At 44.8% G+C, this 72,089-nt stretch overlaps 1 protein-coding gene across 2 annotated transcripts; it reads right to left on the reverse strand.

Annotated features, from left to right (window-relative positions):
* Positions 1-9,151: 9,151 nt before the first annotated feature.
* On the reverse strand, positions 9,152-35,658 carry LIPG (lipase, endothelial). 2 transcript variants are annotated; one of them, XM_011928799.1, is made up of 10 exons: positions 35,285-35,658; positions 32,227-32,408; positions 30,100-30,279; positions 29,009-29,120; positions 22,860-23,081; positions 19,126-19,368; positions 18,000-18,120; positions 16,799-17,017; positions 13,710-13,814; positions 9,152-9,776 (listed from the first exon to the last, which is right to left on the reverse strand). In XM_011928799.1, the coding sequence occupies exons 1-10, from the start codon at positions 35,379-35,381 to the stop codon at positions 9,755-9,757; spliced, it is 1,503 nt and encodes a 500-aa protein (XP_011784189.1). In that variant the 5' UTR covers positions 35,382-35,658; the 3' UTR covers positions 9,152-9,754. The 2 variants fall into 2 exon arrangements, with proteins under 2 accessions (XP_011784189.1, XP_011784190.1); XM_011928800.1 differs by lacking the exon at positions 22,860-23,081.
* Between the last annotated feature and the right edge of the window lie 36,431 nt (positions 35,659-72,089).

Here is a 72,089-nt window from a genome sequence, read left to right on the forward strand (position 1 = left end):
TTAGGAAATAATCATCTATCTTAGGTTGGATTCCCCAGGAATACTGTCAGAGATGGGGATTTGTATGCAGAAGTTTACTGGGGTGAGCTCTCAGGACAAACACCTGGTTGGTGTGACCCACCTCCCCTCGCCCCTCCCCACCAACCAGGTGTTTGTCTTTGTGAACTTCTTACAGATAATACTAAAATCAACATCTCTAAAAGAACAAATTGATAAATTATATTTCATCAAAATGTAAAACTTCCACTCTTTAAAAGACACTAATGTGAGAATGAAAGGACAAATAACAAACGGGGAGAAAGCATTTGCAAAGCACATATCTGATAAAGAACTTATATCCTTTACATAAAGAATGCCCAACACTCAGTAAGAAAGCAAACAACCTCCCTCAAAATGGACAAAAGATTTGAACTGATACCTCACTAAAGAAAATATGTCAATGGCAAATAAGTACGTTAAAATATACTCAGCATCGTTAGTCATTAGGTCAATGCAAGTTAAAACACAATGAGATACCATGATATATCTGTTAGCATGACTAAAATTGAAAAGACCGGCAATATCAAATTTTGGAGAGAATATAGGACAACTGGAATTCTTATACATTGTTGGTGGCAATGTAATATGGTACAACCACTTTGGAAAACAGTTTGACAGTTTATTTAAAAGTTAAACATATACATTCCATATGATCCAGCTATCCCTACTCCCAAAGGAAATGAAAGTACATGTCCATACAAAGATTCATATGCAAATGTTCATAGTAGCATTACTCATAATCACTCAAAACTGAAAACAACTTAAAGTTCATCAACAAGTAAATGGATAAACAAAATGTAATTTTATCTATACAGTGAAATACTGCTTAGCAATAAAATGGAATAAATGACTGATCCATGCGAAGATATGGATGAATCTCAAAATAATTATGCTGAGTACAAGAAAGCAAACACAAAAGAGAACATACTGTATGTACACTCCACTTATATAAAATTCTAGAAAATGCAACTAACCTGTAAGGACAGAAAGCAGATCAGAGATAACCTGGGGAGAGTGCAGTGCGAAGAATTACAAAGGGGCACAAGAAAACTTCTGGTGGTGGTATGTTCACAATCTCGATATAATGCTTTTAGTTTCGTGATGATTTCCTGTATCAAAATGTCAAATATATGATTTACCTGTGTGCAGTTTATTGTGTGCCTGTTATAACTCAACAAAAAGCTGTGAGAAGAAGAAGGAGAAGGAGAAGATGAAGAGGAGGGAGCAGGAGAAAGAAGCAGGGAGAAAGGGAAGGAAAGAGGAAGTTTACCTTGAAGGAGACAGAGGCAGCATGGCCAGGCCCGATGGTTCATGTCTGTAATCCCAGCACTTTGGGAGGCCAAGGTGGGTGGATTGCTTGAGCCCAGGAGTTTGAGACCAACCTGAGCAACATGGCAAAACCCCATTTCTACAAAAAATTCAAAATTTAGCCAGGCATAGTGGAGTACACCTGTAGTCCCAGCTATTTGGGAGGCTGAAGTGGGAGGATTGCTAGAGCCCAGGACGTCGAGGCTGCAGTGAGCAGTGATGGTGTCACCACACTCCAGCCTGGGCCACACAGTGATACCCTGTCTCCAAAAAAAAAAAAAAAAAAAAAAAAAACAGAGAGAGAGAGGCAACAGTCAGGGAAACAAACCCCAGGGTTGTGAAGCCACATCATTTCCTAGGACCTCTTTTTAGCTGATCAAAAAGAATCCTATATGGAATCTGGGGCAGCCTAGGCAGAAGGAAGAAGCTCTGTGTGTCTAATAGAGGACACAGGATAAATAGCAAGACTGACATCTCTGGCAGGAAAATGAATTATTGAAGTCATGATGGAGCGCTCTCCCTCACAATAAATAGTTGAGGCTTTGACTTCAAAACAAGCCCACTGAAGTTGCCTTGGGATAATAACCAGGGAAGAAGGAAAGATAATGTCATTTTAGCTTCTCCATTCCAGTGAGATAAGCCTGCTTCTGTTACTGGCCTCAGCCTTTTCTCATGTGGCATCTGTCCATTGCCTCTGGCCGTGAGCAATTCTTGTGAGTCCAAAACCATTTGCCTCTGGTGAAGGTGTTAAACCACACAGCGTGTGGACTCATCTGGGCTGAGATAATTAGCAAATGGCCCAGATAACTCTGCTCCCTGCTGCCCCAGCTGGCCTCTGGGCTTGAGCCCTCACCTGCTCAGACCTGTCCTAGCTTCCAGACTCTTCTTGTAGCCCTTCCCACTGCACACACACGCACCGGTATGATTTAAGCAAAGTCAAGGTTAAATAGTATGGATAACCACAGAGGTTTAGGAAAACAAATGACTTGAGCCCTGATTTATATTTGTTTGATTCTTATTCCTTTGATTTACATATTAATCTTTTTTAGGAGAGGCCCCCCCCCAATTTATAGATAACCCACAGTTATAAAAGAGGACATCAACACCTCTCTTCACCTCTCTATGGCAACTGTTGCTGCCACGGAAACCACTGGGCATATGCGGGGAGGGACAAATACTGGTGTTTACTGAAAGGCTCTGTAAGTTCAGGAGGGAAGGAATGAAATCAACTGTGAAAATCAGGACTATTTTAGGGGCCTCGATTAGAAGAAAGATTCCCAAGCCGATCTAGCCTATGTGTAAGGTGGCTGCCCTGCTCCACTGTTTCCCTACCCCAACAGGAACCTTTCCTTTTGTTTCTTGCTTTTTTGTTTGTTTGTTTTTTCTGAGTTTGCTTTCTAGGGAGAGGAAGCTTTCCTTTTGATTTGCTCTACTGCCTCCATGCAAATCAAAGATTAGTTTGGATTAACAAATGTCTTCTTTAAACAATGCAGACAACTCTGGGCCAGGTAAAGGCCTACTAGCCATTGACAATGTGCACAACTTCAGTTCAGTTACAAGCTCTCAACAGATCCCTTGTGGAAGTCAGCTACACAGCTACCAGAGAGCTGGGGCTAAGGGAGTAGGAGGTCAAATGCATTTGGAAAATGGAGCACTTGACGGGTATGAGGGGCTGAAATGCTTGGAGCCACATGACAATATGTCACGGGGCCAGGAAAGGGGGCACCAGGGGACCAGGGCGGATGGAAAAGAAATGTGGATCTGATGGTCAGTAACAGAGGAACGGCTGACAAAAGAGTAGTTGTCCACCTGCTGGATGGACATTTCTGTGGCACAATTTTTTTTTTTTTTTTTTTTTTTGAGGTAGAGTTTTGTTCTTGTCACCCAGGCTGGAGTGCAGTGCCATGATCTTGGCTCACTGCAACCTCCACCTCCTGGGTTCAAGTGATTCTCCTGCCTCAGCCTCCCAAGTAGCTGAGATTACAGGTGCCCGCCACCACGCCTGGCTAATTTTTTGTATTTTTAGTAGAGACAGGGTTTTACCACATTGGCCAGGCTAGTCTCAAACTCCTGACCTCAGGTGATCCACCCACCTCAGCCTCCCAAAGTACTGAGATTACAGGCGTGAGCCACCATGCCCAGCCCAATGGAGTACATTTTATTAGCATTTTAATTTATTTAATATTCGTTGTTCTATTTAAATTTTCTTATTCTAATTGTGACATTTTACATTTTTTCAGTTTTTATACAGGTTTTGAATTTATATTTCATAATATCTATTAACATGATGACTTTCACATTTATACCTTTTATTCAGGTGGAATTTATTTTTGTTTTTGGGGGGTTGATGGTTTTTTTAACTTTTATTTTAGGTTCAGGGGTACATATGCAGGTTTGTTATATAGGTAAATGCTGTGTCACAGGAGTTTGCTGTACAGATTATTTTGTCACTCAGGTAATAAGCATCGTACCCAATGGGCATTTTGCAATTCATCTTTGTTGCATGTTAAGATAGGGATCTAATTTTGTTTCTCTTTATTAAATGAACCTACTTTCTCATCATCCATCCATTCCTTTCCCAAAGATTAATACGCACCTTTTATCATATATAAAATTTCCACATATACATGGAAAGGATTTTATTTTATTTTATTCTATTTTATTTTATTTTGAGATGGAGTCTCACTCTGTTGCCCAGGCTGGAGTGCAGTGGCGTGATTTCAGCTCACTGCAAACTCCATCTCCCAGGTTCAAGCAATTTCTTCCACCTCAGCCTCCAGAGTAGCTGGGACTACAGACACGTGCCACCAGGCCCAGCTAATTTTTGTATTTTTAGTAGAGACAGGGTTTCACCACATTGACCAGGCTGGTCTCGAACTCCTGACCTCATGATTCTCCCACCTCGGCCTCCCAAAGTGCTGAGATTATAGGGGTGAGCCATTGCGCCCAGCCAGGATTTTATTTTTATTGTATCTTTGTCTCACACTGTCCTCCTATCAGTTCAAATGTTTACAAAACACGAATATTTTCTTTTTCACCATGTACCTTTAACATTCACAGCAACCCTGAGCAGTATTGTCTCTGTCTCTTAAATGAGCAGAGTCTCAGAAAGGCTATATTTAGTTAGCCTAAAGCTCACATAATGCTGGATGACACACCAAGAATTCTGATTTCAAACTAACTGCTCTTTTCCCAGACTACCTGCTGCCTGTTTAAGCACCTAGTTTCTTATATCTAACTTCATCTATTTATTTAAATATTCATTGAACACCCATGATGTTCCAGATACTATTCTAGGTTCTAAGACAATGGCAGAAAACAAGCCAGATAAAAATCCGTGCCATCAGAGAGCTTACATGGCAGAGGGCTCAGGGTAGCTCTGAACACAGAGGTGACACCTGAGAAATACCGTATTTGATGACAAAGACTGTTCTAGTGCCTACTTTGTATCCATCCTTCCAAGAGCTGGGGCTTCAGCTTGTTTGGAGAGTCAAAGGAAGGCTGTGGACATTCCCCTGACTCTAATTAGTAACTGAACCCCCAAGTCCAACAAGGAACTTGAAGTCAACCAGTTTATGACTCTTCCTTTGGGAAGTTTCAACAATTTTCTTTAGTATGCTAGAGACACAATTTTCTGCTTTCCTCTGACATCTGAACTAAATGAAGAACTTACCTCTTATTGTCTAACCCAACTCCCTACAGCCGTTATCAAGCCTGGTTTCAGAATGTCCTTGGTAGAGATGGACAGTGGAGTTTCCACCATCATTAAAGCCCCTTACGGAGAGCTCCCTTCTCATTTTAAAATGTTTTCACAGTTAAAACCAGAAATAAAGTCAAACTGATGTAATGCATTATACTTCATAGTCATAGATCAATTTAAGATTACTAAAAATTGACTACAGGATTTAATCATTTAAACGGTACTCTGGTCTATCTCGCGGGCCTTAGCAGAGAAAAATTAATTCCTGATAAATGGATGGCAAGATCCAATTTCCCTTTTAATAAATAGTAATTGGTAGGGGGAAAGGGGAAATAAGGACAGCATTGTTAAAAGATACAAAATTACAGCTAGTGGCTGGGCACAGTGGCTCACACCTGTAATCCTGACAGTTTGGAAGGCTGAGGTAGGTGGATCACTTGAGGCCAGGAGTTCAAGACCAGCCTGGCCAACATGGTGAAACCCTGTCTCTACTAAAAATACAAAAATTAGCTGGGCGTGGTGGTGTATGCCTGTAATTCCAGCTACTTGAGAGGCTGAGGCAGGAGAATCACTTAAACCCAGGAGGCGGAGGTTGCAGTGGGCCAAGATCATGCCACTGCACTCCAGCCTGGGCGACAGAGCAAGACTCTGTCTCAATAAAACAACAACAACAACAACACACACACACACACACAAAACAAAACAAACAAGGTTACAGCTAGACAGGAGGAATAAGTTCGAGTGTCCTATACCACTGCAGGGTAACTAGAGTTAATAAAATATGGTTTCAAGTAACTAGAAGGAGGACACTGAATGTTCCCAACACAAAGCAACGATACATGTTTGAGAGGATGGATATGCTAATTATTCCAATATGATCACTATACCTTATATGTATGGAAACATCACTATTTACCCCACATATATGTACAATTATCATACATCACTTTTAAATAAATAAATAAATAATAGTAATTGGATCTTCAGCAGGGCCCATGGGCACCCTAAATAAAGACTGTATTTCCCAGCCTGTCATGTGACCATGGATTCATTTCCGGCCAACAGAATGCAGGCAACTTCTCAGTCATGTCTTTAAGAGGAGACTGTTCATCCCTTCCCTTTTCTGGCTTTCCATCGGCTGGTAGGGGACCTAATGGGGGACCCCTGGGCTGTGGGGATGTGAGGAATACCCTATGAATGGCATAGTGAAAAACTAAGAACCTGCACCCCTCTTGGCCTGTTGAATAGAGCCTTACTACCAGCTGGGACTTTAACCAATAGAGAAATCAGCTTCCCTCTGGTCTAGGTCACTGATATCTAGTTCCCATTCAACCAAACCTAATAATCTCACTAATGCTCCCCAATGTCCAGCCATGCTCCCTGTTCTTCCTAACATCCACCTTCAGGCCTTCAAGCTGCTACAATTGAAATAATTTTTCTTCTCGTCTTTAGTGAAATGATGTTCTTGTTCTGGTTCTTTAGTGAATTGCTGTCCACTTCTGCCAACAATGAGTGTCAAAGAATATGCCTTATATTAGAGTAACTTTTTGTCAAGCTCTATGTTGGGGCAGCTATAATTCTTTCAAACTTTAAGAATTGGTCAGGCACGGTGGCTCACGCCTGTAATCTCAGAACTTCGAGAGGCCAAGGCAGGCGGATCACTTGAGGCCAGGAGTTCAAACCCAGCCTGACCAGCCTGGCCAACACGGCAAAACCCCATTTCTACTAAAAATTAAAAAATTAAAAAATAAAAAACAAGAATTGAGTTGCCAGACCATTAAGAACTTTATAACTTTTTATTATTTTACTATTTAAAACTTTTAATCTTGAAATTGGTTAACCTAACGTAAAAACTAACCATATATTTGTTTTTATACATTATTTACACTTGAGAAATAAATAGTCTTCTAAATAGCATTTTTTAAAAAGCATCATTATATACAATTAAGGCTTCAAGCCAGGTATATAAATATACAACTTACTGAGAATTCAATTCGCAAAGCTTCCATGAGTAAAAACAGAAGTCAGAAGTGACCAGGATGTACAGCCAATAATATGGGTTGAGTATCCCTAATCCAAAAATCCAAAATACGAAATGCTCCAAAATCCAAAACTTTTTGAGCACCAACAAGAAAACAAGTGGGAAAACCCCTCACATAAGTACTCACCACAAACTGTGCTTCATGTACACGATTATTTAAAATATTGTATAAAATTACCCTCAGGCTATGTGGATAAGGTGTAAATGACACATAAATGAATTTTGTGTTTAGACTTGGGTCTTATTCCCAAAATATCTCATTATGTATATGCAAATATTCCAAAATCTGAAAATAATCTAAAATTTGAAACACTTCTGGTTCCAAGCATTTTGGATAAGGGATACTCAACCTATACAAGCTTCACTTTGGCTAGAAAGCAATCACAGAAACAAGAGACGCACATAATTGGCTTAAGAACATATCTTGAATTAAGACTCAACTGGTTATGTCTTCAGAAGTTTAACAGTGATACAACTTTGGCATGATACAGATTAAAATAGTGTCCTTAGAAAACCTAAGTACAAAGAAAATCATTCTTCCTCCCCAACTTGGTATCACACTTCCTCCCGAATATCAGACATAAAAAGTCCAACCCCTTGGCACAGATGTTCTCCTGGTTATACATTAATAAAAGGGCTTAGGATTTTATGGATGGCTCTATTAAAAGAAAAAAAAAAACAAAAAAGTCCTTGTGTGTCTCACATCTGGGGCATATTGGTGGGAATTGGCTGCAAACGTCTTCATGGAGTTTCAGAGACAGACTTTGCCTCCAGGAAATCTGAGTCCTCTCCCTGGCTACACCACTAACTAGGTATATAAGTCTAGGCATGTGACTGAACCTCACTAAGCTTCGGTTTTGTAAATAGGGATAATAATAGCTGCCCTTCTCCCCCTACTCTAACTAGGTAATGCACACACAAATCTTTTGAAAAGTGTAAGTGTCTCAGATATTGTGTATATTAATTCAAATCAAGATCTAGAATCGGTGGGCTTTCCAAGAAGTTCAACAAGAAAAGGCACTGGTATTAAAACAAAATATTTCAAGGAGGAAAAAAGCACTGTATTAAATCTCAGAACCAGCTCTGTCTGGCAGGTGCCGGTTTCTGTGTACACAGATGTGTATTACATATGTCATCCCTTCTATCTCCCTAAACAGAAGAGATTTGCTCCAAAGCAGTTACATCTGGCAACCAGCCATTATTCTGGCCCCAGCATGTATGATACTCTGCTCGCTATTCTGCTAGTGATCAAACATGTCACTCATATGGGAGGTGGCACATAATAACTAAGAAGAAATAGAAACCACTTAAAGCCTCAGGGTCCCTGATGCTTATATCCTATAGCCTCCGCCAGGCCCCAAGTGCCTTTCCCCATGCATATACACATATACCATCCAAACAGAAAGAGGGTCTAGAAATCCCAACTCCACTGGGTTCCAAATGGAGAGGCTCAGTAATATGTCCACTGCCACATTCTAATTAATTTTAAGTGTTCAATAAACATTTGCTCAATTAAAAACTGAACAACACTCAAGCCTGTAATCCCAGCACTTTGGGAGGCCAAGACGGGCAGATCACGAGGTCAGGAGATCGAGACCATCCTGGCTAACACTGTGAAATCCCGTCTCTACTAAAAAATACAAAAAAAAACTATCCGGGCAAGGTGGCAGGCACCTGTAGTCCCAGCTACTCAGGAGGCTAAGGCAGGAGAATGGCGTAAACCCGGGAGGCGGAGCTTGCAGTGAGCTGAGATCCGGCCACTGCACTCCAGCCCGGGCGCGGTGGCTCATGCCTGTAATCCCAGCACTTTGGGAGGCCGAGGTGGGCGGATCCCAAGGTCAGGAGATCCAGACCATCCTGGCTAACACGGTGAAACCCTGTCTCTACTAAAAATACCAAAAATAAGCCAGGCATGGTGGCGGGCACCTGTACTCCCAGCTACTCGGGAGGCTGAGGCAGGAGAATGGTGTGAACCCGGGAGGCGGAGGTTGCAGTGAGCTGAAATTGCACCACTGCATTCCAGCCTGGGCCACAGAGCAAGACTCCATCTCCAAATAAAAAAATGAACAACAGAAAAATAAGAAAGCCAATTATGTGTGCTTCAGAGAGCGAGCTGGGGAGCAGGACGGAATGGCTAAGATGTAACCAGTGTGGTCAGTGCAACCCATGAGAACCCCAACAGTCAGGGTCTGAACAAGATACCAGACCTGCCATTCTGACAAGAGTCAGCTCCCATTGGAAGGACTTCTCACTAAGGCTCAAGGCAGGCTGAGCAGCTGACAGCCTTCTACACAGGGCGTCTTCAGAGCCAGCATTCCTTGTCAGGCAGACTACAGGCTCGCCCAGCAACTGAGAAACCAATCCAGTGTGCACGGGAGGCCCTGGGCACCCAGCTGCTTACACATAAATCTGGACTTGGTGGTCTGGAGGTATGGACAGAGGTTTGGAGTTAGAGCTATTCAAGAGAGGCAGCAAGAGCTATAGCAGCGTACAGTCCCCTCCCACGAGGAATCCCGGCCATCACAGGAGACCAGTTGTTCCCGGAGCTCCAGGGTCAAGGCTGAGAAGAATCCTCCCATTGGTGGGTCCTCAGCAGTAACTCTCCTCCATGTGCTTGGATAGCAGGCAGTCTTCCAGCCTTGCTGGCAAGACTTGCCAGGGCACTCTCAGGGAAGCTCCACAGTGGGACTGAAAGAAACCGTGTGAGAGTGGCATTCATGAGCTCACGCACCAGCAAACATGCGAACCTGTATTCAGGGTGTGCTCTGCCAACCTCAAGGCAAAACTTTCTGACACTCCACAGGACTATTTTACCTGTATTCCTTTCAGAATAAATGGACAAGGTCCTGAGTGCTGCCTTCTCTCCCTAACCTGAGAAGCCACAAATGCACTTTGAGAAACACCATGCTGCAGCACTCTCTGGACCCTGAGTTGAGTACATCACAGTTCTTGCATTGACATATTTAGCACAATATCCACTCACAACACACACATACACACACACACACACACAATCACAGACACACAAGTGTGGGGAGAACTATCAAAGCATCCTCCTTGCCTTGATCTAGAAATACAAGAGAGACACTGTATTGGCAGGAAGCGGGCAAGACTGAGAGTTGGGAGACCTGGATTCTAGTCTCAGTTACGTGAACAAACCACTGAACCTCTCTGAATCTCAGGCTCCTTACCAGTGAACATGTGAACAGCATCCATGTCAGGAGGGAGGACGCTGAACATGTTACATATGATGCTATGACTTCCTAATGTTCATTTATTACTTGGGCTCCTACTGTTTTTGAGGGAAATGGAAAGGACAGCTTGTTTTCTAAAATTAGTAGTGAGAGGGTGAGTCATAGAGTTCTCAGGTATATGAATTCCAATGTGGGAAAGAAGAATAAATATCTTAGCCTTTATCAGAAGAATAGCCATCCTGACTTGGCACAGTGACTCATGCCTGCAAACCCAGTACTTCGGGAGGTCGAGGCAGGTAGATCACTTGAGCCCAGGAGGTAGAGACCAGCCTGGGCAACATGGTGAAACCTCATCTCTACAAAAAATACAAAAATTAGCCAGGCATGGTGGCGCATTCCTGTAATCCAAGCTACTCAGGAGGCTGAGGTAGGAGGATCATCTGAGCTCAGGGAGGTCGAGGCTGCAATGAGCTGTGATCCTGCCACTGTACTCCAGCCTGGGTGACAGAGCAAGACCCTGTCTCAATAAAAAAGAATAGCCTTCCTTAGCCATCTTTTCTGGGTGTGTCCAATCTACATGGTTGTCTGGAGGATCAATGAAGTTAATATATGTGGAAACACTTTGAAATGTATACATTTAAATACATAAAGATTTACAATTGTTATAATAGTAGAAAATCATACGAGCCTACACTAGACCGAGTCCCTTAATTAGATGGCACGAGTCCTGTGATGATGGTGCTTGTGGTCATGTTGAGCTCCTAAACAGGAGACAGAGCAGCTGGGATGCAGCCCAGCCTCGGGGGTGGCAAACGGTTCATCACAGGGGCCCTGGAGCATGGGCACAGCTGCCTGATAATGGATACCCAGACAGAGGTGAGGTGATTCATCTGAGCACATGGAGCCTCGGTGCTCAAGAGCGCAGGCTTTGGAGTAGACTGACTTGCTTCAACTCCCTCTGCCAGCACTGGGGGCCTTGGGAGAGAAACTTCATCTCCCTGAGCCCCGGTTCCTCGTCTGTACACAGGGATAACAACCCCTGCTTAGTGGTGTTGATGATAAACATCATTATGTAAGTCCCTGGGTGCAGGTTGGGCCCAAGCTAAGTGCTAGGTGTACCACAGCACTATTATTATCTAGTACCCTAGTTAGAGCAAGGGGTGGGGACAGGCATGGTGTGGGGAGACAGTCCCCTTCCTCCTCAGCAGGTGTTTCGGCTTAGAAGGCATGTGGCTGGTTCCCCAGGATGAGCCCACTGCCTCACACCATGAGATGGGCCTTCCTCACATCTGAAATAATGAATTGCAGCATGGGACAAGGGGATAGTGAAGCATGACAACCCCTTTGTCTCACTTAGCTCCACATATATGAGCATTTCTGTTTCTCAAAAAGGCAGAGGATTGGGGTAGGGCACAGTGACTCAAACCTGTAATGCCAGCACTTTTGGAGGTCAAGGTGGGCAGATCACTTGAGGTCAAGAGTTTCAGACCAACTTGGCCAACATGGCGAAAACCTGTCTCGACTAAAAATACAAAAATTAGCCAGGCATGGTAGCAGGCACCTGTAATCCCAGGTACTCAGGAGGCTGAGGAAGGAGAATCGCTTGGACCCAGGAGGCAGAGGCTGTAGTAAGCCAAGATCACTCCACTTCACTCCAGCCTGGGCGATAGAGCTAGACTTTGTCTCAAAAAAAAAAAAAAAGGTGTGGGAGAATTAGGCCCACACTCACGTGAGTTCTAGAAAACCTAAGAAAGGAGAATATGCTTTGTGCTTCTCTTTATCTCCCACCCCATTCCCAACCCTGACCTGGTGGCCAAAGGAAGCTAGGAGCCCTTGGGCACCTTCCCACAGCTCTAGTTATTACAGAGAAGATGTCAATCAAAGATGGCAGGGGCCAGGCACAGTGGCTTACGCCTGTAATCCCAGCACTCTAGGAGGCCGAGACAGGTGGATCACTTGAGCTAAGGTGTTCAAGACCAGACTGGGCAACATGGTGAAGCCCTGTTTCTGCAAAAAATGCACAAATTAGCTCGGTGTGGTGTCATGTGCCTGTGGTCCCAGCTATTCAGGAGGCAAAGGTGGAAGGATCACCCAAGCCTGGGAAGGTCAAGGCTGCAGTGAGCCAGGATCATGACACGGCGCTCCAGCCTGGGTAACAGAGTAAGACCCTGTCTCAAAGGAAAAAAAGAAAAAAAGAAAAAAAAAAAAGATACCTCAAAGATGGCAGGCAGGGGCACCAACCCAGGGACTTAGTTACAGAGACAATCTCATGCCAGTAGGGTCACGTGCAATGAACCCCTACAGGTTGAGGCAGGACAAAATGCAGAAGAGACATTACCACTTCCAACATCATATCTACAGTATTTCACTTGCTTCTTTATCTCCTCGCAGGTCAGCTTCTTTCTTTCTTTCTTTCTTTTTTTTCCTTTTTTTTTCTTTTTCTTTTTTTTTTTTTTTGAGACAGAGTCTCACTCTGTCACCCAGGCTGCAGTGCAGTGGCGTGATCTCAGCTCACTGCAAGCTCCGCCTCCTGGGTTCACGTGATTCTCCTGCCTCAGCCTCCCAAGTAGCTGAGATTACAGGTGCCCGCCACCACGCCTGGCTAATTTTTTGTATTTTTAGTAGAGACAGGGTTTTACCACATTGGCCAGGCTAGTCTCAAACTCCTGACCTCAGGTGATCCACCCACCTCTCAAAGTGCTGGGATTACAGGCGTGAGCCATTGCAGCCAGCCCTTTCTTTTTTGAGACAGAGTCTCACTCTGTCACCCAGGCTGCAGTGCAGTGGCGTGATCTCAGCTCACTGCAAGCTCCGCCTCCTGGGTTCACGGCATTCTCCTGCCTCAGTCTCCCAAGTAGCTGGAATTACAGGCGCCCGCCACCCCACCCGGCTAATTTTTTATCTTTAGTAGAGACAGGTTTTCACCGTGTTAGCCAGGATGGTCTCAATCTCCTGATCTCGTGATCCACCTGCCTTGGCCTCTCAAAGTGCTGGGATTACAGGCGTGAGCCATTGCAGCCAGCCCTTTCTTTCTTTTTGAGACAGAGCTTCATTCTTTTCACCCAGGCTGCGGTCTCAGCTCACTGCAGCCTCCGCCTCTCAGGTTCAAGCGATTTTCCTGCCTCAGCCTCCCAAGTAGCTGGGATTACAGGCATGCACCACCACACCCAGCTTTTTATTAGTAGTAGTAGTAGTAGAGACCGGGTTTCACCATGTTAGCCAGGCTGGTCTCAAACTCCTGACCTCAGGTGATCTGCCTGCCTCGGCCTCCCGAAGTGAGCCACGACGCCTGGCCCAGCTTCTTGAAGAGATTTTTATCTGTTTTGTTCATGCTATGTCCCTCGCACCCAGATCCATCCTCAGCACATGCTAGGAGATCATCATGTCAACATGTCCTGGGTGGAACACATGAAAACGTCCTGGTTACCTGGTTTCATTTTTCATCCTCCAGCCATCCCGACACTTGCGAAACCAGAGCTCCCGGCCTGGGGATATGCTGGTGTTCTCAGGGTCTTCTGCACAAAATGTCAGTCTAGGAAGGAAAAGAAACCATTGCTGTAGCCAGAACTTTAGGGGGAATCCAGCTGTGCTTTCTGGATTCAAGGCAGATGGGTGAGGAGGCAGGGGTGAAATTTTCATGCCATGCCCTGACTCAAAAGCCTTCAGAATTCCCCATCGCTACTGCAGGGACTCTAAACTGTGTCTCACGTTGAAGCTTCCATGATTCAGCCTCATACAGCCTCAGCCAGACCTCTCCTACCTGCTTCCCACTGTCTATCCAAAAGGCCACCTGCCTGTCAAGGCCATAGCCTCTCAGAAGCTTCCCTGACTGCCTGAGCCCTCATTAACCTAACCCTCCCTTGGCCTTTCAACTGGTTACAAAGTATGTCCTTATATAAACTTTGCTTTTGTTAGTGTTGCTACTTCTTGCAACATAGAGTTAAAAAAAAAAAAAAAAAAAAACCTTTTATTTTAAAACCTTATGCCCTACGTGAAATTGCTTGCTGATTTCTGTGGTTGACTTCTCCACTAGACCGTAAACTTGAATGGAGTGATTCAAAGTACCTCTAGTCTAGTGCTCTGTAAATATCCATTGGCAAGAGCAGCTGCAACTCAGCCGCAAGTCCAAATCAAAGACTCAGCAAACGGACAGCCAAGACCCACAGGAAAGAATCAGGGCCTAATAACCATTTCCCTGTAACTTATGGCTGCCCCACACAGCCTTGGGGGCGTGTGATTAGCGTGACCACGTAATCCTTAAGTGTGTGGGGCACCTGACCCTGGAGCTGAGGCAGGACAAAAGCCCCATTCAGAACAGTTTAAGAACCTTTCCCAGGAAGCCCTAAGGACCTTAGGACCTATATGTTTAAACACATATAAAAACATGACCTATCTCACGCACAATCAGGAAATGCAAATTCAAACAACAGCAGGGGGCCCATTCACACCTAACAAAATGACAAGAACGTCCCACCAGACATGGATGAAAAGGAGGGAAAAGGGAACTCTTCATCCATAGTTAAGATGGAAAATTAGTTCCACCACTCTGGAGACAGATTTAATCATATCTGTTCAGGCTGGAGAATGCATATACTACAACCCAGCAATTCCACTGTTTAGAACACATGCTGAAAAACAGCCCTCACACACATGTGCACAAGGAAAATGCAGAGGATGTTCATCTCAGCACCATCTGTAACTACAAAAAAGCAATAACAACTTAACTTATTCAGCAGAACAATGGCAAAACTATTTGTGCAATGGTGATTTACATACAGAGTTAAACAAGAATAGATTAGATCTTTAGGTTTTGGATAAATTTCACAAACAGTATTAGAATGAAAATATCAAATTGTAAAATATTATGTCCACTCATGTAAAATTCAGAAGCATCCAAAACAATCTATACATTGTTTATGTATATAAACAGAAGCACTAAGGGGGCCGGGCGCGGTGGCTCACACCTGTAATTCCAGCACTTTGGGAGGCCAAGGCAGGCCAATCACCTGAGGTCAGGAGTTTGAAACCAGCCTGGCCAACATGGTGAAACCCCATCTTTACTAAAAATACAAAAATTAGCCGGGCGTGGTGGCACACACCTGTAATCTCAGCTACTCAGAAAGCTGAGGCAGGAGAATCACTTGAATCTGAGAGGCAGAGTTTGCAGTGAGCCAAGATTGTGCCACTGTACTCCAGCCTGGACAACACAGAAAGACTCAGTCTCAAAAGAAAAAAAAAGTACTAACGGTATAAAAACATGATGGAAGGAAACACACTAACATTTGTTAATATTGAAATATGAGTTATATTTGGTTTGAAAAAAGAAGGGTAGAGCAGAGAAGGACACAGGGGCTTCAACTGTATCTATAATGCTTTACTTTTTAAAAATCTTATATCTAAACCCGTATGGAAAACTATTTATACTTTTAGGTCTCAATGGTGATTTAATAGGTGTTTATTTTATTTGAAATATTTTATTTATAAGTGATCATCTGCCTGCTATCACACCCATAGGTATAGTTTGCACCTGCAAGGGCCAAGAGAAGTAAAAGATACACAGTCTAGACCACCCCCAGTTCACAGGTTTCTAGACTAGAATCATTCAGCTGAGGGCTCCAAGCCTTCACTTCACTTCCCTCTGCTGCCAAGTTGTGCCACAGATGATGAATGTAAACCAGACATGGCCGGAATTATAATGGAGAAAATGCCAGAGGAGGGACAAAGAGGGGGGCAGTTGCCTCCTCCCATGCCAAGGCTGGCAGTGACCTCTCTAGAGGTCAGCTGAAGGACTTGGTTAAAGAAACTCTCCCTTCTTGACAAAGGTCTCGCAGGCTTCCCTGGCTTCTGTTTAGAAAGAAGCCTGCTCAGGGAGTCAAGGCACGGTGTTAGGAGCTGATAGAAAGGTCTGGATCTTTTATGCTAGGCTTGGGGTTAAAAGAAATGGGAAACTGCCAGCTAGTGTGGCACAGAGGATTCTCTGTGACTTGCAGTTAGGACCACAGCCCCACATCCTTGACTTAGAACCTCTGAAGGAGAGTTAATGATGCTCTGAAAATCAGACGCTGGGGAAAACCAGCTCCTCCCACAGATCTCATCCATGGGGGCTCCCTGGACGTGATACTCCAGTCTGCTCTGGTCAGAAGCAAGCAAAGCCTTTTGTCTGCATGGATTCCACAGTAAACAGATCAACAAGGCAGCACTCCTAAAAACCTCGGTCCAAGAGAAGTCCCCCTCCTCCAGGCTAACACAAGGCCTGGCAAACAGGGCCAGGGCTGAATTCCTGCCTCCACTGGCCCACCCTTCTCCCTGAGGGCCTATGTTCAGGGCATGAGATGCGTAACAGTTGATAGAAGGCTTGATCTGGAAGTCACTTGTCCTTGCAAAGGTGTTTGAGGTTTTACCTGCATGCTGGAGGGAAGGACTGAGGGTGGATGCAGCAAAGGAAAGGAAGTGGCAGAGGCACAGCCTTCTGTTCCCCACCTACACCAGGCAGAAGAAGGAGCAGGAGGCACTTACTTCCGCTGGGTTTCCCCAGACTTCACCCGAATGCGCCTGATATTCAGCTCCCGTCCGGGGTTGCGGGGTTGAGACAGGTAGCTGCGAAGCTCCTTCCACAGGTTGTACCAAGACTGAGAGGCCCCCTCCCAGGTGAGCTGGATTTTCAAGAGGTTTCCCAAGTCCTCCTCGGTGTAGACCAGGAAGGTATTGGTGGCATTCTGCTCGATCCGCTCCACTCTACAAGTTGGAGAGAAGCTGATCTCACTCCCCTGACAGCTAGAAAACTGCCACACTGTGTGGGGTGACACAGTGGCAGTAACAACCCCACACAGACAGCAGAAAGACAGTGTGAGTCCTTCCCCCACCTCTAACCCTCTACCTCCCACCAGCAGGACCAAGATGGAAGCTGAGGTGTACTCCACATGGGCCGAACTAACTCCGCCCACAGCACTCCAGCTTCTTACCAAAACCATTCCTGGGCACCCCCTCCACCCCACTTATGCTACTTCCTGAAAATACAGAACCAAGAAAGAACACAATAAGAAAACACAAAGAAGTCACATCCCCACTCAAGTGCGCTGTTCCACTCAGCCCACAGGCATCTGTCTCCCCCGAACTCCTAGCTGCTTCCTGTCTGTCCCTCTCATTTGGCTTGGCTTCGTCTGCTTGCCCCATCTGTGTGTGAGTATGCATGTGCATGTACAAACCTGGTCTCCCAGCTAGACCCTGAGCCCTGAAAAGTGAGCTACTTTGATGATGTTTCATCACAATCCCAACATTACTTGGCATGACGCTTTGTCCCTGGTGGATACTCAACAAATATATACAGATTGCTATGCACCCCTCCCATAGCCACATCATTAGGAAAGGTCCAGGGATGACGTTTATGAAATTCCAGATTGCCTGAAGCCTCATCAGGCATTGCCTGGAATGAAACAGCAGTTTCTGCCCAGTTGATACAGCCGCTGATCTAGCAGCTTCTCATGATGCTGATTCATCCCAGGAACTTTCCTCCCTGAAACGCTGAGTCAGAGCTTGGTAGAGAAGGTGCAGCAGGAGAGAGGACTGCAGAGGCCAGCCAGACCACCTGGCTCCTCCCCAAGCAGTCGGACTCCACTATCCTGCATGCTGCACTTGTTCACACGCTCCCTTGTGCTCTCTCATTCTCAAACCAATCTGTTCTCTATCCCAAACCCAGCAAGGGAAACTGATGACTTACATTTCCAGTGGCAGAGTCTGGGAATCTGCATTAGTGCCATAAAGGGTAACATAAAAGGTGGGCTCGATTTCTCCCATGTTCTTGTAACTGAAGACATGGATTTTCATCTGATAATGGTAAACTGCAGAGACAGCAAAACAAAGATGCTTGTAACCCTTGCTTGTCATCACAGGACACCCCGACCCAAACTGAGTCACCCAGCACAGAGATTTTAGGGCTGGTGTCCTTTTGGTTGAGCCCAACCTGCAGACCCCATCTGCTCTTGTTCTGTCCAATGCCATAAGAGGCCACTGCAGTCTAGAAGAAGGAGCCCTGTGCTTCGGGGTTAGATCTTTTGAGGATTTTCACTTAGCTACTTTCTAACTATGTGCCCCTGGATTAAGGACCAAGATATTAACCTCTCTGAGCCTCAACCTCCTCATAGTAAAATAATACCCACAGTACCCAGAACACCTTGTGATTTTACAGTGCATTATGAAAATGTAACATGTCATTTTGGTTCACTGTTCATCTGCCTTATGTTTCTTGTGATGATCAAATGAGAAAACAAACATGAAACAGCTTTGAAAGTTAAATGTGGCCGGGCGCGGTGGCTCAAGCCTGTAATCCCAGCACTTTGGGAGGCCGAGACGGGTGGATCACGAGGTCAGGAGATCGAGACCATCCTGGCTAACACGGTGAAACCCCGTCTCTACTAAAAATACAAAAACTAGCCGGGCGAGGTGGCGGGCGCCTGTAGTCCCAGCTACTTGGGAGGCTGAGGCAGGAGAATGGCGTGAACCCGGGAGACGGAGCTTGCAGTGAGCTGAGATCCGGCCACTGCACTCCAGTCCGGGCAACAGAGCGAGACTCCGCCTCAAAAAAAAAGAAAGTTAAATGCAAGATAAAAATTTAAGATACTGATATTGTGATCATGGACTGATAGCCACATCACAAAAGGGGTCCCCACTGTTTATTTTGTAAAGATTCCCTTTCCTAGGACATGCACAGTGTAATCTGATTTGCAATGATTTGATTAAATTGTGCTGGCCACTTCTCCTGGGCTAGCGTGCCCTTCTCTGCAGCATGGTATTAAGAAGGAGGTATAAGGGCCTTCCTCAGGGATGCTTCAGGGACTGAAGGTTACCTTTGAAAGGCATGCCTGCCCGTGTTTTTAGATACATTTTGCTGTTCCTCTTGTTCCTCATTTTCTTGGCATTGTAGCCAATGCTATTACAACGGTTCTTGCGGCAGCTCAGACAGATCCCCTTCTTGAAGCGATTGGAGTCAGTGCACTGGAAGGCAAAGCTTGGCTTGTCTTGATTCACCAGAGAGTCAACAAAGAGGTGGACGGCCCGCTCATGCTCACATTTTACCACCTCTGTGATTGCTGGGGGTGGGAGAGACAGAAAGCATAAAGGATGAGCTTTTCTCGATGACTAGACACTCAAACAATAAATACTGTAATCCTCATCGGTGATAGCTGTTCATTGCCGCTGTTAGTATTTTCATGTATTTCTTTTGCTTGTTTGTTTGTTTTGAGACAGGGTCTCACTCTGTTGCCCAGGCTAGAGTGCAGTGGGATAATCATGACTCACCGCTCACAGCAGCCTCAACCTCCGAGGTTCAGGTGATCTCTCACCTCAGCCTCCTCAGTATCTGGGACTACAGGCACATGACCACCACACCTGGCTAATTTTTGTAGTTTTTGTAGATAAGGGGTTTCACCACATTGCCCAGGCTGGTCTTGAACTCCTGGGCTCAAGCAATCTTCCCACCTTCACCTCCTAAAGTGCCAGGATTACAGATGTGAGCCACTGCACCCAGCCTGTGTAATGCTTAATTAATGTCCAGGAAGGTGCTAGGCTCCCATTAAGATGTAGAAGAATTTAAGGCCATTCCTGCTGCCTAACTGTTCACTCTCTTGGTGGGAAGACAGCACGAATACACACAAAGCAATAAAGAGCAAGAAAGCCCATATAATAAGTGCTAAATAGAGTGATGCAGACGAGCTGTGCAGCAAGAGTCACTACCTCCTAATAGGTCTATACAGCCAGCCACAGAATGCTGCAAATGGATGAGATCCTAAACATCTCATGCAGGGCTCAGCAAAATATGACTTGCAGGCTGGCTACTTCTTTTTTTTTTTTTTTGCTTTGTTTTGTTTTTGTTTTATAGACAGTATCTCATTATGTGGCCTGGGCTGGCCTCAAACTCCTGGGCTCAAGTGATCCTCACCTGGGCTCAAGCAGTCGTCCTGCCTCAGTCTCCCAAATAGGTGGGACTACAGGTGCATCACACCACGCCTGCTGGCCACCTGTTTTTGTAAATAAAGTTTTATTGGAATAGTTGCCCTCATGTGTTTATGTATTATTGTGGCTACTTTCATGCTACATCAACAGAGTTGGAACAGAGGCAACACGGCCCGCAAAGCCTAAAACATGTACTAGCTGATGCTTTAAGAAGATGTTGACCAACTCCATTCTAGTTCAATGCCTTCAATTAAAGATTATGACCCAAAGGTCCATAGGGGTGAGGTAATCTGCTCAGGGTCATACAGACAGTTGGTTACAAAGTTAGGCATACAATTTGGATTTTCTGGTCCAAATAATTTCTGGAATCTTATGAAAAATTTGGCAAAGCCACCCCCAACCCTGCCTCAATGGCACCAGCAGCTTTAAGAGATGCTATCATCTAGCCGGGCGTGGTGGCTCACGCCTGTAATCGTGAGGGAGGCCGAGGTGGGTGGATCACCTGAGGACAGGAGTTCGAGACCAGCCTGGCCAAAATGGAGAAACCCCATCTCTACTAAAAATACAAAAAATTAACCAGGCATGGTGGTGGGCACCTGTAGTCCCAGCTACTTGGGAGGCTGAGGCAGAGAACCACTTGAACCTGGGAAGTGGAGGATACAGTGAGCAGAGATCACACCATTGCACTCCAGCCTGGGCAACAAGAGCAAAACTCCATCTCAAAAAAAAAAAGAGAGAGAGAGAAAACAAAAAGAAAGAAAGAAAAGCCATCATCCTATATTCTGAGGAGGGAGTAAATTCCCCTTGCATGGACCTCAAAACCCTGCAGAGCTACTTGGATTAAACTAGGACAGGGGAAGACTGAGCAACACAGCAGGACATGTGGAGGGCAGAGCATCCGAGTGGAGAAAGCTGCCTGGGGTCAAGACAGGAAACGCTGTCAGCATCCAAGGCAGTAAAAGGGTAACAACCCCCCCCAAAAATTGGTCACTGCCCTACACCTCAGTTTTAGCAAATTCAGTTCAGCCCAAATCTGCTGAGAATAGGCTCAAGCATTCAGAAGATAAATTTTGGAGCCAGGTGTGGTGGCTTGCACCCGTAATCTCAGGCTGAGGCAGGAGGATCGCTTGTTTCCAGCCTGGGAAACAGTGAGGAAGAAGGAGAAGAAGAAGAAAAATGTTAAGCGAATGGAAAAAACTTAAATGAAATGCTTTTGCTTCTTTAAAATGTTACCAAAAATTAAAATAGAGTGTATCCATGCTATGGAATATTATACAGCCTGTAAAAATAATGTTAGTAAATCTGTGTGCTCTGATATTTAAGAATGTCCATAACAGCAAGATGCAGTGGCACATGTCTGTAGTCTCAGCTATTTGGGAGGCTGAGGCAGGGGGTAGCTTGAGCCCAGGAGTTCAAGGCTGTAGTAAGCTGTGAATAGCCACTGCACTCCAACTTGGGCAACATAGCAAGATTCTGGCTGGGTGCAGTGGCTCACACCTGTAATCCCAGCACTTTGGGAGGCCGAGGCAGGTGGATCACCTGAGGTCAGGAGTTCGAGACCAGCCTAGCTAACATGGTGAAAACCCGTCTCTACTAAAATACAAAAAATTAGCCGGGCATGGTGGTAGGTGCCTGTAATCCCAGCTACTGGGGCTGAGACAGGAGAATCGCCTGAATCTGGGAGGCAGAAGTTGCAGTGAGCTGAGATCGTGCTACTGAACTCCAGCCTGGGCAACAAGAGCGAAACTCCATCTCAAAAAAAAAAAAAAAAAAAAGCAAGATTCTGTCTTTTAAAAAAAGAAATGAAAAAGAATAACCATAACATATTATTACAGGAAAAAAAGAAAGTTGAAAAAAATTAAAATTAAAGTAAAGTTGCCGAACAATGTGATTTGGGGGAAAATATGCATGCAACTAATTTGCAAAGAAAAAAGACTAGAAGGATACACTCAAAAGCATTTATACTGGCTACATCTGAAGAGTGGAAGTAGGGGTGGGAGTGGGAGTGCCCTTTTGCTTTATGCAAGTCTATAATGCTTGATTTCCTTTTCAACAAACATGTGTATTCTTTTTTGTCATAAAAAGAAATTAATCGGCCGGGCACAGTGGCTCACGCTGTAATCTCAACACTTAGGGAGGCTGAGGCAGGTGGATCACCTGAGGTCAAGAGTTTAAAACCAGCCTGGCCAACATGGTGAAAACCCATCTCTACTAAAAATACAAAATTAGCCAGGCGTGGTGGCGTGCGCCTGTAGTCCCAGCTACTTGGGAGGCTGAGGCAGGAGAATCGCTTGAACCAGGGAGGTGGAGGTTGCGGTGAGCCGAGGACTGCACCATTGCACTCCAGCCTAGGCAACAAGAGCAAAACTCCCTCTCAAGAACAAGAAAGAAAAGAAAGAAAAGAAATTAATCAATAACAATTGTGACCTTAAAGCATGGGAAAGCAGAGTAGGAACCACTGGGTCGGTTAGTCTTGGAGGACAATGAGAAACATTAAACAGTGTTGGAGGCCTCTGGCAGGAGATGAGAATAGTGAACACGTAGTGCCTGCAGCGCTAAAGGCTCGGGCTGATTTAGAAGGAGATGGGATAAACTGAGTCAAACACAAAGCAGAAAACAGGGAACTCACTTCCATATGCAATTGATCCCAAGACATCATTGAGTCCACAGCCTGGCTGGAAGTCACCCCCATTGGGGTAGATGTCAATGTGGCCCACAGGCATCTGAATACCAATGCTCAAGCCGAAGGAACGCGTGTAGGTGTGGAGGACATCCACAAAATCTGCATCGTCAGGAGAGAGCCTCTTGTGGATGTCAGCCCCTTCAAACATGGGCCCGGCAGGATCCAAACCTGCAGCAGAAGAAGGCCCCAAAACAGCTATGTCAGGTACACAAAGTCAGGGAGTCCTGATTACAAGTTAAGTCTGAGTGTGCGGAATGAAGAAGATGCCTTCTGAGTCCAGCTGGGAGAATCAAGACGTGGAAAGCATGGAAGAAAGTAAGAAACCCATTTCCATATGCAATTGACCCCAAGACATCATTGAGGAAGTTAAATCCTATTGTTATGGAATTTATACTTTCTTCTGAAGCCTTCATGTATCCCAACACCTCAGCCAAACCCCGTAAACTAGCTACAAGTTTCACGCTGCCACACAGCTCCAAGGAACTGCTCCTGTTAAAACTGAAGCAGTTCTAGAAAGAACTCAGACTGCCTAAAACTAAGCCATTTGTCCCATTCATCCTGCCACTGAGCACCTTTCACGTCCTTAATTTTAGCAGAATTTTTACAGAATAACTAAGCTGCCTAAGTCCTTCTGGAAGGAGAATCCAGTCTCCCCAAACTGAGCTATTTGTATCTGAACTTATTCTTCCCCTTCCTTTAGTTATGAGTCAGGCCCAGGGATGGAATGGTGAGAGAGAAGAGGACACCCGACACACTGAGAATCCATACATCAGGGCACCCGACACACTGAGAATCCATACATCAGGACACCCGACACACTGAGAATCCATACATCAGGCCTCCAGAATTCCTCTATTTTGCAGCCACAATGAGAAAACCTTTCTGCCTCCAAACGTTTTGTGTTGAGCAGGCAAGCGGCACTGTTGAGAGCACTGGTTCTCATATTTGAAACTGGGAGCTTGTTAAATTTAAATTCTACCACACAGCTACAAAACATTCTGGAAGGACACACAAGCAACTAGTTACCTGCATGCATGTGCGTTGGGGGAGAGGGTGGGTAAGGGAAATGGACAGATAGTAGAGCAGTAAGACAGACTTTTCACCATCTTTTGATTTGAAAACTGCATTAACATAAAATCGTTCCAAAAAAGAACTTGCAAAGTATAAAATGCAGATTCACAAGTCCCTGAACTCCTAGAGATTCTAGTGGGTAGATATGAATTATGGCGCCTAGAAATAGATATTCATTCCCCAGATGATCCTAAAAGTAGGTATGCTGTGGGCCAAATATTGAAAAACTTCCCTGTGTTTCACTATCATTTATAAAATAGAACCTGAATTTATACCTTAATTCATACAGTCCATGTGAGATCTTAAGAGACTGAGTTCCCATCAGTATTAGCTACTATTACCAAGCCCAAGTGATTATGGGAACCACATTTAACCCAACCAGAACGGATCTTTGCCCTACAGACACATAGGAAGGACCTGGAGAAAGTTAAGAGATGAAATGTGCCAGAAAGGAAGGGCCGCTGGAACAGTGGTTCACCACTACAAGTGGCTTTGCCCCCCAGGGGACATCTGGCAATGCCTGGAGACCTTTTTGTTGCCCCCATTCTGATGGAGAGAGTTGCTAGCATCTAGCAGGGCCAGGCCAGGAATACAGATAAACATGCTACAGTACACAAGTCAATCCATCCCCAACACACACACACACACACACACCCCCCACACCAAAACCTTACCTGGCCCCAAATGTCAATATTGCCTAGGCTGAGAAACCCTGGCCTCGAAACACCAAGGCTGGGAGGGCATGTGACCAATGAGAGTCCTGAAAGGAGGACATGGGTAACAACCGCTTTCACCAGACCCCAGCACATTAGAACCAGGGAGCCCATCAGGAGACTTGAGATGGTAGCTTCAAGATAAACAACAGGCAGAGCTACTGTCTAGAGTAGACGGTCAACTTGCAGAACTCATTACTCATATGAGAACTGGTAGAGGCTGAAACATTAAATAGTTTCCACAAATTTAAATAACTTTTTTTTTTTTTTGAGACGGAATCTTGCTCTATCACCCAGGCTACAGTGCAGTGGCGTGATCTCGGCTCACTGCAGCCTCCACCTCCTGGGTTCAAGCAATTCTCCTGCCTCAGCCTCCTGAGTAGCTGGGATTACAGGTGTGAGCCACCACGTCCAGCCAAGTTTAGATAACTTTATGTGCGACCAAGACAGTAAGGGAGCCCAGGCTGCTTGAGGGTTCATCCCTAGCCCAAGACTCAAAGCAAAGATGGCACAAAAGCAGCGTCCTCCCGCAATAACCGACGACTACCCATTTCAGAGGCCGCAAGGACCACAGTACTGACACAGCAGCCTCTCTCTGCCTCTCACTGTGTCCCCTGGAGGAAAGAGAAAGAGAGAGCAACATTCTGCTTTGCAATCAATACAAGAGAGAGGCTCTTTACTCGGTGTGAACAAAGGTCCCCACCAGACGGTCAGTGCCATGGAAACCAGGCTGTACTGGAGGAATGCAGGCAGCTGACAGGGTTTCACAGGCTGGCTGGCAGGCAAGGCTGGGCCTTCACCCACCCAGCCAGAGCCTGCCTGCCCTGCTCTGACTGTCCCTGACACATAGCTGTGGCCCACAGATTCAGGGGTGCAGTGGCACATTTAACTTTTTTAACTAGGGATGAACGACCAGGAGAACTGCCTCCTTAAATAAAGGGGAGATAGAGAGCCCTTGCTTCTTCCATTCAGTCATAGACTCCTCCAAAGTTGCCCTTTCCAGCAAATGAAGCACACACACATGCATGCATGCAAAACTTCCAGGGCTGTGCATTCTGGCCTGGCAGGGCAGGGCCTGCTGTAGTTCAACAGCTACTTTTTTTTTTTTAAGACAGGGTCTCACTCTGTTGCCCAGGCTGGAGTGCAGTGGCCCAAACTCAGTTCACTGCAACCTCCACCTCCTGGGCTCAGGTGATCCTCCCACCTCAGCCTCCCAAGTAGCTAGGATTACAGGCATGCACCACCATGCCTGGCCACTTTATCTCGTCTGCGGAAGAAAGGCGGCATGGTGCAGCAGTGAGGTGCGTGGGATCCGGAATCTGACAGCATGGGTTGGAGTCCCAGCTCTGCTACTTATAGGGCCCAGGATATTGGGCCCTTTACTCACTGAGTCCCAGTTTCCCCCTCTGTAGAATGTTCAGGGTTGCTACGTGGCTCAGAGGTAGCGTAAAGCAGCTGTCATACATGAGGTTTTTTTGTTCGTTTGTTTTTTATTTTTGCTTTTTTTTTTTTTTTTTTTGAGCTGGAGTCTCGCTCTTGTCACCCAGCCTGGAGTGCAATGGCGCGATCTCAGCCCACTGCAACCTCCTCCTCCTGGGTTCAAGCGATTCTCCTGCTTCGGCCTCCTGAATAGCTGGGATTACAGGCGCCCACCACTATACCCAGCTAATTTTCGTACTTTTAGTAGAGACAGGGTTTCATCATGTTGGCCAGGCTGGTCTTGAACTCCTGACTTCAGGTGATCCACCCAACTCAGCCTCCCAAAGTGCTGGGGTTACAGGCGTGAGCCATCGCGCCCGGCCACGCATGAGGTATTTAACATTAGCTAGCATCTAGCCTGCACACATGAACGCATTTCTTCAATAAATTCATCTGTTTGCTTACCTGATTATAGCAAACAAGGCACAGGTTTAATTATAAATATATGACTTCTTTCCTAGTATATCACAGGCTTCTCTTAGAAGCCTAAGAAAGTAAAACTCTAGCAAACACCCATCCACACCCTCTGGTCCAAGCAAGATTGGGGTTCAGATATTCCCTTGCAAGGCCCAAGCTAAGGACTGCCTGGTGGCCTTGGCATAGTGGCATCACTGGACGCAGGACCCTATGCGAGCCTCAATCTGTCCTCTTACCAGCTGTGATCACCTGGTCCACAGGTCCATGAGAAGTCTACCAAGGGGAGAGAAGAAGACATAGCCTCCCCCAACAGACATACACAATAGCTTGTGTCAGGGATGCTGCTTGGCAACTGGACAGAGGCCATGCCCCTGCTCTACAGAAAAAGGCCAGAGGGAAGAGGCTATGCTCAGGGCATGTGGGCATCACTCTCCATGCAAACATCCCAGAGCACTAGTTAGCATTCTGCCTGGCTCCCCTGCCATCCTCAGGAGAAAAGCCCTCACCCCAGCAGATGCCACTCAAATAGGCAAGGGGAAAGAACTGGAAAGTTTCGTCCCTAGCCCTATCTCATTTCAGATTTAGAAACAGAGAAAGGCAAGATCTGTAGTTTGTCACTGTTACTGACATCCTGGGCCTGACTCTGGTGTGTGCTGAAATTTGAACTCAGCCGCCTGGATGTGAAACATCACACCTCTCATTCAGGGGCCAGGAAGAGGTGCTCAGACAATGGAACCCGAGTGGCTTCAGGTCAACCTGCTTTGCACCAGCAAAGGGTTAATAAGCAGTCATGGGTGGTCACACAAGCATAGCCCACTTTGGGCAGCTCAAGCCCCACAGTCTTGGAAATCAAAAATAAAGCTCTCAAGCTGGGATGAATCAAATCATTAGATCAACAGGCATTTGCGTGCATGCGTGTTCGTGTGTGCACGCACATACTAGACTCAAGCCCAGGGACAGGATACAGGAGAGCCAGGAAAACTTCACAAATATTCTTTTTAAAATTCTACCATATCAGCTTGTCACTGAAATCTGAAATTCTACCTTTACCAAATCGTTATTTAGCTAAGGACTCTCTTCTACCTGAGTTTCGTTTTGTTTTTTGAGACGGAGTCTTTCTCTGTCACCCAGGCTGGAGTGCAGTGGCACAATCTCGGCTCACTGCAACCTCCACCTCCTGGGTTCAAGCGATACTCCTGCCTAAGCCTCCCAAGTAGCTGGGATTACAGGCACCCACCACCACACCTGGCTAATTTTTGCATTTTTAGTAGAGACAGTGTTTCACCATGTTGGCCAGGCTGGTCTCAAACTGCTGACCTCAAGTGATCCGCCCACCTTGGCCTCCCAAAGTGCTGGGATTACAGGTGTGAGCCACCACATCCAGCCTGAGTTTTGTTTTAAAATGAAAATGCTGCAGGACAAGGAACTGTTCAGATCTTTCCTTCTAGGTGATCACCCTTAGAGTCTTGGGAGTAAGGGGGAAACTAGGGGTAAATATAAATAAAATGATGCTGGAAGGATGATAGAAGTTCAGGGCAACAAATTTATCATTAATTGTAGCATAGGGGAAGCTCTGTGTATATACCTGAGGGGCCCATCAATGAGAAAGAAAACCTTTGACACTTTTCACAATCATTCAATGATTTAATCCAAACTCTCATGTTAAAAGCTCACTAAGATGCAGTTTTCAACATGGAAAATTCAATTTTCTATTGACTCCCTGGGGACCAACATCAGAAAGGTTCCTTTTATTACAAAGTTGAACCACCTGTTTTAAATTGGTAGCTATCTTTCATAAATATGCTACCTTAACATGGGAAACAGGCTATTGCGAGACAAGATAGAAATCAGAGGCAGAATTCAAACTAAAATCTACTATTCATTCCTTTCCCCTGAGTCTGTGGGTGGAGACCTGAAGTGAACACCCAAAAGCTTTGGGGCCAGGACTCCATCCAGCTTCTGCTCTTGAGTTATTAGCTGTTTGCCCCTGGGCAAGTTGCCTCACCTCTCTGTATCTGTTTCCTCACCTGTTGGACCAGACCCATGGTTTTCAAACTGTGTTCCCTGGTGCTCTGAGACTCTGAGATGCCTCCAGGGAAGGGGAAAGCCCACATTGGCAAGGCTAACACAACCTACCACATACCCACCCCACTTCACCCACAGCACCCCCCTCTCTCTCCATGTCTCATATGTTGGGGACCTGTGTGAGTTTAATTTGAAAAAAAAAAAAAAAAAAAAAAAGCTTCTTGTGACTAAAAAGAACATTTGGGAGGTTTTGAATTAGATGCATTCCAGGTTCCTTCTAGAGTTAACTCTCTGTGATTCACTCCGCTGCCTCATTTGGGAGCATTCTGGCTCAGTGTAGCTGAGGGAGCCCGGCAATCACCGGCTATTGGTGATAGAAGCAGAGCTCACCTGTGATTCGGCCCACTGTTCCTTTCACGAAGTTGCCAGCATACCCAGCCACATGCGCTCCAAGGCTGTAGCCAATCAAGTGGACATTCCCGAGAGAAAAATCATCTTTCTCCTGCAGAAAGTCACCAAAGTATGTGAGCAGAAGAGCAGGGTCCAGAGATCCAGAGTCACCAGCAATTCAACAACTCAATCACGGTGTAGGAGGAGACGCAGGGACCGTGGGCACAGAGACTCCCCAGGGCCCCACTGGCTTTGCTGGTGATGCCCCATGTGTGGGTCACAGTTTAGGGGAGGCCAAAAGGACACGGTGGCACTGAAAATGCCAAGCACGGGGGCAGGGTGGAGGGTATGACTGGAGGCTGCATATGTGGCTGTTCCCTGCATGTTTCCTGTTCTTTCTGGCAGTATCTAAGAGAGGGGAGTGTGGTGGTGAAGAGGCCAGGAGCAGTGGCTCATGCCTGTAATCCCATCACTTTGGGAAGCCTAGGCGGGCAGATCATGAGGTCAGGAGATCGAGACCATCCTGGCTAACACAGTGAAATCCCGTCTCTACTAAAAATACAAAAAATTAGCCGGGCGTGGTGGCAGGCGCCTGTAGTCTCAGCTACTCGGGAGGCTGAGGCAGGAGAATCACTTGAACCCGGAAAGTGGAGGTTGCAGTGAACCGAGATTAAAAAAAGAGATATTAGGCTGCATCTTTGAAATAACCCCCTCCCCACCCTCAACACAGCCATGCTTCAGAGACGAGAGCAGGCTTTGTAGGAATTTCAGATCCCAAGCCTGGCCTGGTTCCTGGCCATCCCCAACTAGCCTAAGGGTATCTGTTTCTAAGACAGGAAGGAACAACCCATAAGGCCAATTTTCAGCAAATTAAGTATCAGGAAAAATCCAGAGATCTATCAATAATTAAAAGGCTCTCAAAAAGTCCCAACTTTCAAGTATTCCAAGCAATACTTAATTCAATAAAACTTTTAATCTCAAAGATTTTTTTCCAGAAGTTCATGACAACAGATGCACGACCTGTATTTCTTAAGAAGATTAGGGTTTGAGATCCTGCTGGCAACAGGAGACTCCCTGTCATCCCCCAGTACCTGCAGCCAGTCGAGCATCCTGGCAATGCTGTGTCCCACCACCCTGGTGTTATTGACCGCATCCGTGTAAAGCTGGTGGGCCAGGGGGAGCCAGTCAACCACAACTACGTTGGCATCTTTCTCTCTTGTGTGCAGGGCTGACACGAGTTTATGCAGCCAGTTTTCAAAGATACCGCTCATCTGCAGAGAAAAGCGGAAGTTATTTTTTATTCTTGGTTTCAGAAATCCTAAAAAATACGAAATTCCGTTCTATATGACCCTCTCTCCAACCGACGTTTTTTTTTTTTTTTTTGACTCAGGGTCTCACTGTTGCCCAGGCTGGAGTGCACTGACAACCATCTCAGCTCAAGATAGCCTCAAATTCCTAAGCTGAGGCCATCCTCCTCCCACCTCAGCCTCCAGAGTAACTGGGGCTACAGGCACACGCCACCATGCCTGGATAATTCTTAAACTTTTTGCAGCAACAGGGTCTCACCATGTTGCCCAGGCTGGTCTTGAACTCCTGGACTCAAGCGATCCTCCCACCTAGGCCTTCCTGAGTGCTGGGATTACAGGCATGAGCCACCATGCCCAGTGCCCCCAGACAATTTTAGAACCTGCACATTGGCTGCTCAGGGACCAGACATTTGCACATGAGCAGGACCAGCACAGGCAGAATCACTATGCAGGTATTTGTCTTCCATTGCTCTTCACATCCCCAGCATTTCCCATCAAAACTTTCCTAGCTAATGTCCTATGCTGTTGCCCCACTGTCTGTTGGGGCCACTGTGAGATATGTGTTAAGGGTGATACTGGCATAAGGCTGGTCTGAGTCCCTGTTACAGGCAGGCAAGTGGCCTGGTCCATCCTTCAAAGGCAGTGGGGAGGGTTGTCCTGGAGAATTAGCTTCTCTCTTAGAGATGCAGGGAGATGCTGTCTCCTAGGTGAATGCAGAGTTAACAAATGACCCCTTCCCACAACCCATCTCTGCCATCCTTCCTGACCCCAGAGTAGGGAAAATCTGTCCCCGGAATCCCAAATTACAACTCAGAACATATTTTCCCACAGAAACAAAGTTATAAATGGCGACTAGGTCCAGTTGTAAACCTATCCACAAGCACATTATCAAATAAATAGATTTTCTGTGCCTAGCCTGGGAACCCAAACACCATTTACAATCTTGCTTCTATGGGAAACTGCTGTTCCAAGTTCCAAACAGATTACAAAAGAACTTTCTGGAATGCAACCCATTTGTAAGTCGCAGGCAGCTTGTATTTGCATTTTGACAGGGGGCCTTAAAAAGATTCAAACATATGATTCTGATTGTAGGTTGTGTGATGAGCACGGCTAGGCTCTCAATCCTCTCTTCATTCAATTAGGTAGGCAGGCACCTGCCCTCTCCTGCCCCTGACCTCAACCGTGGATGATAGACTTAAAGACCCCAAAAGCATGTAACAGATACGAATTTCTCATCATTAAGAGGAGGACTGTCCCCTTCCAATTAGCCCAGGCAGAAATCTGCTCACTTCATAGTGCCATTTCCCTACAGACTGTCATTATATGAATGAATAAATCCCTGGCTGGTCAAAAGCTTCTGAAGCTGAGCACTAAAGCCCTTTTTTGTTGAAGTTTGTCATGAGCTTTTCAATGTGAATTGCTCAGCTAGGGCACATAAAGAGCCCCAGTGCCTTTAAATGGGGCTATCTCTATGCAAACAGGAGGGCATCATGCCAAGGGCAGCCAGCAATCCAGGCCAGCTGGCTACTCATAGGTTCTCGGAGCCAGTCAAGTTGCTTTAGTCAAGCTCAGCTCTCACGGCAGGACAGCCCCCTCCACGCAGGGTTGACCAGCGTAATTAAGTGTAATTAGAGGGGTCCTTAAGAGCCAGTGGAGCTGGGCTGCTGCCCTCAGGAGAGCCACTTTCTGAAAGCCCGTTGTATGCCAGCATTAATACTACCCTGCTGGAGTCCAGATTGCCCCTTAGTGAATGCCCGTTACATTCTTCACAGCTGTCTGAAATACAAGCAGCCCACAAGGAAAGGGGGGAAGAGGGTTTGGAATCTGGAAACACCAGAATTCTTTCTAATTGACCAAAACAAAGGGAATCAAATCTTGTATAAAGCTACAGAGCTCCCTCCCCGGGCTCACCGTCCATCCATGAATGATGAAAAAGGTTTTAGCTGTCATGTTGAAACCGCAGTCTTCTAAGGGCTGGCTGTGACCGAGGGAGAGGTAGCATCCTTCATGCTCTGGGTCCTTGGAGGTGCGGAGGTTAAACCTCACAGAGGGTTTGACCTCAGTCTGTATAGCTTTGGGTTTGTGGAGCTCATCTGGGGAGACAGAACAGAGCATGGGTGCATCTAGCAGACTTGGGGAGTGACAGACCTGGAGTCTGATTCTAGTTCAATCGTGAGCAAATTGCTTAAGCCATCTGGGTTTCACTTTTTACATCTGCTGAATGTTCCTTTTCACCTCCCAGAAAAACTGTGAAGATTTTATAAAAAAGGACATCTCATTTGTACTTAAAGAGTATTAATTACTGTCACTCTGAAATAAATAGATCTCTCTCTGGCTTTTCCCTCTTCTTTCCTATCAAAAGGAGTTCTACTTCCTTCCTACTTTTAGATCACAGGTTCTCAATTCTTTTTCTGAAATGCTTGAAACCAGGTGAGTTTCAGAATTTAGAAGTTTTCAGATTTTAGAAAGGCATTATGGAGCATACACCATATATTATATGATGCTTTCAGTGGGGCCTGGGCTATTCCCCCTGGATCAAACACCCTAAAATTTCTGCAGAGAAATACATAACCACTCACATTTGAGGGCAAACATAAAGATAACCAGTAGCCTCCTGTTATCTCAGGCTTTTCGCTGCCAAATAAGTTCAGATCAGGTAAGGCCAGGTCTTGCTGCCAAACAAGTTACCAAATGCATTTTCCAATTTTGAGAGATTGTGGATTTTGGAATTGGAGGCAAGAGGCTGTTGACATGCTGGAAGATAGGCTTCCCCTAGTGTTCCCATCTAGGGAACCTCAGGCATCCTCAGTGCCCTTTCTAATGGTGGCATGTGCCAGGCATTCATCTGGCTTGTTAAGTAAATGACTAAAGCCATGGAGAAACTCCTAAAAACAACAAAAATCCCCCCTTCCAGCTTTACTGCTCATGCACAGTGCCACCTAGGAGACGGCCCTGCTCCCAAAGTGCAGCTCATGTCACTGATGGCCCCTGCGGCTTAACACTAGGTAGGTGCTGTCATCATGACACTGTTTCAGAAAGTCATAAATGGACCCCACCCAGTGCTCTTTCAGCCATCCTGGGATGCATCACTGGATAACTGGCTAGGAAGTTAGAGTATCAAATTCTCCTATCACCCAGCAGACAAAGATGCCAAATGGTCATCTTGGAGTTAATTTATCTCAGAGTTAAGAAGCACAAGGAAAAAGATACCAAAAGGAAAGAGATACAGCGGTGGAGAGGGTGGAGGGAAAGGAGAGGGAGAGGGGGAAGAATGCAGCAGATATAAGAGGGATAAGGTTCCAGAAAATGCTGCTAAATGCATATGAGCGGAAATCAGGTTAACTGTCATGAAAGTAATGAACAAAAGCCCCAACCAGCAGAAATTTGAACCACAGACATAATGAGTTCAGCAACTCCCCACCTTCTACCCAGATAGCCACTCACGCAGAAGCCAGATGGGGAAATCTAGGAGAAAAGGAGGCTCCTGGTTTCCTGAGACAGATCTGCGGATAAACCCGCACATGGACAAAGACTCTTCCTCTTAGCGTCTGACCGCTCTGACTCCAAAGTTCTCTAGCTGCATTCCTACTACTTTTGGCCTGGGTCACTTCAGCCTCTGGGACTTTCTGATTGTTCCTCACCCAGATGTCCTCATGGCTCCTTCTCTCACCCCCTTTAGCTCTTTGCTCAATGGTCAGCTTCTCCAGAAAGGCCTTCCCTGACCACATCATAAAATCATGCCACCTTCCCCCACCAGCATCCCCCACCTTCCTCCTCTGCTTGATTTTTCTCCATAATACTGAGCACCACTGGTATTTTAATCAGTGCACTGTCTGTCTTCCCACCACTGAAATGTAAGTGTCACGAGGGCAGAGATTGCCATCTATTTTGTCCACTGCTCTCTCCCCTGCTCCCAGAATAGTGTCTGACACTAAGTAGGTATGCAGTAAATACTTTTTGGAATGAAGGAAATGACTCACACATACTCAGAGGCCCAGAACACAGAAGTTAAAAGGAACTTTAGCATTTTACAGGTGAGGAGCCAGAGATGAGACCTGCCCCCAGACAATGCTTCTAGTTAGCACCAGAGTTGGAAACGTGTTGAGTAAAGCAAGGCTTTCCATTCATTCACAGTAACCCTCCCACACATACAAAAGTGGACACAGACCATTTGGCACAACCTCAGTAGACTAGAAAATGAGATGATGGGGTTCAGTTTAGGGGCTCCCCAGCCCTCCACTGCTTAATCAGCTGACTTAGTTCTCACTCTGACTCTGACTCCCCCAGAGCTGACTGACTCTGGCTCCCCCAGGGCAAGCTGCCACTGGAAAAGGCTGCCATAGAGAACCCAAGAGGAAGAAAAGCTAAATGCCAGGAGGAGGAAAGGGAGGAAAAGTGGGAAGAGGAAGAGTCGGGGGAGCACAAGAGTGTTGAAGAGGAAAAGGCTGGCAACCTGGGGGAATAGGCCCTGCAGCTTCTAAGCACAAGTGACCCACCAGATACTCCCTGCAAGCACGAATCAAGTCAAAGCCAGCTATCCTGCCACCTGAACTTTCAAGACACCTACAACAAGATTAAAAGGCAGCTCCAGCAAACAGAGCTCTAACAACCTTCTTGCCTCTCAAACCGCCAGGTTCCAGCATGAGGACAAGGTTTCAGAGCTGCTGCCAGGCCAGTCGGCTGGCTGGACAGCACCAGCACCGTCTGAGGGAAGGAGGTGGGGGTGAGAGGGCTGGCAAAAGCCAGTGCAGCCTGCCAGCCTTTGCCTTTTGCATGACTTGCCGGGGATACTCCCATCAGACACGCAGAGAGACCAGTGGACTCCAAGGTGGATTGGAGGAGAAAATGGGCAGCGCAGTGGGAAAGGAAGAATTTCATAGGAACAAGGAGGGATTGAAGAATCAGCAAGACAGAGGGGACTCAGCACAGAGAAGTGGCTGGGGGGGGAATAAAAATAAATGCACGTTACCTTCCAGCAGTCCCTCTGGACCAAAAGGTGTGGGGCTCCCAGCAGCAAAGCAACAGCAAAGGCTCCAGAAACAGAGCAGAGGAACGGAGTTGCTCATCCTGCCCCGCCACACCCCCTCCCCAGAAACAGGAGTTTTAAAAACAAAAACCACCTCTCGGTGTTTCCAGCAATCCGGGACGGTAAGATCCTTCTCTCGGCCAGGGGCTGGGGGGTGGACGCGGAGAAGGTGGAAAATGAAAACTTGGCGGCACGGAGCCGCGGGCGGTGGCAGGGAGCGAATGTGAACGGCCTGCACCAGAACCAGATCTGCCCTCGTCCTGAGCCGCCGGGAAGCAAGGGCTCGCTGCTGTCACGCTCCTATAGAGGTAGTTTTTAAAAGTATGGGAGTCATCTGACCCATCGCCAGATGGTGATTTGCATAATTTATTCCCGTCTCTAGATTCTGATTGGTCACACCTTGCTGACGCCGGAACCGAGACTGGAGAAAGTTTGAATGAAAGCGCTGCACACTCAGCGCGTGGACGCCGCACGCTCGGCCTCGCTTCCTCCCCGGCCCGCTCAGCGGGCAGCTGCGATTCCAGCAGCCCCAGCTTTCTCCCACTGCCCTTCCCCGGACCTCCAGATCCTCCTCTCGCCCCTGCCACCCCAAGTGGCGGAGGCGGACATTTCCCCGAAACCCTGCGTCCGCTGGGGACGCCATCCCTGGAGAAGGAGAGTACCCTCTCCAAGGCGCAAAGCCACACTCTCGGAGTGGTCTACCCGCGCTCCGCGCCGGGAGTCCGTCAAAGGAGAGCCACCTGCTCATCCCCTTGGTCCTCCTCTTCTCCCTCCCCTCCCACCTAGCGAGGGCCGCAACAGGTGCAGAAGGCGCGACCGCACAATAACCCGGCGGAGCTAAGGGGCTGTGAGCTGTGGCCGGCGCTGGAGGATCGCACAGTACCTGCTCGGAATCCTGGCTCCGCCACTAGCTGCAAAACTCCAGGCGAGCCAGCCGGCTTCTCCGAGGCGGTTCTCTCGTCAGCAACACGTGGGTGATAACGTATCCGCGGCTTAGGGATGTTGGGAAAACCAAGAGTTCACGTAGCAAAGCACTTCGCGCGGCGCGGAGCTCGTGGCAGGCACTCTCCTACGGTGAGGTGGAGGGCTGCGGGAACCCCAGGCGACCTCCTCAAAGGGACCAGCCAGCCGAGATTTGGTGTCTAAGACGCGTGACCAGCGCCCGGTGTCTGCCGGTGAGCACTAACTTCTTGGTGAGCGAAATCAAGCACCTCCTTTCTCTCTCTTCTCCATAATTTCCTCCCGGCTCTCCTTCCCTTTATTGATCCGGGTCTTGGCGCAGAAAGCAGCGAGCGGAAGGAGAACTTGGCCCAGAGTCTGCGTCTGGCGCTGGGGAGCGGGGACTGAGCCCGGAACACCGGCGGGGCGGCTGCGCCACAGCCACTGCGGAAGCAGGGCGGGTGCGAGAGGCTGAGAGGCTGCACCCCATCATCCAGCCTCGCTCCAGCCAGGAGGAGCTGGCTCTTCAAGGCGATACCCTTGACCGCGAGTAACTCTGCAGTCACCCGGAGCAGGTCCTGCCCCTGCCTGCGGAGGGAAAACCCCCGCAGCAGCCCCGCGCCCCTTCCTCCCTATTGTCGGGGCTCTAGCTGGAGAGACCTGTGTGAGGAAACCGAGCCGGTGCCAGCAGATCCTGTTCCTACCTCGCCTGGTTACTTTTGTTACTCCAGCTGCCAGCAGAGCACGCTTTGTCCCTCCCGTGTGCTATCATTCATTAACAAGACGCAGGCTGGCTTTAGTTTTTGAGTATGGAATTCAATGGTCTGTATGCGATGGTAAATGTCACTCCCAGATATGTTGTTCCCACTCTCTCTCTTCATGAGCAAACTATACAGACATAGGTCTAATGTTATCTCCATTTTACAGACGGGAAAACTGAGTCATGGGGACAGGCTGCAGATTTGAAGAAAGTCTCAAGACAACCGGGTCTCTCTTCTCTGCTCTAGGTTCAACTTGGCCAACTGACCTTTAAATGTGAGCCCTTGGCAACCCGGTCTAGTGGCTGAGGCAGCGGGTAAGCTATAGTCAAAAATCTTCTTCCCTAACCCTGGCAACATAGACACCCATCTCTACCAAAAAAAAAATTTAAAATTAGCCAGGCAAAATGGTACTCCTGTGGTGCAAGCTATTAATACTTCGAAGGCTGATGGAAGGAGTCCTTGAGCCCAGGAGTTCAGGGCTGCAATGTACCATGATCACACCACTACACTCCAGCCTGGACAACAGAAGAAAAAACTCCTTCCCTGTTCTGAGTTGCTCACAGTCACTGTCCCTAGAACATTAACTGGATAATGTGGAGGGAGTGTCTTGAGAGCCTTTGTCATAGGTGAGATACCCCCACGGAAGCTAGGGTATTTTGCAGGGTATTGTTGGAAGGTAGTCCTGCAAAGTTAGTTATCCTGCCTAGAAAAAAAAGAAAAACCTGGCCAGGCGCGGTGGCTCACACCTGTAATCCCAACACTTTGGGAGGCCGAGGCGGGCGGATCACCTGAGGTCAGAAGTTCGAGACTAGCCTGACCAACATGGAGAAACCCCGTCTCTACTAAAAATACAAAAAACTTAGGTGGGCGTGGTGGCGCATCCCTATAATCCTAGCTACTCGGGAGGCTGAGGCAGGAGAATCGTGCGAACCTGGGAGGCGGAGGTTGTGGTGAGCCAAGATCACGCCATTGCACTCCAGCCTGGGCAACAAGAGTGAAACTCCGTCTCAAATAAATAAATAAATTGAAAGAAAGAAAAAAAAACCCTGTGTTTTGCAAGTTCAACGAATCAACATCCATTTTTTAAGGGCCAAGGCTGTGAAACCATTTATGTTTTATTGCTAGTTGGTTAGAGTGCCCTCCTGTGTCTCTACACTAAAATATCATGCAAGAACTTTGAAAGAACATCATGAAATTATAATTGTAGCATTAGAATGTGTGACATCAACTGTTCTGCTTCATACTTCCCAGAAGAACAAGGAGATCTGAAGAGCCTCTCGCCTGGAGGAGTTCCAGCTGAGGAGTCTTGGTGGAACTTCAGCTGTGTTGCAGACAAAATTTCAAGGTCTCAGGCAACACAAAGAAAGGGTTCCAGTCCTTATTTGGCAGCCCAGCACCTAAAGACCCTTCCTGTGTTAAAGGAATAAATCTTCTGCTTATGATAACACCCCACTCCCCACTAAAAATAGCTCAAAAGCAATTGCTCACCTTCCCAACCTCCTGGGCAGCTAGTCCCTGATTCAAACTTAACCAAACTCTGAACTGGAAGCTAATGAGGCTGGAAGCACATACTCACTCTGCCAATGGGCAGCCAACTCTGGTTCTCTGGTGCAGCAGTGGAGTCACCCCCAGACTAGTCTGCAGTGGGATTTGGGACATTGCTGTCTGCCTGAGTATATCCTCCAAGCCTGGTTCTTCTGCCCTGCAGAGATTCCAATTGTTACCCAATATTCTCTTAATGAGGTCCTCTTTTACATACATTATCCAGAGACTGTTTATATTCTTACAAGTAAGAAAATGACTTAATTGCCAGAAGCTTATTGAGCAGCTGCTAGGGAGGAAACACTGGCCTGGAGACCATGCCTGTGCTCTCACAGACACAATGCAGAAAGTTACAAGTGCCAGAAAGCGGGCTGGTATGTAGGAGTTCCCAGATACCTGGACCAATGCTATCCAACAGAAATAGATAACACAAACCGCATGTCTTGGTCAGTTTGGGCTGCCAGAACAGAATACCATAGATTTAGTGGTTTTAAACAACAGAAATGTATTTTCTCATAGTTCTGGAGACTAGAAGTCCGAGATCAGGATATCGGCATGGTCAGTTTCTGGTGAGGGCCCTCTTTCTGGCTTATAGATGGCTGCCTTCTCACTGTGTCCTCATGTGGCAGAGAGAGAGAGAGAATGTTGATGTCTCTTCCAATAACAACTCTAATCCCATCATGGTGCCTCATCTCATAACCTCATCTAGACCTAATGATCTCCCCCAGGGCCCATCTTCAAATACATCACAGGGAGTGAGAGCTTCAACATAGGAATTTGAGGGGGTCCCAATTCAGTCCCTAGCAGCACATATATAATTTTATGTTTCCTAGTAACCCTATTATAAAGGTAAAAAGAAACACATGAAATTAAAATTCAGTGGCTGGGTGCGCCTGTAATCCTGGCACTTTGGGAGGTCAAAGTGGGAGGATGGCTTGAGGCTAGGCGTTTGAGACCAGCTAGAGCAACATAAGGAGACCTCATCTCTACCCAAATAAATAAGTAAAAACATTTTTAAAAAGAAATTAATATATTTTACTTAACCCAACATATCCAAAATATTGTCATTTCAACATGTTGCCAATATAAAAAAAATTATTGAGATATTTTACATTTTTGTTTTGAAATCCAGTGTGTATTTTACACTTATAGCACGTGTCAGTTCTGACTAGCCATATTCAAGGGCTCAGTAGCCACATGTAGCTGGTTGCTACCATATTGGACAGCATAGATCTATAGTATTAAAACTAAAATAAACCTTGGAGATCATTTGGTACAACCATCTCACTTTACAGATCATGATCCCAAGACCCAGCCAGATTAACTGACTTGCTCAAGGTCACACAGTTGGTAAAAAGGCAGAGATGAACACAAACTTGCGTTACTAATTCCTTTTTTTTTTTTTTCTTTTTTTGAGACAGCATCTCACTCTGTCACTCAGACTGGAGTGCAATGACAAAATTATGGCTCACTGCAGCCTCAAATTCCTGAGCTCAAGTGATCTTTCCACCTTAGTCTCCCAAGCTGCTAGACTACAAGTGCCTGCCACCATGCCCAGCTATTTCTTTTCTTTTTTCTTTTTTTTTTTTTTTTTGAGAGGCAGTCTTGCTCTGTCCCCCAGGCTAGAGTGCAGTGGCGAGATCTCAGCTCACTGCAACCTCCACCTCCAGGGTCCAAGCCATTCTCCTGCCTCAGCCTCCCAAGTAGCTGGGATTACAGGCACACACTACCACACCAAGCTAATTTTTGTAGTTTTAGTAGAGACGGGGTTTCACCGTGTTGGCCAGACTGGTGTCGAACTCCTGACCTCAGGTGATCTACCTGCCTCGGCCTCTCAAAGAGTTGGAATTACAGGCATGAGCCACCGCACCTGACCTTATTTTCTTTTATGATTTTTGTAGAGACAGGGTCTCGCTGTGTTGCCCAGGCTGTTCTCAAACTCCTGGGCAAGTGATCCTCCTGACTGGTCCTCCCAAAGCGCTGGGATTACAGGTGTAAGCCATGGCACCCAGCCTCTAATTCCAAGATCAGTGCTTTTCCCATGGCCTCTCCCCATTCAAAGACAGAAGAGATGATGAAGGACTGAGAGGACCAGACTTAGTGGAGGACCTGAAATAAAGACATACCATTGCCTGAAAAAAAGAACACAAACATGACCCCTTCAAATACTCACTAAACACCTAACACATTCCTGCCATTGTGCTAGGTGCTGTAGAAAACTCAAAAAGAAATGACAAATATAAATGAATGCACAGTTTACTCACACTCTGAATTCCAAGTGCAGAGAAGAGAAAAAGTATTAAGTGAAGCAAATTGATAAGACAGACCATTAGATGAAGGTAAGACTTGGGAAGACCTTAAAGGATGAAAAGCCCTTACTTTTTGGCTCTTGGCTAGCACTTGGATCCTCTTGTGTTATTTGCTGCCTACGAAGTTTAGAAAGGGCCAAGTTTCCACCAGGCAGCATCTCTATGCTTACCTGGTCTTAGGTCTGGATAACATATAGCCTTGCTATCCCCTCAATAAGTTGAGAGGCCTGAAACCTCCAACTGCTTAAGGGTTTTTTATTTGTTTGTTTGTTTTTGAGACAGCATCTTGTTCTATCTCCCAGGCTGGAGTACAGTGGCTTGATCATAGCTCACTGCAGCCTTGAACTTCTGAGCTCAGGCATTCCTCCCGCCTCAGCTTCCCAAGTAGCTGGAACCATAGGTGCATGCTGCCACACCCAGCTAATTTTTTTGTTTTGTTTTTTATAGAGACAAAGTCTCACTATGTTGTCCAGGTTGGTCTTGAACTCCTGGCCTCAAGCCATCCTCCTGTCTCAGCCTCCCCAGTATCTGAGACTACAAGCGTGAGCCACCGTAACTAGCTCTTGCTTAAGTTTATATTAGCAGCAAGACTTCCTCCAAGTGTAGTCAACTAGAGCAGCATTTCCCAGTGTGTGACCTTAGGACGTTGTTAGGTGTTACATGGCATAAAAGTGGGAACACTGAGTTAGACAAGCAAGAATGGGCTTTTTCACTGCAGAACTTCTCAGGAGTTTTTTTTTTTTTTTTGAGACAGAGTCTCGCTCTGTCGCCCAGGCTGGAGTGCAGTGGTGCGATCTCGGCTCACTGCAAGCTCCGACTCCTGGGTTCACGCCATTCTCCTGTCTCAGGCTCCCAAGAAGCTGGGACTACAGGCACCCATCACCACGCCCAGCTAATTTTTTTGTATTTTTAGTAGAGACGGGGTTTCACCGTGTTAGCCAGGATGGTCTCGACCTCCTGACCTCGTGATCTGCCTGCCTCGGCCTCCCAAAGTGCTGGGATTACAGGTGTGAGCCACCGCGCCTGGCCTTTTCAGGACTTTTAATATGTTTTATGCCATCAGTGGCTCAGCTTCAAGGTCAAGATCCTTAACATGCCTACACCACCTTCCATGGACTGGCCCAGGTGAGGGCAGCACCTCACACCCTCGTCCCTCTGCCTTCCTGCCACAGTGGCCCTGCCAGCAGTTTCTCTAGATGCTTGTCATCAAGTGCAGCATCCATGGGCCATCTGTGGTTTATAAGCATTTGAGACATGGCTAGTCTACACTGAGATGTGCCGTAAGCAGAAAATACCCACCAGATTTGAAGACCTAAGACAAAAAAAAGAATGTAAATTCTTACATTAATATTTTTTATGTTGAATGCATATTGAAATAATACTTTGGACAGACTGAGTTAGGTAAAATATATTATTAAAATTGTTTTCACCTTTTTTTCACTTTTTATAATGTGGTTGCTGAAGAAATTGTAATTACATATGTGGATCACAGTATATTTATATATAAATATTTTTTTAAATTTTTTTTTTTTTTTTTTGAGACAGAGTCTTGCTCTTGTTGCCCAGGCTGGAGTGCAATGGCGCGATCTTGACTCACTGCAACCTCCGCCTCCCGGGTTCAAGTGATTCTCCTGTCTTAGCATCCCTAGTAGCTGGAATTACAGGCACATGCCACCAGGCCCAGTTAATTTTTGTATTTTTAGTAGAGATAGGGTTTCATCATGCTGGTCAGGCTGGTCTTGACCTTCTGACCTCAGGTGATCCTCCTGCCTCAGCCTCCCAAAGTGCTGGAATTACAGGTGTGAACCACCGTGCCCGGCCAATCACAGTAAATTTTTATTGGACATCCTAAAGCCTTAAGATCTGGTCGTTGGCCTCGTTAATGCTAACTCTGCAAACTTCAGATATCTGTTTGCATCCTTTCCTCAAAGCCACTTTTTCTGAACCCTTGCCTGGGTTTCCTATAAGCATATTCCTTTCTTTTGTAGGACTTACCTTGGTTTGTAATTATACATTATTTGTTTGGCTATTTGATTAATGTCCATCTCCCTATTAGGGTAAAAGATCCATGAAAGCAGCAATTGCATTTGCTTTCCTTTATTACCATTCTCCCAGAGCCCAGAATAAAGCCTGGCAGATAGAAGGAGCTTATTACATGATTACATAAATGAAGTGTGTTGTGAATCTCCAAGAAAGGGACAGAATTTTCAGCTTTTACTAAATTGATCTGACCACAGAACCCTCACCCCACAAAGAGTTTAGTGAGTGTTACAGCAAACTAAACATGGCCTGAGAAGGACCCGTACTTCTTTATTTTTCTTTTTTAGATGGAGTCCCGCTCTGTTGCCCAGGCTGGAATGCAGTGATGCAATCTTGGCTCACCGCAACCTCTGCCTCCCGAGTTCAAGTGATTCGCCTGCCTCAGCCTCCCAAGTAGCTGGGATTACAGGTGTGCACCGCCATGCCCAGCTAATTTTTGTATTTTTAGTAGAGACAGGGTTTTACCATGTTGGTCAGGCTAGTCTCGAACTCCTGACCTCATGATCCGCTTGCAGACAAACCATAACCTAACTTAATAGGTAGACAAGATTGAAAACCTAATTTAGGAGTATGTGCCTGTAACAATAGCTGAGTCTTGGCCAATCCCAGCAACCACACTTCAACCACTCATAGACTGCTGAGTGTTCAAATTGTGTTCAAATAAGGCAAAGACCAATCTGTAACTAATCCAGTTGTTTCTGTACCTCCCTTCCAATTTCTGTACGTCACTTTCTTTTTTTTTTTTTTTTTTTGCCTGTAAATTTGTTCTGATCACGAGGCATCCCTAGAGCCTCTCTAAATCTGCTGTGATTCTGAGGGCTGCCCAATTCACGAATTATGCATTGCTCAATTAAACTCCTTTAAATTTAATTTGGCTGAAGTTTTTCTTTTAACATGAGGGATCAGAATTCTCCAGGAACACAGTCTGGGAAGCCACCGGGTGAGAGACTACAGAGCAAGTTGACTGAACCTAAATTGAAATCTCCACTTGCAGTATGACCTCAGCTCTCCTGAATGCTGAAGGTAGCTTCTGATAGGTGTATTTCAGTTTCTTTCTTTCTTTCTTTCTTTTCTTTCTTTCTTTCTTTCTTTCTTTCTTTCTTTCTTTCTTTCTTTCTTTCTTTCTTCCTTTCTTCTTTCTTTCTTTCTTTTCTTTCTTTTTTCTTTCTTTCTTTTTTTCTTTCTTTCCTTTTGTTCTTTCATTGTTTCTTTCGTTCTTTCTTTTTTACTGTTTGACATGGTTTCACTCTGCCACACTCAGCTTTTTTTTTAATTTTTATTTATTTATCTTTTTTATTTATTTATTTATTTATTTATTTTGGTAGAGATGTGGTTTCACCATGTTTCCCAGGCTGGTCTCGAACTCCTGAGCTCAAGGGATTTGCTCACCTTGACCCCCCAAAGTGTTGGAATTACTGGTGTGAGCCACCATGCCTTGCCTGGTTTCTTTACTTTTTATGTTTCCCCTCCTTTGCAAATCATGAGTTCCAATTTCTTGAAGTCTTCCATTCAGAAGACATCTAGGGGAAACTGAATAATTTATTTTCATGCAACTTCATGCATGCTATTCATGCATGGTTGTGTTTTTCTCCTGCATTTATATAGACAAGAAGCAGGTGAAACATTAGCTTTAACCAGCATTTGGGGGAGTTCAGAGGGATTTACTTGAGAGACCAGCCAGGCCTGGCACATTTCTTTTGGGAGAGGTTGTGCATGGTAATTGGCCACATTATGAGAGGCTCAGGGAGTGGTTGTCAGGCTCCACTCACTCCACCGTCCCCACTCCTATAAAAAACAAAACATACCAGAGTGGTTCAGCTCAGAGTGTTTGTTGTTGTTGTTGTTTGAGACAGAGTCTCACTCTGTCACCCATGCTGGAATACAGTGGCACGATCTCCGCTCACTGCAACCTCTGCCTCCCAGGTTCAAGCAATTCTCCCACCTCAGCCTCCCAAGTAGGTGGGATTACAGGCACGTGCCACCACACCTGGCTAATTTTTGTATTTTTAGTAGAGACAGGGTTTTGCCATGTTGACCAGGCTGGTCTTGAACTCCTGACCTCAGGTGATCCTCCCAAAGTACTGGGATTACAGACATGAGCCACCACACCCAGCCCAGAGTGTTATTTTAATTTACCAGATTAATATTCTTCTCCTATTTGTACTATACACAAAAGCTAAATGACCACTGATGAGATCAGCCAAGAACTTCATGATTCTGAGCAAGCCTAGAGATCAGCAGCTCCTGTTGATGGCTGATGTGATACCTCAGTTCTTATCTTCTTGGCTTAAAATAATTTAAACGGGGGACATACAGCAAAGGAGGTGTAACATAGAGTAATTTATTGTAAAAGAAAAATCGTATTTTGAAAGTTAGGTGCAGAATAGACAGTTGATATGGTTTGGTCCTGTGTCCCCACCAAAATCTCACCTTGAATTGTAATCCCCATAATCCCCTTGTGTCAAGGGCAGGACCAGGTGGAGGTAATTGAATCCTGGGAGCAGTTTCCCGCAGGCTATTCTCATGCTAGTGAGTGAATTCTCATGAAATCAGATGGTTTTATAAGCATCTGGCATTTCCTCTGCTGGCTGTCATTCTCTCTCCTGCCATCCTGTGAAGAGGTGCCGTCTGCCATGATTATAAGTTTTCTGAGGTCTCCCCTGCCATGCAGAACTGTGAGCCAATTAAACCTCTTTTCTTTATAAATTATCCAGTCTTGAGTATTTCTTCATAGCAGCGTAAGAATGAACTAATACAACAGTACACCTTGAGAGAGTTCAGGGGAGGCTGTATGTAAGGATGAGATAGCAAAGCTGGCACTAGGGGACTCCCTTTCTGATGTCTTACATGATTATTCATAAGGTGGGAAAAGGTGTTGCTAGTAAACACGTTCTGGGAGGTCCTCTGGGTGCACATGTGCAGTAGCCATACATATTTGTTCATATGCCACGTGTCTCATTAGTATCTTAAATCTCCACCCAGGGGTGTGTCTTTTACTATTATAATGAACAAAGGATCATTCTGAGGACAGGTAAAAATCAAAATGTACATGCTTTCTAGAGGGGAAAGTCCCTACTGAAGATAGCTTTGCTTGAATGACCTCAGTTACAATGCGAATGCTGAGGCTTCTTGTGTTGGCTGTATGATCATTGCGGTTGCTGCCTCCCAAGAACATGGTCACTTTCTTGACTACCTATCCTGCTTCACTCCCAGGGACAGGACTATAGCCAGCACTGTACTGATGAAACACAGCTGAGCACACCATGCAGCCCACCTGCTGACATGCTTCTCTTTCCAGTCACTTCCACAGACTGGAAGAGGGCAAGACAAATGGCAGACTGGAGGCCTAGATCACCAAGTGAAGTTCAATTTTAAATGCTCTGGGCATCTCTAAAGTTCTGTGGGGGAAAAAAACAAAACAAAACAAAACAAAACAAAAAAACCTGATCCAAAATGGTCCATTTTCTAGCAAAATATGTGATAAAGAACTGACGCTAGAAGATATAGAATATCTAAATGGACCAATAAACACAATAAAACAATTAATAAAAATGACTATCCTATCCAATCTCCCACCCCAAAATGTCAAGGGCATATGGTTCCTCAGGTACACTTCTTCAAACCACCAAACTCTTGATTAAATCCAGTTTTTCACGTATTCTGGTACCTATACCACCAAAGCAGAACAAACTGAAAAAAGCACTGCTAAATCCAGTTAATGACCACTAACCTCAACAGGTCTTTTAATTCTGCCTAGCAATAAAATTCTATTTCCCTGGGCCACGTACTCCATCTACTCCTCCTTCTAGACAATGCTCTCACATCTTCTTTCTCCTCAAACCTCCACCATCTCTCCCATCCTCACCCTCAGCTGATGACCTGACTTCATATTGCACTAGAAAAGTAAGACAACCAGAAGAAAACATCCATGAGCCTCCTCCTCTATCATATCCATCCAACTATTTGTATCTGTACCATGTCCTCAGCCTCCCTTCCTGTTCAGACTGTCTGTGCTTCTATCTAAACTCACACCCCCTCCATTTACACACCAGATTCCATCCCCTCGCACTTATGCAAGGCCACCACTCCAACTATTTTTTGCTGGATCATTCCCATCAGCATACAAGTCAGTTATAATTTCTCCCTCTTTAAAAAAATGCAATTAACTTCCTTCTCTAGACTTTTCTGCTTCCCTTTAAAGTAAAATTCCTTTAAAGAGTCCTTTGTGCTCCCTGGTTCCAATTCTTCCCTATTACCTCCTATTAGGCTCCAGCCAGCTTCTCCCCCGACCCCAACCACTCTCATCAAAGTCCCCCGTGGCCTCCACTGAGCCACAATCCTCTGCTCTTACCCCCCAGCTCATGAACCACTCACTCCTCCTGAAGCCCCTTCTGATTTCCCTCCTCTCTCCCTGATCCCTCATCTCAGTTTCCTCTGTTCACAGACTCCTTGTTGCTGGAGAGCCTGGGGTTCAGTCCATGGACCTCTTCATTTTTGTTTACCTAAAACCACTCCTCTGATAATGTCATCTACTTTCATGCTTTCAAAGCCATCTTTATGTTGTTCTCAAATCTTACCTCCAGCCTGAACCTCCTCCCTGAACCCCACACTTGCCTATTCCCTTACATACATGAAAAGCATCTCAAATGCATCTTGTCTGAAACGGAATCACTGATCATCCCCAGAAATCTACTCCCGCCTCTGTCTTCCCAATCTCAATAAATGGTAAACAAATCCTTCCAGTCACTCCAGCCAAAAACTGGAGTCAAATTTGACTTCTCCCATTTTTTCTTATCCCACATCCAAGAGCCAACAAATCCCAGTGGATCCACCTTTAAGATTCAACAGAAGTCTGACCACCTCTGAACACCTCCATTGCTCCCACCCCGGTCCAACCACCCTGAGCTGTCACCTGAAATAAACCACCAGAAATACCCTCCAGTGACTCCTCAATTCATTCATTGTAAAGATGACTCCTTACTCTCAGGGCCCCCTCTACCTCTGATGTGAATTCACACTTCTTTTCCCCTGGCTTAGCCCTCCTCATTCTGACCTTCTTAATGTTCTTTGAACACCCCAGGCAGTTCCCATCTCAGGGCTTTAGGACTGCTATTCCTCTATTGACCTCTCAGTACTTACATGGCTCATTCCCTCACCTCTTTCAGGTCTTTGCCTAAATGTCACTGACTCTGTGAGGCTTCCTGACCTCCCCCTCCATTTTTTTTTTTTTTTTTTTTGAGACCGAGTCTTGCTCTGTTGCCCAGGATGGAGTGCAGTGGTGCAATCTCTGCTCACTGCTCACTCCGTCTCCTGGGCTCAAGCAGTTCTGCTTCAGCTTCCTGAGTAGCTGGGATTACAGGTACCCACCACCATTCTTAGCTAACTTTTAGTGGCGATGGGGTTTCACCATGTTGGCCAGGCTGGTTTCAAACTCCTGACCTCAAATGATCTGCCTGCCTTGGCCTCCCAAAGTGCTAGGATTACAGGCATGAGTCACCATGCCTGACCTCCCCATTTAAAATGGCAACCCCTGCCCCTGCCTCCTAGCACCTCTGTCTCCCTCCTCTGCTTTATTTTCTCTAGAACACTTACCACCACCTGACATATTATATATGTTAACTATTTATTTGTTTACAGTCTGCCTTCCCCTGCTAAGATGAAAGGCATTCTTGTCCATTTTGATCATTGCTGTATTTCCAATGCCAGTACTTACTAAATACTTGTTGAATAAATGCATGATAAATTCTGAAGCTATTTAAACTTTTTCAGAGACAGACCACACAATAAAAGTGTCAAAATTTCTACAAAACCAGAATAACACTAACAACAAATCTGAAAAATAATTGAAATGCAAAAACAAGAAAATCATAAATCAATCTCATTTCAAGTATTTTATATCTTTAGCAAATAAAACTCAACAGTGCATTAGAAGGTCATGACCAATTGAGGTCCATTCAACCCAGAAATGCAAGCAAGCCGGGTTCCATACAAGGAAATCTATACACATAGTTTACCACATTTACACATCAAAGGTGGACCAAAAATATTTTCAATAGGCATTTTAAAAACCTTAGAAATGAAATACTTTAATAACAAGGGTGATTATATACTTAATATACAAATGTCTCTAATTTTAAAAAAAATTAAAAGTAAAAATTTACTTTTTCAATCTCATAAAGAAGGGCTGGCTCTTTAGGCAAGATATAAACACAGAAAATAAAAGGGAAACATAATAAACTTGGCTATACACATTTTTTTTTTTTTTAAACAGAGTCTTGCTCTGTCATCCAGGCTAGAGTGCAGTGGTGCCATCTCAGCTCACTGCAACCTCCACCTCCGGTTCAAGCAGTTCTCATGCTTCAGCCTGAGACTACAGTCTTGCGCCACCTGTCCCACCTCCGGCTAATTGTTCTATTTTTAGTAGAGACAGGGTTTCACCATGTTGGCCAAAGTTGTTTTTTAACTACAATGAAAAAAAGTTTAAACAAAGTCAAAGATAATTTAAAACTAAATCACAAAATATTTGCAACATATAAGAACTTGTTTTCTTTGTTCTCAAAAATTTTTTACACAATTTTTTTAAAAGACAAAAGTCCCGTATGTCACTTTGATGCAAATTAGAAAAAGGACCCCCTTCCTCATCATACTTTACCTCCACTGTTTGGAAAAACTGTCACAATGTGCTGATTTTATTAGAGAAAGACACTTCACTGGCATCTGCCAGAAAAAGAGCATACTAAATATTAAAATCTATGATTTCTGTGATGTGAATAGCATCTCCCAGGTTGGACAGAACTGAACAACTGTTAACATGTATTTTCTAGATTTAGATCGTAGTAAACAGGATTTTTCACTTATGTGAACATCCACCAGGATTAAAACGTTGTGTTGGATGCAGGTAAATTCTTTTTTTTTTTTTCTTTTTTTGCAGGATGATGAACATTCTTTACCACTCCCCCAATTCCGTAATACCTGCAATCATGGAAACAATCAAAAATACTCCCCAACCTTTCCAAAGTGTCCCCAGGAGATGGCACCCCCCCATTTGAGAATCAGGGGTCTAGAAGTCGGTGGGGGCAAGGGGGGTATTTTAACTCTTAATTTTATGCTTTTTGATGTGGTTTGGTTGTTTGTCCCTCCAAATCTCATGTTGAAATGTAACCCCCAATGTTGGAGGTGGGGCCTGGTGGGAGGTATTGGATGACAGAGGCAGATCCCTCATGAATGGCTTGGTGCAATGAATGAGTTATCTGGAGATCTGGTTGTTTAAAAGTGTGTGGCACCTCCCCTCTCTCTTGCTCCTGCTCTGGCCATGTGATAAGCCTAGTCCCTATTCACCTTTCCCCTTGAGTGAAAGCCTCCTGAGGCCTCCCCAGAAGCTGCTGTGGCACCACACTTCTTGTACAGCCTGCAGAACCATGAGTCAATTAAACCTCTTTTCTTCATAAATTACCCAGCCTCGGGTATTCCTTGTGTTTTAAAGCAACACAAAAAAGTCCTAATATACTTTTCTGTACAGCTTGAATTTCACCATGTGCATACATAAAAAAATGAATAACTAAAATATAAAAATATAAATAAATGAAATTAGTACTCTAAGGAGGAGATCAATATCAGGGATGGAGGGGATTCCAATAAAAGACACATAATATTTATGCCTGTATATGATAGTAACAGAGGTCTGAGGTCTATCTCAACAGTAACTAGTTGAAAAGTCTGGTCCAGAAAGCCAAAGGCTTGCATTTCATGGTATCTTGCACCTCTAAATAGATCGATGGCCTGGAGTACAGCAGTGCTCAGACTCATTCAGATGGGAGAGCACCTACATGTCATGATAGTTTCTGCTGATGTGCACTAAATGTGAAATACTTCATTTTATCACATAAAAATGATCTCACAGACACCATTCATTTAGCTAATGTGCCTTGCTTTAAAATGTCAGCTTAATTAAATTCGCATGCTTTCAAAGATAATGGAAAACATGGTTTTAAAATACAGAAGAAACACCAGCTGTCTAAGCATTATTGGTAACTTTTGAGTCTTTTCATTACAACTCCTCTGTTACTTGTTTATGTGTTCTTTTATCTTTTGAAAGCATGAAAGTTGTAGAAAGTACAAAAGCTTTTTTAAAAAGTAAGGTTTAATTTTCCATAACCCTGGCCAGGCATGGTGGCTCATGCCTGTAATCCAGCATGTTTGGAGGCCGTGTGGGAGGATCACTTGCAGCCAGGAATTCGAGACCAGCCTGGGCAATAAAGCGAGGCCACATCTCTACAAAAGAAAATTTTAGTTGTCAGGCGTGGGAGTTCAAGGCTACAGTGAACTCCTAGAACTAATAGAAAGCTATGGTCACACCACTGCACTCCAGCATGAGCAACAGAGCTAGACTCTGCCTAAAAAAATAGAAAATTAAAATAATTTTATGTAAGCCCTAAAGTAAGTTCAGAATAAGTTTTTTAATGTGATAAAATTGGCCGGGCATGGTAGCTCATGCCTGTAATCCCAGCAATTTGGGAGGCGAAAGTGGGCAGATCACTTGAGGTCAGGAGTTCAAGACCAGCCAAGCCAACATGGTGAAACCCTGCCTCTGCTAAAAATACAAAAACTAACTTGGTGTGGTAGTGAGTGCCTGTGATCCCAGCTATTCAGGAGGTGGAGGCAGGAGAATCGCTTGAACACAGGAGGCAGAGGTTGCAGTGAGCTGAGATCATGCCACTGCACTCCATCCTGAGTGACAGAGTGAGACTTTGTCTAAAAAATGAATTAATTAATTAAAATAAAAGGATACAATTCAAGTAAGTTCTGTAGTTTAGTTAGTAGTATTGTGCAAATATTGAGCTCCTAGTTCTGCTCATTTTGCAGTGATTATGTAAAATATTGACATTAGGGGAAGCTTGTGAGGGGTATACAGGGCTCATTATACTATTTTTGCAACTTTTTTGTAAGGCAAAAATTAGTTCAAAATTAAAAATTAAGAACATTATGGAAGAAAACTTGCAACTGAGAATGATACTTACATTAAGTTTTTTTGCAAATTGGGAAAAGGCAGTTATTCCATTGTAGTTAAGAATGTTTTATTCCTGCTTGAAATGTGCCAGAGGGATTACAGTTTGGAAAACAAGGTCTGGGGCTCAGCAGAGACCTGAGACTCCAGCCTGATTTTGCTGCTAATTCAATCAATGCAATATCTTAGTTTCCTCATTTGCAAAATGAAGAGATAAGACCAGATTGGTTCTTTCCCAAGAAGCCCAGACATTTGTGTGTTGCAAAAGCTCTCAAGTGATTTGAACCCACACCCTTGGTAAGAACCACAGAGGGGGGTGCTCTTTAAAGTCTTTTTCCAACCCCTTTGTCTTGTCCACTTTGCAATGTCCTATTTATTCTTAAAAACCTAAGTCAGGAATCACCTCCTCTATGAAGTCCTCCTGCCAAAAAGAGACCAACCGGAATTCTGGCGATGCTGTTCCCAGGTGAAGTAAATTTATATTATAAATCTGGAGGAGCTGACTGGCTTAAGGGTATAGTGCAGTGGGCGTAGCAGTGCATGGTTCAAATGCGCCTCTCAGGTCCAATGCACTCATTCTCTCAGCTGATGGAGTGTTGGCAGCTGAGGATTCAGAGCTGAATCCCTCCCTAGGAGTTACTCTTGGCTTGAGGGAACAAACTACCTGCACACAAATCTCTTCATCAAAATCCTTTTTCAGGGCCAGGTGCAGTGGCTCCTGCCTGTAAACCCAGCACTTTGGGAGGCCAAGGCAGGTGAATTACCTGAGGTCGGGAGCTCGAGACCAGCCTGGCCAACACGGTGAAATCCCGTCTCTACTGAAAATATGAAAATTAGCTGAATGTAGTGGCACACACCAGCTACCAGGAGGCTGAGGCAGGAGGATTGCTTGAATCCAGGAGGCGAAGGTTGCAGTGAGCTGAGATCATGCCACTGCACTCCAGCCTGGGCAAAGCGAGACTCCACCTCAAAAAAAAAATTCCATTTTCTGGCGAATCCACCTTGAGACAATTACAACTACCAATACCCTGCACTGCAAAGTCACATATGTGCAGGAAAATTTATTACAGCATGTTTGCAACAGCAAAACATTATGAACATTGTCCATCAGCAGGGAGCCGTAAATCATGGCACATCACACAACAGAATAATATCCAGCTGTAAAAAAGAATGAAAAAGCACCTTATGTCATGACATGACACTAACTTCAATGTATAAAGTGGCTGTACACAGTGGCTCACACCTGTAATTCTAGCAGCTAGGGAGACTGAGGCAGGAGGATAACTTGAGGCCAGGAATTGGAGACCAACCTGAGCAACATAGCAAGACCCCATCTCTAAAAAATTAAAAATAAATAAAAATAAAAAATTACAGTGAAAAAGCAAGGTATGGAGGAGTGTAATATGCTACCAATTTTTTTAATGAGGAGCTTTGACAAATAGAAGTAGCCAGTTTAAAAAAGGAGGAGAAGGCTGGGCAAGATGGCTCACACCTATAATCCCAGCACTTTGGGGGGCCAAGGAGGGACGGATCACCTGAGGTCAGGAGTTTGAGACCAGCCTGGCCAACATGGTGAATCCCTATCTCTACTAAAAATACAAAAAAATTAGCTAGGCATGGTGGTGCATGCCTGTAGTACCAGCTACTTGGGAGGCTGAGGCACGAGAATTGCTTGAACCCAGGAGACAGAGGTTGCAGTGAGCCCAGATTGAGCCACTGCACTCCAGCCTGGGTGACAGAGTAAGACTCTATCTCAAAAAAAAAAAAAAAAAAAAAAAAAAAGAAAATATATATAGTCGTCCCTTGATGTATGCAAGAAATTGGGTCCAGACCCCCATGTATACTGAAATCCATGCATACTCAAGTCCCGCAGTCAGCCCTGCAGAACCTGTAAATATGAAAAGCAGCCCTCTGTATACAGAGGTTTCCTATCCCGTGAGTACTGTGTTTTCAATTTGCATTTGGTTGAAAAAATATCTGTGTATAAGTGGACCCTCCAGTTCAAACCCATATTGTTTTTTTGTTTGTTTGTTTTTGAGACAGAGTCTCACTCTGTTGCCAGGCTGGAGTGCAGTGGCACAATCTCTGCTCACTGCAACCTCCACATCCCAGGTTCAAGCGACTCTCCCACCTCAGCCTCCCAAGTAGCTGGGACTACAGGCATGCCACCATGCCCAGCTAATTTTTGTATTTTTGGTAGAGATGGGGTTTCACCATGTTGGCCAGGATGGTCTTGATCTCTTCACCTCGTGATCCGCCCTCCATCAGCCTCCCTAAGTGCTGGGATTATAGGCATGAGCCAAGGTGCCTGGCCTCAAACCTATACTGTTTAAGGGTCAACGGTACACATGTTTATATTCATAGAATATTTCCAGGCATGTTTAGAGGAAACTAGGAACATTGGTTGCCTCTGGGGAGGGCATTTTGGATCGCTGGGGAAAGAGTTGAAAAGATAATTTCTTTTTATTTTAAAGCATTTTGTACCTTTTAAGTTTTGAACCACGAGTACTTTAGTCAAAACTAAAGTGATTGAAAAAAGCAAAATAGAATAAATGTTGAGGACTGAAGAGAGACTTTTGGGCTTGGAGAACAGGAGCCATGGATGGTCCTCAGGAAAGTTTCAACAGAGTTATAGAAATAGAGCGCTTTGGGCAGGCACAGTGGCTCACACCTGTAATCCCTGCATTTTGGGAGGCTGAGGCGGGTGGATTGCTTGAGCCCAAAAGTTTGGGAGGCCAAGGAGGGCGGATCATCTGAGGTCAGGAGTTTGAGACCAGCCTGACCAGCATGATGAAACCCTGTCTCTACTAAAAATACAAAAATTAGCCGGACATGGTGGCGGGCACCTGTAACCCAGTTACTTGGGTGGCTGACACAGAAGAATCACTTGAACCCAGGAGGCAGAGGTTGCATTGAGCCGAGATCGCCTGTGCAACGTTGCAAAATCCCATCTCTACAAAAAATACAAAAATTAGCCAGGCATAGCGGTGCACATGCCTGTGGTCCCAGCTACTTGGGAGGCTAAGGCGGGAGGATCACTTGAGTCCAGGAGTTCCATCTCAAAAAAAAAAAGAGAGAGGCAGTTGGATTGAGGGACCCTGTTAGGCCATGCAGGGTCAAAACTACCAGTGAGTAAAGCAAGCTGAGAGGTAAAGACACAGGGAGCAGGAGGAGTGAACAATCCTGAGAGAATAAAAGCACCAAAAATAGAGAAAATAGGCTGGGTGCGGTGGCTCACACCTGTAACCCCAGCACTTTGGGAGGCCAAGGGGGGTGGATCATCTGAGGTCAGGAGTTTGAGACCAGCCTGACCAGTATGATGAAACCCTGTCTGTACTAAAAATACAAAAATTAGCCGGATGTGATGGTGGGCACCTGTAACCCAGTTACTTGGGTGACTGAGACAGGAGAATCACTTGAACCTGGGAGGCAGAGGTTGCAATGAGCCGAGATCACGCCACTGCCCTCCAGCTTGAGCAACAGGAGTGAAACTCCATCTCAAAAAATAAAAAAATAGAGAAAATAGAGAAGGTAGCTGCACAACCAACATGACTCCACACAGCTTGGGCCAAGATCCATGGGCTTCTGTGACTGAGATTGCCAGGCCTGCTTTAGGCAGGGGGAGGTCTCAAAGTGTGCAGCCTGGACCAGCAGCATCAGTATCACCTGCAGGCTTGTTAGAAATGCACATTCTCTGGCCTCATCTCAGTCCTACTGAATCAAAAACCCTAGAGGTGAGAGGCCCTGAGATCTGGGCTTTCACCAGCCCTCTAGGTGATTCTGGTGTGCTTTAGTTTGCAATCCACTATCTCATACCCAGTCTCCACAAGGGCCAGCTGTAACAGGACCCCCATGCATGGATCCCTGGCTGTGTCTCTTCACAACAAATGTCACTGCTAAAGCTAGCATAAGCTCTCTAGTATAAGATCTCATTTCCTTCACCAAAAAAGCCTAACACAGCCATGCCCTGCTGGTCAAGCTAACTCCTATTCTTACTGTTGTAGCAGGACGAGTCACAGACAAAACTCCTCAGACACCGAGTTAAAGAAGGAAGGGGTTTATTCAGCCGGGGGGGCATCGGCAAGACTCCTGTCTCAAGAGCCGAGCTCCCCAAGTGAGCAATTCCTGTCCCTTTTAAGGGCTCACAACTCTAAGGGGGTGCGTGTGAGAGGGTCGTGATTGATTGAGCAAGCGGGGGTATGTGACTGGGGGCTGCATGCACCAGTAATTAGATCGTAACAAAACAGGATAGGGATTTTCACAGTGCATTTCTATACAATGTCTGTAATCTATAGATAACAGAACTGATTAGGTCAGGGGTCGGTCTTTAACTACCAGGCCCAGGGTGTGGCGCCGGGCTGTCTACCTGTGGATTTCATTTCTGCCTTTGAGTTTTTACTTCTTCTTTCTTTGGAGGCAGAAATTGGGCATAAGATGATATGAGGGGTGGTCTTCTCCCTTACTGTGAGTCACCTTCTTCAAGAAGCCTTCCCTGCGGATCTATCCCAGTCTAAGTTAGACATCACCCCTCCGTGTTCCTGCAGCCATCCTTGTTGTGCGAAACACCTATCAACACCAGTGGGGATGGCACCAGGTTCAAGAGGCCGAAGAAGAGACCCAAAGCCAGCCAATGAGACATGAGGTTTTTACTGGGTACTTACATATGGGGGAGAATGTCCAGGGCAGTGGACTGAGCAGGAGAACTGCAACCACTTGCAAAAGGCACACAGTTTCAATAGCATTTTCACATAGTATCCTCCCTCTGACAACCTCCACCTGGCAACCTTCATTTAACCCCCGAACAAACGGCCTGGGTCCCCTGTACAGCCTGAATTCCACAGAGTGGGGATAGGGTTGGGTGCTCAGAGGTTCTTCATAGACAAGGAATGAATCTCCGGGTAAGCCATGCCTGGATTCCTCAGCTCAGAACTCCCAACCGCATGCAGGGGCGTCTGCCATGTGAGGTCCTTCTCAGGATATGCTTAAGTTATGCTATCAGGTGAGTTTACCATACACCGCACCCACCCCCAACCCCCTGCAACTTCTAGCATAACACTATCACCCTACCATGTCAGCAAGGATTTATTAGTGCACCTCCCACTAGAGTGGGACTATGTCTTCTCTGTATCTCCAGCACTCAGTACTCAATTAATACTAGCTATTAATAACTATTATTATTAAGCAGTCTACACATAGAAGAGGGAGGAGAGAATGTTTATTATTTTATATAAACCACAGCAGTTTCTTTAAATGTCTAACTGCTCTCTCGTGAGTTTGCCCAGCAGGACAAGCCTGCTGAGCCAAGTGATAATTATTAGTAATCCTAAATTGAATTAAACCCATTGTTTCTGTGCAGGGAAGTGCAGGTGGTTAGCAGATGATCACTGGGCAGAAGCAACAGAAGACGGCCAGGTGGCATGCCCAATGGACTGGGCCTGTGTTTGGTGTACATATAAATGGTCCCTTCCCTCAAGGATCCTGCCTACCAGGGAGGCAGACACACATCAGATCACCATAACACAAATGGTAAGTTCTACAGGGATGGTACAACAATGAGATAAAGGGAGAGGGACTGGGCGCAGTGTCTCGCACCTGTAATCCCAGCACCTTAGGAGGCTGCAGTGAGTGGATTGCTTGAGTCTAGGAATTCAAGACCAGCATGGGCAACATGGCAAACCCCATCTCTACAAAAAATACAAACATTAGCCAGGAGTGGTGATGTACACCTGTAGTCCCAGCTACTCAGGAGGCTGAGGTAGGAGGATCACCTGAGCCCAGGAAATGGAGGATGCAGCGAGCCGAGATTGCACCACTGCACTCCAGCCTGGGTGACAGAGTGAGTTCCTGTCTTAATGATAATAATAATAATGGGAGAGGGAGAAAATAAAAGAGTACTGAATATAGACACATAGCATATACATGTGAGCCAAAACCATGAGTGGATAAAGGGAGAATATGCATAGCTGCTACTATCTTCATTTATTTTCTTCTCTTTTCTTTTCTTTTTTGAGATGGAGTTTTGCTCTTGTCGCCCAGGCTGGAGTGCAGTGGCACGATCTCAGCTCACTCCAATCTCCTCGTCCGAGGATCAAGTGATTCTCCTACTTCAGCCTCCCAAGCAGCTGGGATTACAGGCATGCACCACCAGGCCCAGCTAATTTTGTATTTTTTAGTAGAGACGGGGTTTTTCCCTGTTGGTCAGGCTGGTCTTGAACACCTGACCTCAGGTGATCCACGTGCCTCAGCCTCCTAAAGTGCTGGGATTACAGGCATGGGCCAGCGTGCCCAACCTACTATCCTCATTTCTATGCTAGTCACAGGGCTGCAGTTGATAAGCCTTTCTTCTTCCACTAGTCATTCCATGTTCCATTTCCTCAGCCAGTACCTCATCTGCTCAAATTCTTTACCTGGTGGGGGTGACTCAAACCTTCACTCCCAAAGGGGCTGAATCCTTGGTAGGCCTACCTTTTTTACTTGCTATATTTTTACACCTAACTTCTCTTATTGGGCATGCTAGTACTAAGAGGTGTTCCAGAGACTGCTCTGGGTTCCAGACATGGCCCTCCTTGCCTCTATTGTGTGACAGTCACCAAATTCCCCCTGGTAATTGGAATCAATCACTCCAGGCAGTAGTTCATGGCCAAGTGGCCATCTTATCTCCAAATCAATGGAAGCATCATGATGTCTCCTAGTGGAAGAATTCCCAAGACCAATCTATTCTCTCTGAAGCCTGCTACCTGGAGGCTTCATCTGCATGATAAAACTTTGGTCTCCACAACCCCTTATCGTAACCCACATATTCCTTTCTATTAGTAATAATTCTTACAACAAATTGCCAATCAGAAAATGTTTAAATCTACCTATGATCTAGAAGCCCCTACTTCGAGTTGTCCCACATTTCCGGACTGAATCAATGTATATCTTACATGTATTTGATTGATGTTTCATGTCTCCCTAAAATGTATAAAACTAGGCTGTGCCCCAACCACCTTGGTCACATGTTCTCAGGATCTCCTGAGGGCTGTGTCACTGGCCATTAATCATTCATATTTAGCTCAGAATAAATCTCTTCAAATATTTTAGAGCTTGACTTTTTTGTCAACCATTTTAAGACCAGAATGTTTAACAAGTGAAATTCTCAATCTAGCCCTGTAATCACAAAGCAACTCATCTTTTTTTGGCTTACACATGTAAGTAAAAAATTTATTTTGCCAAGGTTAATGACATGCCCAGGAGGCAGGTGTCTGTGCCTTTCTCCAAAGATAATTTTGAAGGCTTCAATATTTAAAGGGGAAAAACAGGCTGGAAAGGAAAGAGGGAGGGTATGGTAATCCACATGTTGCAAGAGAAAAGGAACAGGTAAGGGAATAGTCAATTGTGTATTCATCTCCTGATCAGTAAATCATGAGATAAGATGAATATAGAGGAGCTACCTGTTGAGATATTTAACATTTTATCTGTAGCTATCTCCTTAGAAACAAAAGGAAAGGCAGTTTCTTACGTACTCAGCTTTCAGCTTAATTTTTTTTCCTTTTGTCATAGTGAATTGGGGTCCCAAGTTTTTATTTTCCTTTTAATTCTCCCCTGTTTTCTTTTGAAAATCTTTTGGAGAAAACATTTTAGAAGAAAATGAGTCACTGGTCTTGGATTTTGCCTGATCTTTCATGGCTAAGAGAGTTTATTCCTAGACAAATAGGTCCTATGTTGTTGGGAAAGCTCGTTTGGAACAGGTTGTGAACTCTCACGTCCTATGAAGAAAAAAAAATGGGGGAAGGAAAAGAGAAAGAAAACAGAGGGGGAAAAGGAAGCAATAACCAAAAAAAAAAAAGGAAAGAAAAATCTCGGCCGGGCGCGGTGGCTCAAGCCTGTAATCCCAGCACTTTGGGAGGCCGAGACGGGCGGATCACGAGGTCAGGAGATCGAGACCATCCTGGCTAACACGGTGAAACCCCGTCTCTACTAAAAAATACAAAAAAACTAGCTGGGCGAGGTGGCAGGCGCCTGTAGTCCCAGCTACTCGGGAGGCTGAGGCAGGAGAATGGCGTAAACCCGGGAGGCGGAGCTTGCAGTGAGCTGAGATCCGGCCACTGCACTCCACCCCAGGCGACAGCAAAAGACCCCGTCTCAAAAAAAAAAGAAAAAGAAAAATCCCAGAAAACTGATACAGGCCATATTACTCTGAAGTCCACACATCAGTAGGCAGATAAGAAAATGATTTATGTATATAAATAGGTTGCTATCATTTTCTTCCAAAGTTTAAGTTCTCTAGCTCCAGCATTCAAATCCGGAAAAATGGCGAGGAGGAAAAAGAAAGAAAGAAAAAAATTGAAAACATTATTTTAGGACTTGTGGACAGGAAAAATTTCTGGCTTCAGTCCAAATTGTAGAAAATAATAAAAATTGGAAAACACTAGACAAGGCTAGAATCTAATAACATGTGTACTATACATTATTTTGAAACATAATTTTTCTGTCTCCAATTTCCTAATTTTATTAAAGACAAAAATCATAGTAGGACCAGTTTATTTGTAAAATAAGTTTTAGCCTTTTTGTACTTGGCTTGATTATTTGCATAAAGTGCAGCAAGAATAATCATTTGCTATGTAGACTCTCTATTTTTTTTTAAGTTGACTTTGCTGGAAGATTTTCCTCAAGGCATCTGAGATTAGACCTTTCTAAAAACCTCAGGCTCAGCCTGGGTGACTTCCTCTTTTCAATATCCCAAGAAAACTTGGGATTCCTGGGCCTGTCAGAAACCAACATTCTTTACTTGCCACAGATCAGAACCCTATGAAGGACAAGGTATGGGACCAGTTTTTCTGAAGGGCTTTAATTGGCTCTATAGGTCAACCTCATTTCCTCAAGGCAATCTGAAAATATGCCATTTCAGTCAAAGACTTGGGAAAATAAGCAGAGTCTCCAGGTATGGCCTTGTGTAATAAAACAAAGCAGGTTCTGATGGAACTTATACAAATAAGTATATCGCCATAAATTAAGAATACTCACAAATAGTTTCTGAATTTCAGAGAAATTAGGTAGAGAGAAATAAATTATGTTGTAAATTTTGCTTGCTAGAATATACTTTACTCAACTGTTAAAAACTGTAAATAGCTTAAAAGAAGAAACAGTTTTCTTGACTCTGAAAAACAAAACAAAAAGAATCAGCAAATGTCTTAAACAAAAAGTAATGAAAGATTATTTCAGGCTTCTGTTAGTTTAATCCATGCAATTAACTTCTGTTCTGCCAGTATTGGATCAGCAATCCTCATGAATACATCACCTCTCCATGAGAGTCCTGGAAGTTTTTCTCTCGATTCCAATGGCACAATCTCTAAAATTATCAGAGTACTCAGAGTTCTACAGCTGATTATAAACCACTCTGTAAAAGGATCAAAGTAAAACAACAATTGTGGATGACAAAGTCTTAGAACAGCCATGGTTAAAGACACAAATGACAAGGAAATTTGGTTACTTATGTGGCATGCAATAATTTTAAATAATAATCATAATTGCTACCATAATCTATACTAATACATATCAGAATTATAGGAATTTCATATAATTTTGGAAGGCATACTAATAACACATTTATATAAATATAATCCAAAGAAGGTTAAACACCATTTCATATTTAATAACACTTTCTGTATGCTTTTGTTACACCAAATAAGCTGAAAATGTCTCTTTTGGACTTCAGAGGACCTAAATTTAAAAAATTAATGAGGTCAAAAGGATTGAGTTTAGAATTTGATTTTGGAAAGGTGGCCAAACATAAAAAGTTTAAAAAACACTTGATATCACAAAGTAGGATCACAAGTCATTGTAAAATAAGTCATTTATTTAGACCACATTATAACTCAAATATTTCCCCAAAAAAAGAGGCAGAAATATTTATTCTTTGAGAAAGGAGACTTAATTTCCTAAATGATAAGCCTTAAAAAAGACAACATGAGGCCAATTATATCTCTCTTAAATCTTATCAACAAATCTATTAAATTTTAATCATCTTGACCATAAGATAAAATTTTCATAAACTTTGTTATAATTGTTTGTAATTTTTTTTTTTTTTGAGACGGAGTCTCGCTCTGTCACCCAGGCTACAGTGCAATGGTGTGATCTCAGCTCACTGTAACCTCCACCTCCTGGGTTGAAGCAATTCTCTCACCTCAGCCTCCCAAGAAGCTGGGATTACAGGCACCTGCCACCAAGCCTGGCTAATTTTTTGTATTTTCAGTAGAGACAGGGTTTCATCATGTTGGTCAGGCTGGTCTTGAACTCCTGACCTCAAGTGATCCACCCGCTTCTGCCTCCCAAAATGCTGGGATTAGAGGTGTGAGCTACCACACCCAGCCTATTTCCCATTGTTATAATTTATCTATAACTTATAAAGTTGTAAAATAGGCTGGGCACAGTGGCTCATGCATGTAATCCCAGCACTTTGGGAGGCTGTGGCAGGCAGATCACCTGAGGTCAGGAGTTCAAGACCAGCCTGGCCAACAAGGCAAAACCCCGTCTCAACTAAAAATACAAAAATCAGTTGGGCATGGTGGCAGGAGCCTGTAATCCCAGCCACTTGGGAGGCTGAGGTGAGAGAATTGCTTGAACCCAGGTGGTGGAGGTTGTAATAAGCCGAGATCACGCCACTGTACTTCAGCCTGGGCGACAGAGCAAGACTCTGTCTCAAAAAAAAAAAAAAAAAAAAAAAAGGTGGTATAATTCTCCAGGAAAACCTTGTTACTCTGACACAGGGACCCAGATGCTGGTATTGTATCAGTGTGCCTTTGACCTTAATGTTTAATTTATAGGAAAACTCTGAACAATTTTCTCTCTCAAAATCAGCCTTTACAATCTCACATGCCTACCTCTTCTGCAATAGTCTCTGGGCCTAGAGAAGTTGAATAGTTTTAATTTTTGGCCCAGTGTCTCATTTACACAGTTTATTTTGATTGTCATCTTCTCTGGATCTGAAGATGAGGCTTTAACTGCTGTCAGTGTTTAAGGTTTAGCAGGATTTGAAGTCCTTTTTAGACCCAGGAGTCAAAGCCCTATAACTTAACAGCACAAGGACTTTAAAAGCAATGTAGACAGTAATGTAGATGTAATAGCCTTGGGTTTTTCATCTTAGTTTTCCTAAGCAAATCAAAACTTAATGACAATGACATAGGAATTATTTCAAAAAATGTAAAATCTGTTTGTTAGGCCAGTTACCAAATGGCAAATGAAAAGACTTTCTGCAGTGTGATTGTTTTTCCCTACAGGGAGTACATTCAGATAACCTGCAAGTCAAAATTCTGAAAATGGTACTTGAATTAGTTGAACATAGGAAGACTGTGTCTGGGGTCATAAGTGAAAATCTTTGATTTCATAGAACAATTTAAAGCCAAGAGCGCAGAATTTTTTTTTTTTTTTTGAAACGGAGTCTTGCTCTGTCGCAGGGGCTGGAGTGCAGTGGCCGGATCTCAGCTCACTGCAAGCTCCGCCTCCCGGGTTTACGCCATTCTCCTGCCTCAGCCTCCCGAGTAGCTGGGACTACAGGCGCCTGCCACCTCGCCCAGCTAGTTTTTTTGTATTTTTTAGTAGAGACGGGGTTTCACCGTGTTAGCCAGGATGGTCTCGATCTCCTGACCTCGTGATCCGCCCGTCTCGGCCTCCCAAAGTGCTGGGATTACAGGCTTGAGCCACCGCGCCCGGCCCAGAATGTTTTATTGGAAGAAAATATTTCCTTCAGTCCTCTAAGATAAAATATTTTTAGCATCGGGCCACATAGCAGTTAGAACCTGAGGAGATTACTTCTGAAAACTGTGATAGTCATCACTTAAAGTTATTTCCCTGGTAACCATTTTTACAACCTATGAATTTCAGTTGTTTACATAAGTAAGAATCTCGAGGTTAAATAAATGGACTTTTTTTTTTTTTGCCAATAACTCAGAATTTCATTGTTTTCATTAAAGCAACAACATTAAAGGTAATTCTCTTTTGGGCTACATTTATAGCTTTATAGCCCTCATGCCAAATTTTGACACCTTATAATATTTAGCAGAGATAAATATAAAATCGCTTGACCAATAAATCTAAACAGTAATGTAGGTTGACAATTCAGAAGGCATTTCTAATTTTATTTTACCAATAATTTTTAAACCAGCTTATTTATTAAAGATTTATGAGTCATGTGAACCTGAAAAAGCATTTGAGCTTAAAGTCTCTATTTTTCTGATAAAATATTTGATTTAAGTGCCTCTTTTTTATTCTTTAAGCTAATTAGAGCTCTTTTATGTATTTTGGGTAGTGAAACGTATACACAACACAAATGCATAGATGTATCAGACACAGAGGTAGAAGTAGATCTTGTAGATTCATGAGACTCCCTTTTGGCCGGACACGGTGACTCACACCTGTAATCCCAGCACTTTGGGAGGCTGAGGCAGGCAAATCACTTGAGGTCAGGAGCTTGAGACCAGCCTGGCCAACATGATAAAACCCTGTCTCTACTAAAAATACAAAAATTAGCCAGGCATAGTGGCAGGCGCCTGTAAACCCAGCTACTCAGGAGGCTGAGGCAGGAGAATCACTTAAACCTAGGAGGTAGAGGTTGTAGTGAGCCAAGATGGTGCCACTGTAGCCCAGGCAACAGAGCAAGACTCCATCTAAAAAAAAAAAAAGATTCATAAGACACCCTTTTTTTGAGATAAGGTCTCATACTCTGTCACCCAGGCTGGAGTGCAGTGGCACAATCATAGTTCTCTGCAGCCTTGACCGTCTGGGCCCAAGTAATCCTTCTGCCTCAGCCCCCTGCATTATCTGGGTGTAAAGGTAAACTGAGGCTGGAGCCGAACTGGAAACGAAGACACAAGGCAAATGGCAGTGAGAATAGCCTTTATTAGGACTCGCGGGTAAGGTTCCTCAGTCCAAAGGTGCGGGGCGAGGAAGTCGCGCTGAGGGAGGAGGGTAGGGGCTTTTTTATAGCCTGAGAGGTAGGGAAGCTGGTTGTACAAACAGGGCCTGGGGGGTCTTGAAACTACTAGGGCAGGAGTCGAGTAAGGGTCATGAGGAAGGGGTCTTTGGAAACTATTAACCGAAACTGCTGTTTACGAACTTGTGGAATGCAGGTGAGCTGCAGGTCATGGGGGAGTGTGGTTGCCCAGCCGGAACCTCTGACGTATGCAAGTCTGCGGGTGTGTTCAAAGAGGAAGGGAAGTCTCGAACAAAGGGCCTGCTATGCCGGGTGGCGCTGCCATGTCAGGTCTAGATCCCTGCCTAACACTAAGACTACAGGCATGTGTCACTATACCCGGCTAATTTTTATATTTTTCGTAAAGATGGGGTCTCCTTATGTTGCCCAGGCTGGTCTCAAACTCCTAGCCTCAAGCAATCCTCCCATCTCGACCTCCCAAAGTACTAGGATTGCAGGTGTGAGCCACCGCACCCAACCAAAGACCCCTTTTGTCCTCCTACTTTAGACTTCTAATTTCTTGGGTTTTGTTTTTCTTTATTTTTCTTTATTTTTTTTTTTTTTGTGAGACAGTGTCTCGGACAGGCTGGAGTGCCGTGGCATGATCTCAGCTCACTGCAATCTCCACCTCCTGGGTTCAAGTGATTCTCCTGTCTCAGCCTCCTGAATAGCTGGAATTACAGGCAGGAACCACCATGCCCAGCCAAGACTTCCAATTTTTTGATAACCTGTTTCATTACCCTAGGCAATTGTCAGTAAGACGGCCCTGAATGTGCATACTAAAGGAACAATTCTTAGGTGAAAATCAGATAGCAATATTTATATCTCAAAGTAGAGAGAGTGTGTGTGGTGTGTTAGAGAAAGATTAAAAATGCCTGGCAAGTCAAACGTAAAAGTATAGAAATCTACCACAGGATTGTATAAGGAGACCACTTTAATTTAGACAAGTAGTTTTAAAATTAGTCTCTATCTTTTAACTGGATCTCTGAGCTCTGAGCAGAGCTCACAGGGAATCCTGGGTCTCCAAAAAAAAGAGAGCTGTGGTGGGACTAGGCCACCTTATGCTTTTACAGTGCACTTTGTTACAAAGACTTTTCTCTAACTGTCTAAACCACGCCCTTTCTTATCTTAAACACCCAAGAGTAGCCCCTGTTGTAAATAACCGTCAACCAACAAGTATCTGAGACAAGTCTCAATCAATTTAGTTTATTTTGCAAAGTTAAGGACATTCCCAGGACACAGCCTCAGGAGGTCCTGACAACATATGCCCAAGGTAGTTGGGCTACACCTTAGTTTTATACATTTAAGGGAGACATAAGGCACCAATCAATACATATAAGATGTACATTGGTGGGACAACTTGAAGAAGCTGGTGGTGGGGGTAAGATTGGGCTTCCAGGTCATAGGTAGATGCAAAGATTTCCTGACTGGCAATTAGTTGAAAGAGTTTATCTAAAGACGTAGAATCAATAGAAGGGAGTGTCTGCATTAAGATAGGTAGTTTTGGAGACCAAGGTTCTTGTTATGCAGATGAAGCCTTCAAGCTTCAGAGAAAATAGACTGTGTTTCTTATCAGAGTTAAAAAGTCTGTTCTGGACCGGCATGGTGGCTCACACCTGTAATCCTAGCACTTTGGGAGGCCAAGGTGGGCAGATCACCTGAGGTCAGGAGTTCAAGACCAGCCTGGCCAACATGGCGAAACCCCATCTTTACTAAAAATACAAAATTCAGAAAGTCCTGGTGGTGTGTGCCTGTAATCCCAGCTACTCAGGAGGCTGAGGCAGGAGAATAACTTGAACCCAGGAGGTGGAGATTGCAGTGAGCCAAGATAGCACCACTGCACTCCAGCCTGGGTAACAGCAAGACTCCATCTCAAAAAAAAAAAAAAAAAATTCTGTTCTATCAGCCGTAAGGTCTCTGCTTTAATGCTAATGCTGGCCGGCTGTGCCTGAATTCCAAAGGGAGGAGGATATAATATCCGACCCCCACTTCCCATGATGACCTGAACTAGTTTTTCAGGTTAACTTTGGAATACCCTTGGCCAAGGGGAGGGTCCACCAATGGGTAGGGGGGCACTTAGAATTGTATTTTTGGTTTATATAACTATTTGAGTCAAAAGAAAAATCAGACAACACAATACAAAAACAAGCAGTTTAAGATCTGAGCAGAAATTGTCTGTTCGTCCTCTTGGGATTCCATAAGGAAACGCAGAGGAAAATTCCCCAAAAAGGAGTCTGGCACCTTCTCTGTTTTCGTCAAGGAATCCCAGGCTGTTAGAAATTAGTTTAGGTTCCTCATACAGTAGAGGATGGCAAAAGGAAGGAGAGACAGGCAGAAGTAAGTGGAGAGAACAGAATTCAGTTGACTGAGAATCAAAAAATAAAACAAAAAACTTTTTCTCAAAAAACAAGATCCTGGGAGAGAAAGAAAAAAAAAAAACCATAAAGTCCCTTCAAAATTGCACATATACATATTGGATATCAACTTAGAAGTTTATTTTGCCAAGGTTAGGGACAATGCCTGGAAGAAATAAACATGGACTCATTGAAACAGTCTGTGGTCTGTGCCTTTGTCCAAAGATGATTTTGAGTGCTTCAGTATTTAAGGGGCAAAAGCGAGCTGGAGGGGGAAAAGGGAGGGCCTGGTAATCCAGGTGTTGCAAGAGAAAAGAAGCAGGTAGGGGGATAGTCGATTATGCATTCATCTTGCACTCTGTAAATGGACAGGTTATATAAGATAAGGCCCCTGTGGAGATATTTCACCTTTTATCTGTAGCTATCTGCTTAGGAACAAAAGGAAAGGCAGCTTCTTGCATGACTCAGCTTTCAGCTTGATTTTTTCCTTTGGCATGGTGAATTGGGGTCACACGTTTGAATAATGGAGCAGTGAATCTTTTATGGAAAGACAATGGGGATAGCTTCTAAAGTTTTTCAGCCATTTTTCTGGCATCTTTGGGCCACCCTAGAAGTACCACTTGCATGGCTGGCAGTACTTCCTCAGGCGTATCCCATCCTGCTGTGGCCATCCACTTACTTGCCTCCCCAGGTCCCATCTCATGTGTATAATCTGACACAAATTGGGAGGTCCAGAGTCACAGACTCCTGTGAGAATTCTAATTCCTCAGCACATTTTTTGGGGTTTTCTCTAAGGTTTGGAAAATCTTTTGCTGTGACTCTGAATTCAATTTTTCACCAGTTTTTTTACTCGGTTTTGAGCAAAAGCAGTTATAGGAACCAGACGTGGCTGTTCTGAGGGCCTAACTTCCCATAGCTCATCATCTTCAGGGTATAAGCATAACTGGGCAAAAGGATTAGTAGGTGTAGGCTGAGAAAATGGGTGAACAAATATATTGAGGATAAAGGGAGGAAATAGTCAAAGTCATGTCAGTTACCATATAATTATTTTTATTTTCATCTTTAATTCATCTCTTAAGCTTTTCAGTTTCCTTATTTGCCTTTAGAAAGGAGGCTTTTTGAGAGGCAATTTTGGAACCAGTCAACCTTTTAGAAGCCTTTGTCTACCAAACAGGAAATGCATTCCATTGTTTCTGAGATATGTGTGATCCCTCCTTTTCCAATGTGCCCCATAAATGAACAACTGTATCCAGCTCAAAACTTCTCATTGTTGTGAACCTAAGAATTAAGTTTTAGTTTTTAAAAAAAAAAGTTTTAACCCATCCCACTGCCACTTTAAATGGTCTCTAGCAAGGTGCATTCATTTCTCTAGAAAACCACAGATTTGGGGTCCATAATTTCTGGACATATTATTGGCTTGTGTTCTGGACAGAGGACTCCCAGACTCCTTAGATGCTGATGAACATGTCCTACCCTGTCCCTCTAAAATTTTACCTACCTGAAGCCTCCAACTGAACCCAGTCCAGTTCCCACTGAACACCCAGTTCAACCTCTGGGTCCAGTCAAAAATAAAATTACTCCTGTAATCCCAATACTTTGAGAGGCTGAGGCAGGAGGATCACTTAAACCCAGGAGTTCGAGGCCAGTCTGGGCAACATAGCAAGGCCCCCATGTCTACGAAAAAATATGTTTTAAAAAAATTACCCAGGCATGGTGGCATGTACCTGTAGTCCCAGCTACTCTGGAGGCTTAGATGGGAGGATTGCTTTAACCCTGCTTTGTTCAAGGCTGCAGTGAGCCATGATCACACCCTTGTACTCCAGCCTGGGTGACAAAGTGAGATCCTGTCTCGAAATAAATAAATTAATTAATTAAATAAAATAGAACAGCTCAGATGGACACAGTGGCTTATGCCTGTAATCCCAGCATTTTAGGAGGCTGAGGTGGGCGGATCACTTGAGGTCAGGAGTTCCAAACCAGCCTGGCCAACATGTAGAAACCCTGTCTCTACTAAAGTACAAAAATTAGCTGGGCATGGTGGCGTGTGCCTGTAATCCCAGCTGCTTAGGAGGCTGAGACACAAGAACTGCTTGCATCCAGGGGGCAGAGGTTGCAGTGAGCTAGATCGCACCACCGCACTGCACCCTGGGCAACAGAGCAAGACTCCATATCAGATAAAATAAAATAAAATAAATAAAATTACTCAAACTTGGAGAACTCAGGACACAAACTGTGGAGATCAAAATCCAAGAGATACTCACTCAGGACCTCCAGACGCAGAGAGAAAGCAGTGAGCATGGTGTGCTCAGCAGGAACCTCATGCCTGCTTCCTTGATGCTCCTGGGGGTTGCTGGGTGTCTTAGTCCATTTTGTGTTGCTAAAACAAAATTCCACAGACTGAATAATTTATAAAGAACAGAGATTTATTTCTCATAGTTGTGGAGGCTGGGAAGTCCAAAGTCAAGGGGCCTGCATCTGACAAGGGCCTTCTTGAGCTGAACTCATCCTTTTTTCAGGAACCCACTCTCCTGATAACTAGCCCACTCTGCCTATAACAGCATTACCCCATAGATGAGGGCAAGCCCTCGTGACCTAATAATCACCTCTTAAAGGTCTTCCCTCTCAACACCACTGCTTTAGGAATTAAGTTCACAACATACAAACTGTCGGGGACACATTCAAACTATAGCAGTGGGATGGGGGTGGTTGTCACCTTTTGATCCCTATTTTGACACCAAACTGCAAATGAAAAACCTGAAGCACAATAAAATTGCTAACTGTTTATTTGAGTAAGAAGTAATTCATGAATTGGGTACACTGGACCAAAACGGGTTTAGTATTCTATTGACAAATCATCAGGGGCAAGTATTTTGGGGGTAAATTCAGAAGCAAAATTTAAAAATTATTTGATTATTTTTGCAATTACAAAATTGCCTTTTTTGTTGGAAAGTCCTTAGTTACATAATCATGTAAATTGGCTGCTTATGATTGGCTGAGGTTAAGTTTTCTGCCTCACATAAGCATGCACCAGAAATGACTCAAGTTAAGTTTTACCTATATTCACAGTTTTGACCCAAGTTAAGTTTCACTGATGTTCACAGCCTAAGCAAGGTTAAGGCTATTTTAAGGCCTAGCTGGTTTTATTTGCTCAGGAATTTTGTTTCTTTTCTTAGAGAGGGGGTCCCTACAGCTCACCGTAACCTCGAATTCCTGGGCTTAAGCCATCCTGCCTGAGCCTCCTTAGTAGCTAAGACTACGGGGACATGCCACCACACACAGCTAACTATATTGCCCAGGCTGGTTTCAAATTCCTGGCTTCAAGTGACCGTCCAGCTTAGTCTCCCAAAGCACTAGGACTACAGGTGTGAACCACAGCACCTGGCCTGCTCGGGAATTTTTTAGGCCCAGTCTCCATTTATAATTTTGTTTTAACAAAGGTAATAATTCATGGAGGTTCTCCTGCATCTACTCCTTGATTCCAGACCCATATGTCTATGGGGAAATCAGTGTCATATTTTGGTCAAGACTCAAAGCCCATACCACATCCTATAAAACCTACAACCTCAGTGTCTCAGGTTAGTGACCCCAATTGGTATCACTTTGGGAGGCCAAAGCACGAGGATCACTTGAGCCCAGGAGTTTGAGACCAGCCTGGACAACATAGTGAGACCCCATCTGTATTTAAAAGAAGAAGAAAAGACAAGACAAGAAAAGAAAAGAAAAAAGAAGTCTGGACACCAGCTCCATGTGGCCTCTCCTCTGATGTTCTAATTCTGATGTCCCTAACCTCTTCTTGTCCCTTCTGCCCCCCACCCTAGGGGTGGTAGCTGCTTTCTGTGCTTATTCTCTCTGGATTAGTTCAGTGTGCTACTTTTGCTCTTTCAGACAATGGGAAGTGAACTGTGGTGGGAAGAAAAGCCAGGGTGTTTGACCCCCTCCCTCTCTGTCTCCAGGGGAGGCAATGGCTCCAGCATGGCTCCAATTGCTATCAGCCAGACCAGCTGTGATTCCAGCCTCCTTCAGGTGATCCCAGCCCTTGGCTCTGGTGATACCACCTCCTTCCCTTGACTCTGACCTAAGGATTGTAGGGTATTCTTTCTGCTGCTATTCTCTGAATGGCATCATCAGCTCCTGTTCAGCTCCTCATCTCCTCCATCCCCTGTGTAACTGGGAATCTCCTCTGTTTCACATACTTACAGTGGTATCTCTTATGTTGGTTAGGCCCTGACTGATACCAATATATTTCTTGATTGATTGAAGGCACTTACACAAATCCATACCCTACCCCCATTGTTGCCTGGAAAAAATTGTATTTCATGCTTCAAAGTTCAGCTTAAAAATTATTTTTTTTCTGAGGATTTTCTTATCTTCCACTCCCCACCTCATCTCACCTTATTCCCACCCATGAATTCATTGCTGTAACTCTGGGATCTCCTAGCACTTGGCTTCTACAACATGTCCCATATAATTGTTTTTATGTCTCCCTTCAGCTAGAATAGGAGTTCCTTTGTTGTTTTTTTTAAGACAGGGTCTCTGTTACCCAGGCTGGAGTGCAGTGGTACAATTATAGCTCACTGCAGTCTCGATCTCCTGGGCTCAAGCAATGCTCCCACCTCAGCCTCCCAAGTAGCTGGAACTACAGGCACTCTTTAGTAGAGATGGGGTCTTGCTATACTGTCCAGGCTGGTCTCAAACTCCTGAGTTCAAATGATCCTCCCGCCTCAGCCTCCTAAAGTGCTGGGATTACAGGCATAAACCACCACTCCTAGCCTATTTATTTATTTATTTATTTTTGAGTCAATGTCTTGCTCTGTTGGTCAGGTTGGAGTGTAATAGTGTGATCTCAGGTC

This window comes from Colobus angolensis, unplaced genomic scaffold, assembly GCF_000951035.1.
Source record: "Colobus angolensis palliatus isolate OR3802 unplaced genomic scaffold, Cang.pa_1.0 Scaffold8, whole genome shotgun sequence".
Lineage (NCBI taxonomy): Eukaryota > Metazoa > Chordata > Mammalia > Primates > Cercopithecidae > Colobus > Colobus angolensis.

What these genes read in the sequence shown, in the direction of transcription:
- LIPG (XM_011928799.1), bottom strand. Translation starts at nt 35,381, where the DNA reads ATGAGCAACTCCGTTCCTCTGCTCTGTTTCTGGAGCCTTTGCTGTTGC. An exon ending in TCCAGAGGGACTGCTGGAAG is followed by an intron (nt 32,409 to 35,284) that starts GTAACGTGCATT and finishes CTGTCTCCCCAG; the next exon opens with ATGAGCTCCACAAACCCAAA. An exon ending in TCATCATTCATGGATGGACG is followed by an intron (nt 30,280 to 32,226) that starts GTGAGCCCGGGG and finishes TTTTCTCTGCAG; the next exon opens with ATGAGCGGTATCTTTGAAAA.